The following is a 70,125-nucleotide window of genomic DNA, read 5'->3' as shown; positions in this document are numbered from 1 at the left end:
CAGTTCCACGGGTACATCATAATGGGAGTGTTAAAGGAGGGATTAGTCAAAAGTTAAGGAGTATCTTTTGTTCAGAGAAATCTACCCTAAATTCTCACTTGTTTTTCCAACACATAGAGGTCCCCATGTCCAGTAGAAACAAATGACTAACGGCAGCTCCATCACCGAGTTCCTCCTCCTGGCATTTGCAGACAGACGGGAGCTGCAGCTCCTGCACTTCTGGCTCTTCCTGGGCATCTCCCTGGCTGCCCTCCTGGGCAACGGCCTCATCATCACCGCCATCGCCTGTGACCACCGCCTGCACACCCCCATGTACTTCTTCCTCCTCAACCTCTCCCTCCTCGACCTGGGCTCCATCTCCACCACTCTCCCCAAAGCCATGGCCAACTCCCTCTGGGACAACAGGCACATCTCCTACTTGGGGTGTGCTGCACAGACCTTTTTTTTCTTTTTCTTTGCTACAGCAGAGTTTTCTCTCCTCACCGTCATGTCCTACGACCGCTACGTTGCCATCTGCAAACCCCTGCACTACGGGACCCTCCTGGGCAGCAGAGCTTGTGTCCACATGGCAGCAGCTGCCTGGGGCACTGGGTTCCTCAATTCTCTCCTGCACACGGCCAACACATTTTCACTGCCTCTCTGCCAGGGCAATGCTGTGGACGAGTTCTTCTGTGAAATCCCCCACATCCTCAAGCTCTCCTGCTCACACTCCTACCTCAGGGAAGTTGGGCTTATCATGGTCAGTGCCTGTTTGGCTTTTGGGTGTTTTGTGTTCATTGTGGTGTCCTATGTGCAGATCTTCAGGGCCGTGCTGAGGATCCCCTCTGAGCAGGGACGGCACAAAGCCTTTTCCACGTGCCTCCCTCACCTGGCCGTGGTCTCCGTGTTAATCAGCACGGCTCTATTTGCCTACCTGAAGCCACCCTCCATCTCCTCCCCATCCCTGGACCTGGTGGTGTCATTTCTGTACTCGGTGGTGCCTCCAGCAGTGAACCCCCTCATCTACAGCATGAGGAACCAGGAGATAAAGGATTCCATGAGGAATCTGATAACTAGATGTTATGCTGAAGCAATGAACTGCTTATCTTCTTCATATTAATTACAATATAATTCTGTACAGTTCCAATCTCTGAATTTTCTGGGTTATTTTGTTGGATTTTTCTTTTAATGTTTTTTTCTTCCCCTTTTGAATTCAGTCTGCTTTTCTCACCAACTGGCTGCATGAATGAGGATCCATGATCTCTGTGTGTTGCAACAAAATAAAGGGCCTCCAGCGACTTTTCTTGTACTGAGATACTTTCTTTAAGTTTTTAAGGACATGCACGTAAATTTCCTGTGTGCAGCGGTGGAGGGGAAGAGAGTCCCAGCATGGCAGCCCTGCCAGGGAGCGCTTGGTCCTCTAGAGATGTTCTCTCTTCCCTTCCACACTCTCTTTCTGATCCCTTCGGTTTGGTGTGAGGCCTGAGTGCTCGGGCAGCTTGGTCACACCCCTGCTGTGTGACAGCCCTGTGACCGCAGGCAGGGACAGGCACTGGGCACTTGTGTGACAGAGCCGGCCTCCCGAAGAGCGGTTCCCTCATGAAAGAGGATCTGCTCAGGGCAGTGCCTGAAGGCTGAGCTCTTCTCCCAAACCTGATCTCAAGAACACGCCCAAGGAAGTGGCCCGCAGAGGAAAACCCCAGCGAAGAGGTGAACAGTGTGATTTGCAGGGTGGGGGCTGGCAGCAGTGTCCTCGCACAGCCAGGCCTCCTGGGAGAGACCTGAAGGAGCAGGCTCTGCTCTGTGTCTGCGCTCACTGGACACACTGGGGCAGCTGCCTGTGCTGCTCTGGCTGGGAGAGAGTTCCTTTTCTTGCTGGGAGCTGCTATGGGGCTGGGGTTTGGTTTGTGCCATGAACAGTGCTGGTAACGCAGGGCTGATTTCGTTATTGCTGAGCAGGGCTTACACAGGGTCAGGGACATTCCTGCTCCTCACCCCACCCCACCAGCGAGCAGCTGGGGGTGCACAAGGAGCTGGGAGGGGACACGGCTGGGACAGCTGACCCCGACTGACCAACGGGGTATTTTGTACCTTATGACATCATGCTCCGTTATATAAAGCTGGGGGAGAAGGACGAACATGGGGACATTCAGAGTCATGGAGTTCGTCTTCCCACGTCACTGTTATGTGAGATGGAGCCCTGATATTCTGGCAGAAGACCTGACTGGCAATGGGAAGTGATTGAATTCCATGTTTTCCTCTGCTTACACGTGTGGCTTTTGCTTTACCTATAAAATAGTCTGTATCTCAACTTGTGAGTTTTCTTAATTTTACCCTTGTGCTTCACTCCCTCATCGCACCCAGGGCAGTGAGTGAGTGGCTGTGTGGGGCTCAGATGCTGGCTGGGGTTAGACCATGACCCTGACCCAGGGAAATCATCACGCTCTAGCCCCTCCCAAACACCATTTCCAGCTCTGGCCTCTCACTTCAGCTCGGAGAGGGTCTTTGTCCCTCCACAGAGGGACACCAAATGAGTAGGTCAGAAGTTCATGTTTGCATTTTATGGAGGAGATGTAAACATGCACATCATGTGTGTGAGGTGAGAGAGCACAACTGCCATCAGCTATTCCTGGGGGTGCTGTGAAGGTGTGTGGCACAAACAGGGTCATGAGGTCACTTCACATTGACAGTAACGTCCCCTGGGCAACCCCCTGGCTGCAGCCCTGGGAGGTGTTTCCTTGAACCGAGGTCCCCGAGTCCATTCCTCATGCCGTGGGGCATCTCCCACGAGTGCAGAGCAGGGTGATCAGCACAGGGCTGAGGGGCCTCCCAGCCTCTGGCCGTGGCAGCAGGAGCCCAGAGAGACACGACGACTCCGGCAATGCACTGCCTCTGCGTGTGCAAGGGAAGGACTCGTGTCTCTGAACCCCCTGTGTGTAAGGTGAGGGCATGGGGCCAGCTGAGATGTGGGCACCTGACAGAGCCCGGACACTTGTGTGTGTGACCCAGGAACAACCCCCACTCTCCCAGTGAGACTCATCTCCGCTGCCTTGGACAGGCTCATGGCAAGTGCTCCTGTTGGCTCCGTCACCCTCGCCGGTGATTCTGGGCTGAGCCCTCAGAAGGGCCAGAGCAATCAGAGAGGTTCTGGGGTCCATGGAGAAGGCCGAGGGCAAACCCATCTTCAAGAAGGGCAGGAATGAGAACTGGGAGAATTATAGGGGAGAGTTATAGGCTTGTCAGCTTCCCTCCATCCCTGGGAAGGTCGTAGGCTTCGTCCTCCTTCAGCCGTGTCCAGGTAGCTGAAGGCCAAGGAAGGGATTGCTGACCCACAACAGACCGGGCAAAGCAGGGCGTGTTGTGCACATGGGATTGTGCAAGGCCTGTGACATGGTCTCCCATTGTGTTCTCATAGCCAGGTTGGTGCTGCCTGGGCTGAAGAAGAATTGGCACTGGGTCCCAAACCCCACCTTGGCAGAGCTTCACTCAACACTCCCCAGGTCCCCCCCACTTCTCCAGAATGGGGACCCACTCCCTGGGACTCACCCATGTGTGTGGGGCCACACCAGTGTGAGTGGAGGGGGATGGTAACCCAGGGTGTCTGGGGGGCCCACGCTCCTCCCAATGCAGCCCCGCAGGCAGCTGCCCTTGTTCATCGTGTCCATCCTCTCCTGGCTCGTAGGGAATCCCTCACAGTGCCCAGGCCCTTCTCCTCAGAGCCGCTGCTCAGCCCGGCAGGTCCCAGCCTGCCCTCAGCTATGGGACTATCCACCCCCTGCTCCCTGCTGATCCAGGATTGGCCACTTTTCCTTGTAAAGCTTCAATTTACTTCCATTTTCCCAATCCCAGAGTTTCTCAAGGTCCCCACGGACTGAAGCTCCAATTGGTCGCCTTTTAATAGTTGTGGGCCTTTGGCTCATCTCGATTGGGGTGTCTTTCACAAGGGAAGAGCATGAGGAGTTGCAGGGCACTACAAATGCTCCCTCCTAGAGAAACTGTGGGGTCCTGGGGCTTTGCTACTGATAAGGCCATGGGGCTGGACCCGGAGGGGAAGTTACCCTTTATGGGAGAGAGCAGCAGGAAGGCATGGAGCTCTGCCGGGGGATGGAGGAGGAGTCAGCTGAGAGCTGAAGAACAGGCTTCATGAGAGCGGGCTCTGGCCTGCTGAGGAACCTGTTTGGAAGGATCCCGTGGGATGCTGCACTGAAGAGAAGAGTGGAGAGCTGTTGATGGTCACGGGTCTTGATGCAGAGAAATGATTGCTTGTTTTCAGGTTTATTTACTTACTTACTTATAGAAAAGTGTTTAGCAACTTATTTACTTACTTATAGAAAGTTGTAATATTTTTTTAGTATTGCTAATAATCCTGCTTGCCCAGACTGTTCTGTGGAATTTTACCAAGGACTGCTGTGTTCATCAACACAAAGCAGTTCACTGAGAAAATCTCTAAAGGATTACAATGTTCAGCAAAATATTAAACTTTTCTCCTTGAGTAACAGGTGGTTCTGTCTAGTTGGAATTTTGCTAATGAGTGAAGATAGCCATATACAAATGGTAGAAATTCTATTGGTTCTCTTACTTAAGATAGAAAGTAAACTGTCTGAAAAACACTCTTGTTATTCAAGGAATTGGCCAAGAGAATCTGTGCATGCTCCAGGGAAAAACAGGGTGAGAAAGACTCCGAGCCTTCCTCCCAAAGCCCCCCGGAGACGCCCCCAGGAGGCAATGGGCAGGTGCAAAGATGACATCAAGTGCTGACAGCAGCCTCTAGAGCTAACCCAGCCTCACTCCTGCACATGATGTTTGTGTGATGGAACCCAATGAATATGGAAATCCACACTCGATAGGTTTTGGTAAAATGTGCGGTGGGTGTGCAAGCTTTGTGGAGAGATCCCCTTGCACCCCGGCACCGCAGTAAACATCCCTGCTGTGTGACTCTATTCGAGTTGTGGAGTCTTTTTTCCGCAACTCAGTCTCCTCTTGGAGCTCCAGTCCACCCAGAAATGCAGGAAGTCAAGCAGCCTGGGAGGAGACTGGTACAGGTGAGGGAGAAGGTCCTGGTAACAATGAAGCAGGAAGAGGCAGCAGAGAGAAGGTGGGAGCTGGCTGCCTGCCAGCCTCAGTGGTTCCGTGACTGTGCTGGAGAGAGACCTTTGTGGTGGTGGAGGGCAGGTCCTGGAGGGATGAGGGATCCCCGGGCAGCTCCTGGACAGGTGGAGAGTCTGAGATCAGCTCCTGCAGAGATCACTCCTGGACACGTGTCTGGAGAGGCCAAGGGTTCCCACTCCCACAGCCCCGCACACAAACAGCCCAAACCTCGTTTCTCCTGTCTCCACTGACAGGGCTTGTGCTTGGCCTACAGACCTCCCGAGGTCCCCTCCAGGATGGGTGACGGTGCATTTCCTTCCACCACAGCTCTTCCCTTGATGATGACCGGGAGAGCACCCACACTCCCCGTGACCATGGAGGGAGCAGATGTAACTGTAGAGATATCCTCTGTAGCTTTTGTGTCCCACTGAAGTCATTGAGTCGGGGTTACTTGGCAGGTCCTACGTGGGGCCTTTCGAACCTCCTGAAATGCAACAAGGCCAAGTGCAAGGTCCTGCATCTGGGTCAAGGCAAATCCCAGTATCAGCACAGGCTGGAGGATGAAGGTGCTGGGAGCAGTCCTGCAGAAAAGGACTTGGGGGTGCTGGTGCAGGAAAAGTTGACCCCGAGATGACAATGTGCACTCCGAGCCCAGGAAGCCAACCGTGTCCTGGACTGCATCAAATGAAGTGTGGCGGCAGCTCGAGGGAGGGGATGGTGCCGCTCTGCTGTGCTGAGAGCCCCCGGAGTGCTGCGTCCAGCTCGGGTTCTCAGCACGGCAGGGACATGGAACTCTTGGAGTGGCTCCAAAGGAGGGCCACAAAAATATTCAGAGGGATTCTTCAGCCTGGAGAAGAGAAGGCTCCAAGGAGACCTTGCTGCTGCCTTTCAGCGCTGAGAGGGGGCTTCAAAGTGAGATGGGGGGAGACTTTTGTGAAAGGACACAGTGTAATGGTTCTCGCCTAAAAGAGGGCAGATTCAGGGAGATAAAAGGAAGAACACTTTTACAGTGGCACTGGAGAAACCCTGGAACAGGCTGCCCAGAGCGGTGGTAGAGGCCCCGTCCCTGGGAACATTCAAGGTCGCTTTGGGTGGGGCTTTGAGCCACGTGATCTAGTTGAAGGTGTCCCTGCTCATTGCAGGGGCTTGGATTAGATGGCATTTAAAGGTCTTTTCCAGCCCAAACTCTTCTGTCACTCTACTCTAGGACCCCTTCACAGCCACCTCCACGTTCCTTTTCTGCCTGGTTCCATCACCTCTGATTTCCTTCTCCCCCCGCCCCCAGGGGTGGTCACCTCTTCTGGTGGTTCCCTCCAGAGTCTCTTCAGCGATGGCCTCGGTGGGGCACGGTAATACCCTCAGACACACGGGGGTTGCTGCTGACTTTTAGTGCTCCAGAGCCTTGTTGGTTCTTCTTTCAGGATCTGCAGTTCAGGAATTTGGCACTAGAGGGCTCAGGAACAGACAAAATGCCCTGACAAGCCAAGGCAGTGGGCAGCACTTCCCTTAACTCCTCTCTTCTTAGGTGCTTCATCTCAGAGGTTTCAGGAGCACAGTCAACGTGAACAAGTTTCAGTTCTCAGGAACAGTGAGAAATCATTTATTCTTTTTCCATTTCCCTTCTGTTCTGGTTACAGATCATGTGATATCAATAAACTCCCGTTATTTCCCCAGTCTCCAAAACCTTTCAGAGATGATGGGGAGTGGCCTCTCTGTGACATCATCCTGCTCTCTCAGCACCCTGGGATGCAGCCCCTCTGCTCTTGTGGACTGGAAGGGTTGAGGTTCATCAAGTAGCCTCTGATCTAGTTTTCACCGCCCCCTGACTGTTCTGCTCCAGAGTCCTGCCTCGAGGCACAAAGGCCGGGCAGACCTTGCTGGGGAAGGCTGAGGAGAAGAGGACAGAGTGTCTCAGACCTTTCTCCACAGACCCTTACTACATGGAGCAGAGCTCCCACATTCTCTCTGCGCCTTTGTTAACTCTTCCTGAAGCAGACAACACCTTTGTTCTCATGCCCTTGACCTCACTTTCCAGTTTCCACTGAGTTTTGCTACAGACCATTGCCAAGCTGGGAAGATGCTCTTGCAGACCAGTTGCAGTGAGCTGGGCTTCCCTTCAGCGCTGCTGACCATGAGATCCCCACGGAAACTGCCCAGAACAGGCCAAAGGCTGCTCCTCTGAATTCTGGCATCTGGTGTCTTCCAATCTGCTTCCTCCCTCCCCTCCTGAACTGGGGCCCTGCTATTTCAGGGTCATGGCAGCCAGTCTTCACAGCCCTGGCCAGCTCGGCCTTTCAGTGACCCCTCCCCTCTCCGGAGTGGGAAGGAAAAAACACAACAAAGAGCTCAGACATCAAGATCGGGACAGGGAGGGATGATTCACCCCTTATGGCCATGAGCAAAAGACAGACAGGTTAGGGGAACAAAAATCCCATCCATTTAATTCCAACACTAACAACAAAAGTTAAACCCCAGACTGGGACACTGAGAGGTTTTACCACATGTAAAAGCCCCTTCCCCCTCCCCTGCTTTCTTCCCAGGCTCAGCTTTGCTCCTGATTTCTCTCCCTCCTCCCTCGCAGCGGCGCAGGGGGGCAGGGGATGGGGTGTGTGATCAGTTCGTCACCTGCTGCACAGGTTTTGGGGATCTCACAGCCCTTGTCAGAGCACAGACAATGACAGTTTTGTGTTTGAAGACAGTGAGGACAGAGAGTCATCAGTAAGTGCTGGGACAGCCTGGGGTCAGAGTGAGGTGGGGCAGCAGGGGTGTGGTGAAAATCTGCAGAGAAACAGGCCGAGGCAGAGGAAAGTGTGGGACAGCCTGTGGTGGGGATGGGCCCTTGGCTGAGGCTGGCACCCCCCAACAGAACTGAAATCCTTGTCCTCTCGACTATGGCTGCTGTCGCTTCCCCTGAGGACCCTGAGAGGACACCAGTTCCTACAGGCACAGCACTTTGCTGCCTCCTCCCCACCCTCCACAGAGCCTGGGGGGATCCGACCGCTGTCCTGCCTCGGCATCACCCCCTGCCTCTCCCTGCCCCAGGAAGAGCCCTGAGCATCCCAGGAGGGAAAGGATCCCCGTTCCCAGGGGATGGGCTCAGGGCTGGACCCTCCTGGGGATGAAACCCATCAAGGCCTTTCAGGGCCCCTCAACATTGGATTGGCAGCCTGTGAGCAGAGCCTCTGCCTTCCTGCTTCCCCAGCCCCAGGGACAGGAACCTTGTCTCCTCATTCCCTGCCCGGCCTCTCCAGTGATGGCCCTCGCTGGGCATCACTGACACCCTCACAGCCTTGGAGCTTTGCTGCTGACTTGCCCTTCTCTAGAGGCCACTCCAACCCCTCTGCTGCACCTGCAGTTCAGGAACTGGGCACCAGAGGGCTCATGAACACGCAAATCCCCCTGACAAGCCAAGTCTCTGGCAGAACTTCATTCCTCCCTTCTGACGGGGGGAATGTGAGAGGTTTCAGCCGTGCAGGCAAAGGGAAAAGCTTTCAGTCCTACATGGCAATAAGAAACAATTTGTTCACTTTCCACTACTCCTTATTTATCAGCTCACCCATGAAGTGACATCAGCAAACTCCACTGGATATTGGTCCTGAGCATCTGCTGATAGAGGCTGAACATGGAGGGAAGCCAAGACCCTCCATGTCAGACACTCTGGGGGCAATCTTTGTCCCTGCCTCCAACCCCACATTTCTCTCATCAGCCCCCTGGCACTTCCAGCACCTCTGTTCACACCTGAGCTTTCTCCATGACAGTCTGAAGCTGCATCTTTCAGACCTTTCCCACCATCTCCCACCTGCTGTACTTGGTACTTGCACACAGCTGCACGCAGACACAGAAGGATGTTTAATTGCCAGAAAGCTAAATCAGCAGAAGCCATGGTTCAATCAAAAATAAAATACACTCCTCTGCTGCATATTAAGTCCATTTTACCACTTCTGAAGGCCACTTTCCACAGTGGAGATTGGCTTACATTAAAGGAAATCAGATATTTTGTCAATCAGAGACCCCAAGAACCCCCACAGCCCCCCCTGCCCCAGACTCTGTCCATAGTCACTCCCAGAGTCACAGCCTGAAGTCACGAGCTCCCTCGAGCTTCCCATCTGCATCCCATCCCTTCCCATTGCCATCGGCAAACCCACCAGTTAAACAGGACTGGACTCAGGACTGGCCCCTGGGGGTCACCACTGGTGCCCTGCTCCCACGGGCACTTTGTGCTCTTGGCCACGGCCTTCTGGATCCGGCCATTCACCCTGTTTCCAGCCCCCCTCCCTCACGCCTATCGGGCTGTGACGGGATGCAGCGTGACAAGAATTGTTACTGCGGAGGTGAAACCCCTTCCCTGCTCTCCCCTCACCCACCAGCCGAGGCATCTTCTTGCTGTGGTGGGTTACCCGTGGCTGATCACCCAACTGCCACCCAGCTGCTCGCTCACGGCCTCTCCCACCCCAGCGGGATGGGGGAGAAAATAGGAAGAATGGGGGTGAGAAAGCTGCTGGGTGGGGACAAGGACAGGGAGATCAGTTCCCAGTTCCCATTGCAGGCAAGACTTGACTTGGGGGAAAGTGACTCCATTTGTTGTCAATTTAAACAGAGATTTAATTATGAACTGAGGTGATGAGTGGGTTCAGTTTTGGGCCCCTCACCCCAAAAAGGCCATTGAATGACTCGAGCTTGGCCAGAGAAGGGCAACGGAGCTGGGGCAGGGTTGAAATGCTGGGGTTTCAACCCCAAACCCCAAATTAAGGTTGACATAGGGGTTATTCCCACAGCCCTTCCCAAAGGGGGGGTAAGTTTGCCTTTAGGATTCCCTCCAGGGTGGGGCCGGCCTGGCAGACAGAGCCATGGGGTAAATGAGCCCCATGGGTCCTGCATTAATTAAACAAAGGTCAGGTGTCCCACTTAGGGATAAAAGCTGGGACCCTTTGCAGGCAGGGGCAGTGTCTTTCTCTGCGGGTGCAATGTGCCGAGTTCCCTGTTGGGCAAGGCCCTCTTTCCTCCCTGGGACTGGGCTCCAGTCAGGTCTGGCTTTTGTAAATGTGGGCTCTGTAGAGATTCAGCATGTGGTGAGATGGGGAGTCTAAACAACCTTAGATTGATGGTGCAAGACTGGGGAACTTTCACCAAGACAAAAGGAGGCGTAAGGGGCTGTGTGCAAAGACATACCAGGTGCTGATAACGTTGCTAGGCGACTATCTCCTAGACCAAAGAGAAGCCTCCTCTGGTGCTTAAAGTTGTGGGTATCAGCAGGAGATTACCCCAAACACCAGCACAAACTGGCCTGGCGGTTTGTCCAGGGCCCAGGGAAACAACTGAGGCTGCGCAGAGCGACAGGGTGAAAAGTTCATCAGTGAGGAAGAAGAGGTGCTTCATCTATACGACCCCTGCCCGGAACTTGAAGAGCTCATCGTGCAGGCGCAAGGGGAGGAGACCTGATTGCCATGCGAAGCGAGGGGAGGCGGGGGTAGACTCTGTATATGTACAGGCGTTCTATGAATATGCGCTATTCTGTAACGTATCAGCCGGACGGGAGCTGCAAACGATGCGCATGCTTGTGGTGGAGCGATCCCCCATGCGCCCGGCGCTGAATAAACATACCCACTTTATAGCTCCAAAGTTATAGAATGATTTCTCCGCAAAACATCCTGGCACCCCAGATGGGACCATCTCTGCTCGGCTGCCGGGACACTGCTGGAGGGTGGACGTCCTAGGTGCACCCCGAGCTCTTCTCGGAGGAACTCCGCTCCCAGCTGTCCACTGCGGGAGCGGACAAGGACCATCTGGTTCGCGGACAGAGGTATGTTTAAGGGTGACGGGCTGCTGGTAAGACGCGCAGAGACGTCTGGCGCACGGCTCAGTCCCGAGGAGGGGGTACACCCATTTGGTTTTGGCTTTGGGAATCTGCGGGAAAGATCTTTTGGGGCAAACTACCGATGACTGGTATATAAGAGGCAGTTTGCATTTTGGGCAGGGTCCTGGTAATTCCCGTCACCTGCAGGATCTTGCTTCAGGTCTTTGTGTAGTGCACTAATTGTGGATATACTGGCTTTGAACTGACTGCTAATTGTTAACGGTTTATGATTTATACCTGCTAGAAGGATTGTACACAGCTCCTTCTGGGCAACTGGTAGTACCAGACTGGGTTCGTGGGAGAATCCCCTGCTTTCTCTGTGCTCCTATGCTCCTACCTTTAGTAATTTTCATCAAGCCTGGGTATTAGCAGAGTGCGTAGATTGTCGATGTAAGTGGTATTATGTGTCTGATAAGAGGAGGTCGAGGTGTGCAGAGTGCTGGGAAGAAGCGGTGTCGTTAGACCTCTCTGTCGAAAGACGGGAGTGGATAATTATTGTGTGGAAGAAGCCATAAGATACCGGAACTTTGGGAAGTGAAGGAGGCAGAGTGGGAGAAGGTTAAAAGCCAGTGTAGAGACTGCTATAAGTGGAGAGAAAGAATTTTGGGAAGAAGGGATAATAATGGGAAATAAGCAGGGAAAAATTGTAAAGAAAAGCCCATTGGATTGCATACTCACGCACTGGAAAGGCATAGCGGGAGAGGAAGCACGGAAAGCAAGAAAATCCTGATTAAATATTGTAATCAGTGGTGGCCACTTTACAAACTAGAAGAAGCAGCTAAATGGCCACTAAATGGGACCTTAGACTATAACACGCTTTTGCAATTAATGTTATTTTTCCAGAGGGAAGGGAAGTAGGATGAGGTGTCTTATAACGCAGACATGTTCTTTACCCTCCGAAATCACCCGGGTGGCAGAGGGACTGTGAACTAGTTCCACCACAAGATCCTTTAGTGCTTGCCCTGGAAAAACATTATAAGGGAGCTACTGGCCAAAGTGGAAAGGCTTATTTTTGCAGACCTTTGAAATATAAACTGGGAAAGCAGTTAGGCATACACACGTTTCTGTATATGCCTGACTCCCCAAAAGCGCTCCTAGGGAGACACTTACTAGAACTATTAGGAGCAACCATTACCTTTAACAATGGAGAGATTACTCTGGAGGTAAACAACCAAGAACTTGTACAAATCATGAGCTTGTCCCTAACTAGTATCCCCGCAGGAGGAGGAATCAGTGAGGAAATTGTCAATCAAGGGTATCCCGGGGTGTGGGCCACTGACACGCCTGGAAGGGCGAAGAACGCTCTGCCCGTAGAGGTAAACCTCAAAGAAGGACAACAACCGGTAAGAATTAACCAGTACCCTTTAAAAAAGGAGGATCGGGAAGGGAAACAGCTAGTTACAGAAAATTTTTACGAACAGGATTATTAAAGGAGTGTGAATCTAATTGTAATACTCCCATATTACCTGTCCGGAAACCCGGTGGGTCATATAGGGTAGTTCAGGATCTGAGAGTAATAAACAGATCTCCACCCAGTGGTGGCACACCCATACACTTTGTTGACAAAATTAACTCCTGAGCTAATCTAGTTTACTGTTTTAGACCTCAAGGATGCCTTTTTTTGCCTCTCTCTCCTCGGAGCCAGTCAGAAAACATTTGCATTTGAATGGGAAAATCCTAAGAGTGGACGTAAAACCCAGCTGACCTGGACGGTGCTGCCACAAGGATTTAGAAACAGCCCCATTATATTTGGTAACTAATTGGGCAAAGACTTTGAACTATGGGAAACCCCAGCTCCACCTGAAGAGGGAAAGCTGCTGCAGCATGTAGACGACATCCTAATTGCCACCAAGACAACAGAGGCCTGCGTGACCTAGACGGTAAGCCTTTTAAATTTTCTGGGACTTCAGGGCTACCGGGTATCTAAAAAGAAGGCCCAGGTGATGCAACTTGAAGTTATTTATCTGGACTATGAAATCAGTGCTGGAAAAAGAACTTTAGGACGAGCCCGGAAAGAAGCAATTTGTCAGACTCCGAGGCCACAAACAGTGAAAGAACTGCGAACGTTCCTGGGAATGACTGGGTGGTGCAGACCATGGATTTATAATTATGGATTGCTTGTTAAACCTTTATATGCACTAACCGCCAGTCAACAGGAAAATCTCCAATGCAATAAGGAGGCCATACGAGCCTTTGACTTGCTGAAGAAGGCCTTGATGTCAGCCCCGGCCTTGGGACTCCCAGATGTAAGTAAGCCATTCTTTCTCTTTTCACACGAGAAACAGGGAATTGCATTGGGAATACTGGCACAAGACTTAGGCCCGTACCGTTGGGCAGTCGCCTATTTCTCCAAGCTACTGGATACAACCGCTAAAGGTTGGCCCGGATGCCTACGAGCGGTTGCAGCAGTGATCTTAAACATACAGGAGGCACGAAAATTCACCTTAGGCCAGAAAATGAGTGTATTTGTATCTCACACAGTGTCTGCAGTATTGGAAATTAAAGGGGGACATTGGCTTTTGCCCCGAAGGTTCTTAAAATATCAGGCGGAATTAGTAGAACAAGATGATGTGGAGATTGCAGTAACTAACATTATTAACCCAGCTTCTTTCCTGAGTGGAAACACAGGAGACCCAGTGCAACATGACTGCCTGGAGACCATCGAGGCAACATACTCAAGGCGCACAGATCTGAAGGATGCCCCTCTGGAAGATGCTGAGAACTGGTTTACAGATGGCAGCAGCTATGTCCTGAGCGGCAAGAGGCATGCTGGGTATGCTGTCGCTACCACCCAAGAAATACTGGAATCAGGACCGCTGCCTATGAATACATCTGCACAAAAGGCAGAGAGAATCGCACTGACCCGTGCTTTAGGACTAGCCCAAGGCAAAACTGTGAACATTTACACAGATTCGAAGCGTGCCTTTGGGGTAGTCCACGCTCATGGAGCAATCTGGAAGGAAAGAGGACTGTTGAACTCACAAGGGAAACACATCAAACATGGGAAGGAAATTCTGGAACTGCTAGAAGCTGTCCAACTTCCAAGAAAAGTGGCAATCATGCATGTTAAGGCCCACCAAAAGGTGAACTCGGATTTGGAAAAAGGAAATGAACTGGCAGAGAGAGAGGCAAAACAAGCAGCCAAAAGAGAGGTAAAAATAGAGGCAGTTTTAGTTCCTGATGGGCAAGTCATCCCAGAAGGTAAGCCTAATTATACTAAAGAGGATCAAAAGTTAATTACAGACCTGGAAGGATCATATAATGAAGAAGGTTGGGCCATCACTCGCCAAGGGAAGGCAGTAATTCCCTCTTGTTTAGCTAGACACCTGGTGCGAGAGGAACACAGGAAAGGGCACTGGGGAGCGGAGGCCCTGCACCGATATTTGGTCAAGAGTATTAGAGCTAGAAATCTGTATACCATAGTAAGACAGGTGACGCAACAGTGTGACCTTTGCCTCCAGACTAATCCTAAGAATACCCCGGCTCTAGAAGTAGGCCAGATTGGAAAAGGAAATGGACCGGGACAACAATGGCAAATTGATTTCTCAGAACTGCAAGAAAAATGGAGTATCAATACCTATTAGTATTAACAGACACCTTTTCCGGTTGGCCAGAGGCATTCCCCACCAGAACGGTTAAAGCCAGAGAAGTAACTAAAGTATTAATACAGGAAATAATTCCACGATTCGGGGTTCCAGCGACCATATCCTCAGATAGGGGTTCGCAATTTATCTCAAAAGTAGTCCAGCAAGTTAGTTGCTTTCTGGGCATAGACTGACAACTTCACACTCCATACCGTCCCCAGTCTAGTGGTCAAGTAGGGAAAATGAATCATTTGATTCAGCAGCAAATAGTGAAACTTGGTCAGGAGTCAAACCTGACCTGGCCTCAGGCCCTCCCTCTGGCTCTTCTGCCTATACGAGCAAAACCGAGGGCCAAGGAAGGATTAAGTCCTTTTGAAATGTTATATGGCAGACCTTATGTGGTACAGAAAGGGACGTCACTGCAGGTCGGAGAGGAAACCGTGAATTCCTACATGATAGCTTTAAGTAAACAGCTTAATAAAATTGGAAAACATGTATTTGGGACTCGGGGCAGAGGGTTAGATGGGCCTGTACATAACATTCAGCCTGGAGACTATGTGTATGTTAAGTCTCTTGCAGAAAAGTCTTGGAACCGCAGTGGGAGGGACCGTTTCAAGTGCTACTCACAACATTTACAACGATCAAGGTTAGAGAGCAGACATCGTGGATACATCATACTAGAGTCAAGAAAGCTCCTAAACAGAACTGGGAGGTGACTGAAAATGGACCATTAAAACTCAGATTCAAACAAAAACTTTTGGATTGAGACCTCAAAATGATCAACCGTGAGTTGGAACCGTTAATATGTTTTAGAATTATCCTACTTGCCTATGCCCAGGAACCTAAAAACTGGCCTTGGAATCACGCCCAGAAAAATCATGCCATGATGGTGAAGGATGTGGATTCAAGAACAAGATTAGCCATGATGGTTGTTAACAATAATAAGGTGTACCAAGAGGATCAGTGGAGAAGGGACAATAAGGGCGAAGTCAGCCAGTTAGAAGGGAAGATGGGGGATGAAATAACAATGGGTTGTCAAATATACTATGGGGATGGTCTAGTTCCAGTTTTAGAAGACACCATGATAGGTGTGAGAATGATAGGGTCCTCATATAAATTTGGAGAATCATAAAATTAATATGTTGGTTTAACTTTACCTTAACCGAGACAGCTATTGTAACATGCTTAGGACAAGGATCGGGAGGACAGGCGTTGTTTTACAGAGTTAGAATTGACCCCATACAGCCTACTACTACCCCACCACCTATCACATCTGCAAAGGATATGAGAGCAATTGCTGGGCAAGAGTCAGAACCGAGAATCTTTAAAATAGGTCCACATGTAATCCGGAAACTGGTCAGCAAGTTGTATTATTTAATCCCCAACGGTCATTAAAACAAGTGGAGGTGCATTTGCAGGTGAATCCGGCAGACCTACAGCCAAAGTGCCTTCCATATGTAGAAACAACCCAAAAAGGATGGACCGCCTGCCTAAAGGCTCGAGCTGTTCAAAGACAAGAGAGGGATCTGACAGGAACTTTAGGGACAGGACTAGGAGTATTGAATAGCATAGATTCAGAGGTAATAATGAACAAATTGGCCACAGCAACTCAAGAATTGGATCAATTCAAACGGCCTCTAAAGTCATCTTTACTAGCACTAGGGACTCAGCAATGGCTACCATCAAAACTGCTCCCAGATTGGGAGAGAGTTAATCTCGAGGACCATTCAGTGGCGGTAGAGGGGACTGAGGCTCTACAGAAGGACACCTCCCTGGCTCTCAGCTGCATACAGGCGCAGATAGGGATACATCAATTATTTCTAATATTCTAAGGGAAGGGGAGGAGGGGATCCTCCCCAGAGAGATTCGAAAGGTAATTTGGGATAAAGCACTTGGCCAAGAGAGAGAACTACAATCCTGGTAGAAAATGGTGAACTTTACTTATGATAGTGTGAATGATAAAATAATTGCCTTCGTCCTGACCATAGCAAGGGCTGTCCAATGTAAAATTTACCCTATCGCTGCTATAGGACTATATCATGAAGGAGCAATAATCAATCCAGTAGGACACAAGGGATGGGTGTGGCAGCAAGGGGATAAGTGGCAAACCATCGATGCAGGTCTGTGTACTAGCACGGGGCACCAGGGATATGTCTGCGAAGGAAACACTATAGAGGCCCAAGATATGTGTTTGGACACCCACCAGAAAGAGTGCAACTTTGAAGTCCAACTTTCCCCAACAACCACCCAGTTCTAATATACATAGGAGAAGGATGCATATGTCTACACACTTCCTGTAGGAGCTTGGTGGTTGATGGTCACGAAAAGGAGAAAGGTAACTCCTCTAATCATTGTATATGTAATTTCACTAAAATTGAAGGGTGCGACTTTAACTATGTTATCCCCGTACTGAGCTCCCAAGTGATAGAAACGGAATACACCTTGTTTCAAAGAATAGGCTCTACTCCCATAGGAATGATTTGGAAAGGGTGAAGGAGATGCTACAGCACAAAGACTTACTTTCCATTCTAGAGGAAGTGAAAGAAAAAGGGAAGGAGATGCTAATAGTAGTAAGACATGATAAGGAGCAAATTCACGAGATTTTGACAAAAATTACGAAAGGTAGGAGAACATCATTGGTGGGAGACCGTCCTCGGATGGTCGCCCACAACTACTGGAATCTTAAACACGGCCTCCACCCAGTGGTTGCTTTATTAATATCTGTGACAGTTTTGCTGATCCTCACTAGAATTAGTAATAGGAGCTAGTTGTAAAATAGTCTGACTAGTACAAGAATTTACTAAGTAGAAAGAAAAGGGGGGAATGAGATAGGGGATTTGAGTAACTTCGGTCAGATGGCACAAGACAGAGGCCTGTCACAAGACAGAGGCCTGTGCACGGACAAAGAAAAGGGGGGAGAGCCACATACCAGGTGCTGATAAAGTTGCTAGGCTACAATCTCCGAGCGCAAAGAGGAGTTTCTCATGGTCCTTGAAGTTGTGTGTTCAGCAACAAATCATCCTGGATTCTAGCACAAACCGGCCTGGCGGTTTGGCCGGGGCTCAGAGAACAACTGAGACTGCGCAGAGCGACAGGGTGAGAAGTTCATCAGCGAGGAAGAAGAGGTACTTCATCTTTACGACCCTTGCTCAGAAATTTGTGACCCCTGACCGGAACTTGAAGAACTTATCATGCAGGCACAAGGGGAGGAGACCTGATTACCATGAGGAGCGAGGGGAGGCGGGGTAGGCTATGTATATGTACAGGCGTTCTATGAATATGCACTACTTTGTAACATATAAGCCGGACTGGAGCTACGAATGGTGAACATGCTTTTGGTGGAGCGATCCCCATGCGCCCGGCGCTGAATAAACATACCTACTTTATAACTTCACGGTTGTAAAGTCTTATCTCCGTAAAACACCAAGGAAGGCCAACAGAGGCCAGCAATGGCTAAGGATGGCCAACGAAGGCCAACAATTGCCAAAAAAGGTCAAAAAAGACCAATGATGGCAAACAATGGCCAATAAAGGACAGCAAAGGCCAACAAAAGCCAACAAAGGCCAACAAAGGACAGCAATGGCCAACGATGGCCAGCAAAGTCCAAGGATTGCCAATAAAGGCCAAGAAAGGCCAGCAATGGCCAACAATGGCCAACAAAGGTCAACAATGGCCAACAAAGGCCAGCGATGACCAATGACGGCCAACAAAGGACAACAAAAGCCAACAAAGACAAGCAATGGCTAACAAAGGCCAAAAAAGTCTGCGCTGGATCACGTGGCCCATTACTGGATCATGTTTTCTTACCGTCCCCAGGCACGGCCAAGGCCTTGTCCCCAGAGCTACTCCCCAGCCAGGCAGCGCCCTTCTCCCGCCACAGCAGGGTGTCCGTCTGTCCTAGGTGCAAGGCGTCACCTTTGTCCTTCTTCTGTCTCATGAGGTTCCTCACAGGACGGTCCCGTTGCCTGGCAGGGTTCATCTGAACGGCGCCCCCAGGGCTCAGGAACTGTCGTCTCTAGTGTCAGTGACAAGCACGGCCACAGCTGCCCCCTCTGGGTCATGGGTGCACCCAGAAGGGTCCCCTGTGCTGCCACAACGCCCCAGTATGTCCCAGTGACCTCCAGGTGTTCCCTGCACCACAGCTCTCTCAGCCTCCAACGGGTGTTTTACCCATCTCGTTGCCACCCCAGCCCGGCTGTAACGGCCTAATTTAGGTACGAGAATATTGAGGGAGACCGTGTCCAATGGTCTGGTTGACTTGGAGTCAGGTGACCCCCACCGTTCTCCTCGCTCCTACCAAGGCGGCCACTTCCCCATGAAGGCAATCAGGTTGGGGAGCCATGATGTCCCCTTGGGGGGTCTGTTTGGGCACTGTCTGTTCTTCTGGGTGCCCGGGAATGTCACCCGAGAGGGCTCATTGGAAGGGCCACTCCTCACCTCGTGCACCCAGTGGGTGCTGGGGGGGCAATTCTGGCCTCTTTCAAATGTGGGTGAGACATTCGCTTGTCCTCACCCACCAGAGACCTCCCCCAACCCTGTGATCTTTAAAAGGGAATATTAAAAAAAAATAAAATAAATTGCTCTTCCCCTGTAACTTCATTGTCACTTCTGGGCAACGCTGTGTCAAATTAAGTTTTCATTTTTTTCACCTGTCCCAATTGAACGAACCGTTCCCGAAGACACATTTTTCCAAAGCGAACTGACTAAAGTAAAAAAAAAAAAACAAAAAAAAAAAGGGCTTTCCCCACAATTCTTTTGTATTCTTTCTCATCCTTTGGGTTTGTTCCGCTTCCTCTCAGCTCGCGAGCTGCTGCTTTGAACTTCAGGTGGTTAAAATCTTGCCTCTCTCTCAGCAGACTAATTGTCTTCTTGGCCAACTCTTCCAGTATGTTTATCTCTACCTTTTTCTATCTGCCAACCGAAAATATTTCTCATAAAATTACCCCTTGTAGAAAGGCAACCTCATTGGAGATTGTACTTAACTTATAGGAGAGAAATGTATTTTATTTTGTATGAACCTTGATGATGTTTGACTTTTCCTTGCCTGCAAACAGCAGAACTCCTTCTGCGCCCGTGTGCAGGCGGTTCTCCAAGGACAACAGGGGGGAGATTGTGCAAAGGAGCTGTAACCTCCCGCTGCAGAGATCAGAGGAGAAATCTGATGTAAGGAGAGATGATGCGAGTCCCAGGCGGCTGAGGAGAGAAATGCTGGGACTGGGGGTGAGGACAAAGGTTGTCCGGACTGTGTTGGACCCCAAGGGACTGTCCAGGAGATCTCCCGAGGAGATGCTCTGCATCGATGTCAGTCAGAGAGTGCTGCTATCGCCTCTTCTCTAAAGTGTAAATTAAATAATGTGCTCTTTAAAATACAGATGGATTTGTATTAGGGGCACTTTGAAATCTTCCTCCTTAACTACACCAGGAAATGACTCCAATTAGCTGCACAAGTCCTGAAGACTTGAAGAAATCTAAAGGAAGAGAACGAGCTCGTTAGGGCTTTGTGTATTTTAATGAGCCCCGTGGTGTATTTGGCCCCATGTCCATGATGCTCAGGCCCTGAGAGGAGACTGAGCAAAGGACTCAACAAGTCCAAGTCAGCAGCAAAGCTCCCCGTGCCCTGAAGCCCTGATTGGCCCCACGGAGGGCCAGGACTGACAAAGCCTCTGCAGGGACTCGTTAGAGCAGAGAATTGGAGGCTGTGATTGCAGGCAGGCAAAGGCCCCGTGCAGGGCTGTCCTGCTGTGAAACCCTTGGGTTGGTGATGGAGCACAAAGGCCAAGCCCTGACCCTCAGGCCCTGGGAAGGAGATGCTGCCCCTCGTGTGTGGCTCAGGGCTCTTCCTGGGGGCAGGGGCTGTGAGGGGGAGCAATGCCAAGTGTAGGAAACTGCACAACCCCTCCTGGCCTCTCCAGGAAGGGGTGAGGAGGAAAACACAGTCCAGAGCCTCAACATCAGGTTTATCCCGGTAGCCCCCCATGGCAGGGCAACTGCCATGACCAAGGGGGCCAAGAGCTCTGTCTCGTGTGGCCTTTCAGCCCTGGCAGAGCCCTCAGCCATCTCTGCTGCAGGTTTGCTTCTGCTGGGCCCTTCAGGCGCCTTTTTCCCTCCAGGCTGGTGACATCCATCTCCCTTTCCTCCCTCGCTCTCCTCCCGGCATTCCCACCCCTTCACTGATGTCTCTCCACACTCACTGCCTGTTCCTTGAAACACAGAGCCACAGGCTGACCCACACTCCCTCTGGGCGACCTCTTACACCACAATACCACCTCCTGATTGAGAATTCTTTTCCCTCAACTCCCATCTGAACCTCCCAGTCTGCACTTTGTTGAGGTTTCCTTCTCTTCCCACTACCAAGAAAAGCTCCGTTATCTCAGAAACTCTCCTCCCAGCAGGTGCAGACGACTGCTGTAGTGCCCGGAGCCTCCACCTCACCAGGCTCAAGCAGCCCCGGTCCTTCAGCCTCTCCACAAAGGCCCCAAAGCCCACCCTGGCACATCTCCTTTGGAGCTTCTCCCTTTCCTCTCCATTCCTCCAGGACAGGGAGCCTCTCCCCCAGTCACACCAGTCTAGAGGTGGCCTCCCCAGCGCTGAGTCAAGGGGATGATAACGCCCTGGTTTGGTTTGCAGCCTAAGAGAAGGCTCTGGGGGTTCTCACTGACAAGCAGCTGAACAGGAGCCAGCAGTGTGCCCGGGGGGCCAAGAAAGCCAACGGCATCCTGGCTTGTGTCAGCACTAGTGTGACCAGCAGGACCAGGGAGGTGACAGTCCCCCTGTGCTCTGCCCTGGGGAGGCCACACCTGGAGGGTTGTGTCCAGGTTTGGGCACCTCAATCCCAGAGAGATCTGGAGGGGCTGGAGCGAGGGCAGAGGAGGGCAACGAGGCTGGGGAAGGGCTGGAGAATCAATCCTGTGAGGAGCCAGGGAAGGAGCTGGGAGTGTTCAGTGTGAGGAGGAGGAGGCTGAGGGGAGCCCTCATCCCTCTCTGCAGCTCCTGACAGGACAGTGCAGAGTGCGGGGGCTGGGCTCTGCTCCCAGGGGATCAGGGACAGGACAAGAGGGAACGGCTGGAAACTGCCACAGGGGACGGTCAGGCTGGGCAGGAGGAGAAAATTTTTCCCAGAAAGAGTGGTCAGAGGGTGGAACAGGCTGCCCAGGGAGGGGGGGGGAGTCCCCATCCCTGGCTGTGTTTAAGGGTGGTTTAGATGAGACGTTGAGGGATACGGTGTAGGGGAGAACTTGTACAGTCGGGCTGATGGTTGGACTCGATGATCCCAAGGGGCTTTTCCAACCTCAGTGATTCTGTGATTCTGTGAATAACAGAGGTTCCTCCGCATTCAGAACGCAGGTGAGCCTCTTCCACCTGCCTCAGCCCCTCCCCTCCCAGAGGATGTAATTTCTGTTGGGTGGGTTCCCTGATGCGCTGGATGACCTCACCACGCTGCTGGCCAGCAGGGCTCCTGAGGGCCAGGCAGGCTGCTGCAGCAGAAGCGACCTCCTAACCATCCCCATTGCAGCCAGCTCCCCTTGGCTTGCCTCTGCCCTTCCTCTCTGTCCCTGTCCCGTCTCTGCTGCGATGGGCGGTTTGTGATGAACTCCTTGTCCCCAGACTGCTGGGGCCAGCTGCTGGCCAATCAGGACCCTGTGGCTGTCATGGAGTCACAATCAGCATCACAATTTGTGGCGCCTTTGCCCGTCTCTCCCCATCCACTCCCTTGACCCCTCATGGCTGCTGGACCCCACGTTCAACAGCCACACCCAGCCCTTCGCTGGCCTTTCCCTCTCCCTGCCCCACGCCTGGGCAGAGCCGGGGGGGACGTGTCGCCTTCAGGCTTTGCAGTGCTCATGCAGAATTACTGCCACAAAGTCGGTGCTGGGATCAGACTCGGCGCTGTGGAGCAGACCCCAGCAAGACAGAGCAGCGTCCAGCAGGAGATGTGCAGTGGTGGCCGCCACCTTGCTCTGGCCAGGGGGCTTCTGTCCGTGCACTGAAAGGATCTGCTGCTACCAAGATGCACTTGGTGTTTCCAGCTGTCACTGCAGAGCTGCCCCAAACCGATCTGCAGTTGTGGCCGTGGCCTCCCCTCTGTGGGGGCTGGGCTGGGGCTTTGACTCCAGTGTCACCTGCACTGGTCACGGCACAAGGCAGACAGCTCCTACCCAGAGATCTACATCCTGCTGGGGGTTAGGCCAGCGCTCCCTGCCCTTCACTCTGCTCACAGTGTTTGCCTCAGCGCAGGGACCAGCTTGATGAGATTCCCAGGAATATTCTGAGGCACAGTCCAATGCTTGTTGCCGTCTGCATCCACAGCATCAGAAATATTCCTTTCCCTTACATTGCAGGTTGACTGATGGGCCTGGTCACATGACTGCCTGGAATTTCCCTTCCTGGAAGGTGACATTTTCCCAGAGTGGGTCAAGGTGATGGGCTCTGTCACGGCCACTTGGAGACACTTCTCCTGGAGTTCTTCAGCCTGAGTTTACCCCAGATGACCCAGGAGTGCTCACGGATGCTCCTGTGCCTGCTAATAGCTGGGCCAAGGTTCTCAGGTTCCCAATGGCCTCTTCAGCTGTGGGTCATCCCCAGGAATCTGCTGGAACTGGTAACATGACCCGTGGTGCCCCCACAGGAACCGGGGCCTTCCCAGTAGAACCTATGGGTCTTGCCCAAGACTTACCCTGAGTTCCCAGGCTGCAGGCAGTGCATTGCATTTGTTGTCACTTGTGTTAGTGACTCAGCACTGCTGTGGCCCACACAGATGGGTGTGTTACAGGTTGTGTCTCCCCCACGTTGGGCGCCCAAATAGACTGTGATGGTTTGACTTTGGCTAAACGCCAGGTATCCACAAAGTCACTCTATCACTTCCCCCCCTTACACCCTTGTTTTCTCAACAGGGCAAAGAGGGGAAAGGAAATAATATAAACCAATAATTGTGGAAAAAAAGAAAAAAAAGCAGTTTTAATCTAAGCAAAACAAAGCAAAGTTCTGTGCATGGAAGCAAATCAAACAGATTTACTCTCTACTTCCCATGGACAGGCGATGTGGGGCCTTCTCAGGATCAGGGCTCCCATACGTGGAGTGGTTGCCTCGGAGGACCAAGGGTGACCCCACCCCCTTCCTCCTTTCTCCCAGCTTTACACTGAGCAGATGTAACATGGTCTGGAATGTCCCTTTGGTCGTTTGGGTCAGCTGTCCTGGCTGTGTCCCCTCCCAAGGTCTTGCCCACCCCGTCCCACTGGGGGAAATGTCGGAAGGAGCCTTGGTGCTGTGTAAGCCCTGCTCAGCAGCAGCCACCACACCAGGGTGCTGCCAACACCCTGCAGCTCCCAGCATAAACCACAGCACCGTGAGGGCTGCTGTAGGGGAAACCAATTCCAGCTCAGCCAGACCCAGTGCAGTCTCCCCATTTTGGAGAAGTAAGGGCGACCTGAATAGTGTTGAGTGAAGGTCTGACAAGGTGGGGCTCAGGACATTGTACACATAACCTGTGTGAGGTGGCTGAGGGACATGGATTTTTGGCCCAGCGGTGTGGAGGCTCCAGGCACCATAGGAGTAGCCTGAGAGTGAAAGAGGGGTGACTTCAGAGATAATGGAGATTGTCTTTGTTGAAAGATACACCATGAGAAAGAACTAATGCATCAAGTGGATCTGGGGAGGAACAGACTGGGCACAGAGCAATGTCCCTGGAAGGGCAGTGCTGTGGTGGAACAGGTCACCCCGAGGGAGACTGGAGCAGCCCCAGGCTTAGTGTGTCAAGGAGCAGGCAGGGAGGACGCAGAGATCTCAGGAAAGGAAGGGAGATGCTCAGGGGAGAGCAGGGTGTGGGAGCTGGGTGGACGTCTCCAGCCGGCAGAGAAAGAGGTGCAGGTGTGGGACACGGTGGGACAGCCTGTGGTGGAGACGACAGAGGGGTGAGCAAAGTCTGAGCATCCCCCAGCAGAGCTGAGCTCTCTCTGCCCTTGGCTCTGGCTGGTGTCTCTGCCACTGGTGGCCATGAGGAAGCCCCTTCCCCTTCCAGCACTGGGTCTCATGGCCTCCCCTTCCCCAGCCGAGAGCCTGGCAGGGGTTGGACCATAGTCCTGCCCTTGGCATTGCCCATCCCCACATCACCCTGCCCCAGGAAGAGCCCTGAGGAACAGCATCTGACTTCCCAGGGGCTGGGGGTCAGGGCGTGGCCCTTTGCTCCATGTAACACACCCAGGTTTGCTCAGAATCTGTTCCACACTGACAGGGCCTTTGTTTACCGATATTCTCTGCCTCGAGTTTTCTTGTCTAATTAGACAATGGGGAGGCTTTGTCAGGAATGGTCCTCACTGGGAGCCATTAACACTCCAAGAAACTTTGCAGTTGGCCTCTGGCTTTGACTTCCTGACTGGCACCTTCATCATCCAATCACTGTCTGAGGTCCATGGACTCAGACCAACCCTCCTCAAGGAGTCATTAAAATGCCTTGGGCTTGCATTCTGCTGTGATGCTGGGCCGGGCTGCTGGGCTGGAGGGAGCTGAGGGCAAGTGGTCAGCGCTGCAGAGAGCCAGCTCTGCCCAGGAGCAGCTCCTCTGCAAAGCGCAGCAGGGCTGAGGGCACTGCCTGCAGGCACCGAGGGCAGAGGAGCCGGGCACAGAGAGGGCAGAGGCAGACGGCACTGGCAGGGTGCTGAGAGCTCACTGCAGGAGAAATCTTCCCAGCCCGTGACACCGTCAGTCTGTGGGTGCGGGGCAGGGCAGCTGCAGGTGGCGGAGGGATGTGGTGAGGCCGGCACAGCCCCAGGAATCTCCCTGGTGTCTGGAGGAGGAGGCCGTGCTCCCGAGCAGGGCTTCCCTGCTGCGCTGCCAGAGGGACAGGCCATGGCTCTGCCTTCTCCCGGGGACGGCTGCAGGGGGTGCAGCCGCGGGTGCGGCCGGGGGTGCCCAGGGCTGTCCTTCCGAGCAGGGTCCCTGCACCCCCGGGGCTGTGTGCTGGGGCAGGGACTCTGCCGCCGGCCAGGGTCAGCACTCAGCCTGCCCGGGGAGCTGCCCACGGCGCCGGGGGGAGCAGCTGTGGGGGGCAGGAGAGACCCCGGCAGGGCAGGGTCCTGCTGCTGTGGAGAGGGTGCTGCCTGGGGCAGGGCTGCTCCCAGCCCCACATCACCCCCAGGACAGTTCCACGGGTACATCATAATGGGAGTGTTAAAGGAGGGATTAGTCAAAACTTAAGGAGTATCTTTTGTTCAGAGAAATCTACCCTAAATTCTCACTTGTTTTTCCAACACATAGAGGTCCCCATGTCCAGTAGAAACAAATTACTAACGGCAGCTCCACCACGAGTTCCTCCTCCTGGCATTCGCAGACAGACGGGAGCTGCAGCTCCTGCACTTCTGGCTCTTCCTGGGCATCTCCCTGGCTGCCCTCCTGGGCAACGGCCTCATCATCACCGCCATCGCCTGTGACCACCGCCTGCACACCCCCATGTACTTCTTCCTCCTCAACCTCTCCCTCCTCGACCTGGGCTCCATCTCCACCACTCTCCCCAAAGCCATGGCCAACTCCCTCTGGCACAACAGGCACATCTCCTACTTGGGGTCTGCTGCACAGCTCTTCTTCTTTCTGTTCTTGATCTCAGCAGAGTTTTCTCTCCTCACCGTCATGTCCTACGACCGCTACGTTGCCATCTGCAAACCCCTGCACTACGGGACCCTCCTGGGCAGCAGAGCTTGTGTCCACATGGCAGCAGCTGCCTGGGGCACTGGGTTCCTCAATTCTCTCCTGCACACGGCCAACACATTTTCACTGCCACTGTGCCAGGGCAATGCTGTGGACGAGTTCTTCTGTGAAATCCCCCACATCCTCAAGCTCTCCTGCTCACACTCCTACCTCAGGGAAGTTGGGCTTATCATGGTCAGTGCCTGTTTGGCTTTTGGGTGTTTTGTGTTCATTGTGGTGTCCTATGTGCAGATCTTCAGGGCCGTGCTGAGGATCCCCTCTGAGCAGGGACGGCACAAAGCCTTTTCCACGTGCCTCCCTCACCTGGCCGTGGTCTCCCTCTTTATCACCACGGCTCTATTTGCCTACCTGAAGCCGCCCTCCATCTCCTCCCCATCCCTGGACCTGGTGGTGTCATTTCTGTACTCGGTGGTGCCTCCAGCAGTGAACCCCCTCATCTACAGCATGAGGAACCAGGAGATCAAGGATTCCATGAGGAATCTGATAACTAGATGTTATGCTGAAGCAATGAACTGCTTATCTTCTTCATATTAATTACAATATAATTCTGTACAGTTCCAATCTCTGAATTTTCTGGGTTATTTTGTTGGATTTTTCTTTTAATGTTTTTTTCTTCCCCTTTAGAATTCAGTCTGCTTTTCTCACCAACTGGCTGCATGAATGAGGATCCATGATCTCTGTGTGTTGCAACAAAATAAAGGGCCTCCAGCTACTTTTCTTGTTCTGAGATACTTTCTTTAAGTTTTTAAGGACATGCACGTAAATTTCCTGTGTGCAGCGGTGGAGGGGAAGAGAGTCCCAGCATGGCAGCCCTGCCAGGGAGCACTTGGTCCTCCAGAGATGTTCTCTCTTCCCTTCCACACTCTCTTTCTGATCCCTTCGGTTTGGTGTGAGGCCTGAGTGCCCTGGCAGCTTGGTCACACCCCTGCTGTGTGACAGCCCTGTGACCGCAGGCAGGGACAGGCACCGGGCACTTGTGTGACAGAGCCGGCCTCCCGAAGAGCGGTTCCCTCATGAAAGAGGATCTGCTCAGGGCAGTGCCTGAAGGCTGAGCTCTTCTCCCAAACCTGATCTCAAGAACACGCCCAAGGAAGTGGCCCGCAGAGGAAAACCCCAGCGAAGAGGTGAACAGTGTGATTTGCAGGGTGGGGGCTGGCAGCAGTGTCCTCGCACAGCCAGGCCTCCTGGGAGAGACCTGAAGGAGCAGGCTCTGCTCTGTGTCTGCGCTCACTGGACACACTGGGGCAGCTGCCTGTGCTGCTCTGGCTGGGAGAGAGTTCCTTTTCTTGCTGGGAGCTGCTATGGGGCTGGGGTTTGGTTTGTGCCATGAACAGTGCTGGTAACGCAGGGCTGATTTCGTTATTGCTGAGCAGGGCTTACACAGGGTCAGGGACATTCCTGCTCCTCACCCCACCCCACCAGCGAGCAGCTGGGGGTGCACAAGGAGCTGGGAGGGGACACGGCTGGGACAGCTGACCCCGACTGACCAATGGGGTATTTTGTACCTTAGGACATCATGCTCAGTTATATAAAGCTGGGAGAGAAGGACGAACATGGGGACATTCAGAGTCATGGAGTTCGTCTTCCCACGTCACTGTTATGTGTGATGGAGCCCTGATATTCTGGCAGAAGACCTGACTGGCAATGGGAAGTGATTGAATTCCATGTTTTCCTCTGCTTACACGTGTGGCTTTTGCTTTACCTACAAAATAGTCTGTATCTCAACTTGTGAGTTTTCTTACTTTTACCCTTGTGATTCACTCCCTCATCGCACCCAGGGCAGTGAGTGAGTGGCTGTGTGGGGCTCAGATGCTGGCTGGGGTTAAACCATGACCCTGACCCAAGGAAATCATCACGCTCCAGCCCCTCCCAAACACCATTTCCATCACTGGCCTCTCACCCTAGATCATAGAGGGTCTTTGTCCCTCCACAGAGGGACACCAAACGAGTAGGTCAGAAGTTCATGTTTGCATTTTATGGAGGAGATGTAAACATGCACATCATGTGTGTGAGGTGAGAGAGCACAACTGCCATCAGCTATTCCTGGGGGTGCTGTGAAGGTGTGTGGCACAAACAGGGTCATGAGGTCACTTCACTTCGACAGTAACGTCCCCTGGGCAACCCCCTGGCTGCAGCCCTGGGAGGTGTTTCCTTGAACCGAGGTCCCCGAGTCCATTCCTCATGCCGTGGGGCATCTCCCACGAGTGCAGAGCAGGGTGATCAGCACAGGGCTGAGGGGCCTCCCAGCCTCTGGCCGTGGCAGCAGGAGCCCAGAGAGACACGACGACTCCGGCAATGCACTGCCTCTGCGTGTGCAAGGGAAGGACTCGTGTCTCTGAACCCCCTGTGTGTAAGGTGAGGGCATGGGGCCAGCTGAGATGTGGGCACCTGACAGAGCCCGGACACTTGTGTGTGTGACCCAGGAACAACCCCCACTCTCCCAGTGAGACTCATCTCCGCTGCCTTGGACAGGCTCATGGCAAGTGCTCCTGTTGGCTCCGTCACCCTCGCCGGTGATTCTGGGCTGAGCCCTCAGAAGGGCCAGAGCAATCAGAGAGGTTCTGGGGTCCATGGAGAAGGCCGAGGGCAAACCCATCTTCAAGAAGGGCAGGAATGAGAACTGGGAGAATTATAGGGGGAGAGTTATAGGCTTGTCAGCTTCCCTCCATCCCTGGGAAGGTCGTAGGCTACGTCCTCCTTCAGCCGTGTCCAGGTAGCTGAAGGCCAAGGAAGGGATTGCTGACCCACAACAGACCGGGGAAAGCAGGGCGTGTTGTGCACATGGGATTGTGCAAGGCCTGTGACATGGTCTCCCATCGTGTTCTCATAGCCAGGTGGGTGCTGCCTGGGCTGAAGAAGTGGACGTTAGGGTGGGTGGGATGTTGGCTGGGTGATCAACCTTAAATGCCATCAGGGGTACAAAGTCCTGCGTGCAGCCGGTCACTAGTGGCATCCCTCAGTGACCAGCTCCTGGGCCAACACAGTGAACATCTTTCCTGTCCCCCTCTACGATGGGACAGAGCGCACATCAGCTCCTTTGTGGGTGATGCGAAGCTGGAGAGAGGCCTTGAACAACCTCACCTGGTTCAACTTGCCTTCAGCTTGAGAGTTGGACAAGAGGTTTTTCAGGGCTCTCTTCACCCCTGAGTTACTCTTTGATTCTATGGATCTTTCCCTTGACAAGGTTTCTGATGACAGAATAGCCTGAGGGAGAAGAGAAAATATCCATCAACAAAGAGTAACTATGAAATGTGTCAACATAACCACAGCAGTTCCTGTGAAGAATGCTTCTCCACTCAGACCAGTAATAAGAAATATGTGATAGGTGTTAATAAAGAAGCAGAGTTTGCTCTGGTCAGGTCCTGGGCCATGAGGAGGGGGTGGATGCGCACGGTATTATGAGTCAGTTGTGTCTCAGACAGTCTCAGTCCAGCAGGAAGCGTGTGGCTGTGAAGGGACCGTGAGGTCAGTTCTGTCTCTGGGGTGAGAGGCCAGCAGCAGGTACCCGGCTGGGAAAGTGCCTCTGCCAAAGCCCCCGCAGGCCTCACCCAGGAGAAGGGCTGGGCCGTGGGCTGTCGTGTCCATTCCACCTGAGCACACGTGGGACAGCAGCAGGCACAGGGCTTGGGCACGTCCCTCCCAGAAGCTGGAAGGCCACAGCGGCCACGTGGTTGAGAAGGTCCTGGTGGGGTTCCTGCTCTCTGGTCAGGGGAAAGGCCACAGGAAGCCTTTGGGTTGGGTTCCCTGCTGGGAGGGCGGTTTCGGAGGCCGTAGAGCTTTCCCTGGAGTGGGCAACATCAGTGAAGGTCGGGAAATGGTGGGGTGGGAGCAAGGCGGGGCAGGGAGATGGGTGCTGCAGCCTGCGGGGAGAGAGGGGCAGGGGTGGGACAGGGCAGAACAGCCCGCGGTGGGATGGCAAAGGGCGCTGGCAAGGCTGGGAGGGGCCCACAGAGCCCAGGTCTTTGTCCCCTCGTGTCACGGGTGAGTGGTGTAGATCACTGAGAGTATCACGGGGAAAGGTGTCTGAAAAAGTGATTTTAATGTGACTTTGTGAGAGTGTGACTTGATGAAATTTGATGGCAGCTTTCACTCGAGTACTGTCACGTCCCGCTCAGACGAGGGGACAAGTGACTCAGATTCACAAAGCCCAACAGAGCAGTCAAGTCTTAAAGCCCAAACATTAATTAACTCCCCACAATGTGCTAATTGAACACACGATAATTGGCTAAGGATATCGCAAGTTGAGGCGAGCAATACAATCTGCCTGGCATTGCTTAATGGAAAAGGGAAAGAGGGAGACAGAGGGACTGGGGGAATACAGATCACCGGTCTGGGTCCCTGCGCTGATCCCGCCGGCGAGGGTTCCAGGAGGCGGCATCAGTCTCCTTCACTTCACTGCTCTCTCCAGGGCCCCCCACTTTCAGCCGCCCCACCTCCATTTATACCAACATTCCTTGTGTCCGTCCCCTAGGTCGAGCCACACACCTACGTACCCCATGTACAGGGAGGGGTCAGGTGTTCCATGGGATGATGTAATTAGCATGGTCATGTCAGCCCTCATTAGCATATTGAGGGTGTTAACTTTAATATGCATTTCGTGGATAATGAAGCAAAGGTCACTCCCCGGACACATGGCCCTTGCAATGTGCCCAGGTGCCCCAGAGCAGGGCCGTCCTGTCTCCACAGGGCTCCCTCCCCCAGCTGCACCTGGTGTGATTGGGGCAGCCTCATCACCCTCGACCTCCACAACATCCACCCGGGGACTCGCTTTTGTCTTAGGAGTGTTTGAGGCATTTCTTCGGTCAGCCCCAACTTTTGCTTTCTCGGGCTGTTTGTTAGTTTCTCGCAGGCCTGGTTTCTCACCCCTCACAGAACCCAATCCCAAACGCCCCTGCACTGCTCAGGATGGGGGAGAGGGGCCTGGAGTGAGGGAGTGAAGCTGAGCCTGGGGAGGGAGGAGGAAAGGCGTTGTTTTAATGTTTGTTTGTGGGGTTTTTATTATTATTATTAGGAGCTGAGTTCATAATTAAACATCTGTTTTAATTGACAATAATTTCAATTGTTTTCCTCTAAGTCCTGCCTTGCCCACATTGGGAACGGGGAAGAGATTTCCCTGTCCTTGTCCCCACCCAGCAGCTTTCTCACCCCCATTCTTCCTATTTTCTCCCCCATCCCGCTGGGGTGGGAGAGGCCGTGAGCGAGCAGCTGGGTGGCAGTTGGGTGATCAGCCACGGGTAACCCACCACAGCAAGAAGATGCCTCGGCTGGTGGGTGAGGGGAGAGCAGGGAAGGGGTTTCACCTCCGCAGTAACAATTCTTGTCACGCTGCATCCCGTCACAGCCCGATAGGCGTGAGGGAGGGGGGCTGGAAACAGGGTGAATGGCCGGATCCAGAAGGCCGTGGCCAAGAGCACAAAGTGCCCGTGGGAGCAGGGCACCAGTGGTGACCCCCAGGGGCCAGTCCTGAGTCCAGTCCTGTTTAACTGGTGGGTTTGCCGATGGCAATGGGAAGGGATGGGATGCAGATGGGAAGCTTGAGGGAGCTCGTGACTTCAGGCTGTGACTCTGGGAGTGACTATGGACAGAGTCTGGGGCAGGGGGGGCTGTGGGGGTTCTTGGGGTCTCTGCTTGACAAAAAAATATGTTTTCTTTTGGTCTAAGACCATCTCCACTTTGGAAAGTGGCCTTCAGAAGTGGTAAAATGGACTTAATATGCAGCAGAGGAGTGTATTTTATTTTTGATTGAACCATGCCTTCTGCTGATTTAGCTTTCTGGCAATTAAACATCCTTCTGTGTCTGCGTGCAGCTGTGTGCAAGTACCAAGTACAGCAGGTGGGAGTTGGTGGGAAAGGTCTGAAAGATGCAGCTTCAGACTGTCATGGAGAAAGCTCAGCTTTGAACAGAGGTGCTGGATGTGCCAGGGGGCTGATGAGAGAAATGTGGGGTTGGAGGCAGGGACAAAGATTGCCCCCAGAGTGTCTGACATGGAGGGTCTTGGCTTCCCTCCATGTTCAGCCTCTATCAGCAGATGCTCAGGACCAATATCCATTGGAGTTTGCTGATGTCACTTCATGGGTGAGCAGAAATACAAGGAGCAGTGGAAAGAGAACAAATTGTTTCTGATTGCCATGTAGGACTGAAAGCTTTTCCCTTTGCCTGCACGGCTGAAACCTCTCACACTCACCCCGTCAGAAGGGAGGAATGAAGTTGTGCCAGAGACTTGGCTTGTCAGGGGGATTTGCGTGTTCATGAGCCCTCTGGTGCCAAGTTCCTGAACTGCAGGTGCAGCAGAGGGGTTGGAGTGGCCTCTAGAGAAGGGCAAGTCAGCAGCAAAGCTCCAAGGCTGTGAGGGTGTCAGTGATGCCCAGCGAGGGCCATCACTGGAGAGGCCGGGCAGGGAATGAGGAGACAAGGTTCCTGTCCCTGGGGCTGGGGAAGCAGGAAGGCAGAGGCTCTGCTCACAGGCTGCCAATCCAATGTTGAGGGGCCCTGAAAGGCCTTGATGGGTTTCATCCCCAGGAGGGTCCAGCCCTGAGCCCATCCCCTGGGAACGGGGATCCTTTCCCTCCTGGGATGCTCAGGGCTCTTCCTGGGGCAGGGAGAGGCAGGGGGTGATGCCGAGGCAGGACAGCGGTCGGATCCCCCCAGGCTCTGTGGAGGGTGGCGAGGAGGCAGCAAAGTGCTGTGCCTGTAGGAACTGGTGTCCTCTCAGGGTCCTCAGGGGAAGCGACAGCAGCCATAGTCGAGAGGACAAGGATTTCAGTTCTGTTGGGGGGTGCCAGCCTCAGCCAAGGGCCCATCCCCACCACAGGCTGTCCCACACTTTCCTCTGCCTCTACCTGTTTCTCTGCAGATTTTCACCCCACCCCTGCTGCCCCACCTCACTCTGACCCCAGGCTGTCCCAGCACTTACTGATGACTCTCTGTCCTCACTGTCTTCAAACACAAAACTGTCATTGTCTGTGCTCTGACAAGGGCTGTGAAATCCCCAGAACCTGTGCAGCTCCTTCCATAGGCCTGATAATGCTCCTCAGGAGCCTAAAGATGTCCCAGCCCCCAGCCTCCCTTGGATCCTCTATTTATCCCCATGTCCCAGCACTGAACTGCACAGCCTCCTGCTTCTGCTGTCTCCAGATCAAAACTCAACCTATTTCACTTCAGCAGCAAACACTCCAACCCTCCATGTCCTTCCTGCCTGTTACACACACACTGTCACACCCCCATCTCTCTCTCCCTGCACTCTCACGTGTCCCACAAACCCTTCTGCTTCCCCTGCAGCCATGGGACCTCTGAGCTGGATTTTTCTGCATCCTCCAGGCTCATGGATGTTTCCTGAGTTCTGTTCAGGTGTGGGAGTGAAGGAAGAAATGAGAGGTGTCTCAGCCTCCCCATCAGCCCCAGGGCTGAGGCCAGCCATGGCATGAGGAGATGGATACCAGTGTCTCCCTGTGTCCCTGCTCCTGTCTCCAAGGCATCCTTATTGTCCACTCCCAGCAAGCCCCTCTGTGCCAGCCCCTCCCAGAAAAAGGCTCCTCAGGCTTCTCCAGCTTCCCCTGCCGTAGAGAAACATCCCCGAGCTGCTGCATTAGAAATAAGTTTATGGTGGTGATTTATTTCCCCTGGCTGCACAGTGCTGATCCTCTGCTTTTCTTGGGGAATGTTCCAGCCCCTAGAAATCTTTTCAGCAGTGAGATATTTCCATGCTGACCTGACCTGTCACTCCTACACCCTGTCCCCTTGCTCTCACAGGACTCGTGGTGCTGCTCTGGATAGAGAGTCAGCTGTGGTGCCTGAAAGCCATGGGGTGACAGTCCCAGGCACATCCCTGGGATCATTCTCCATCTTCGGGGGAACTCAGCACCCACGGGGGAAGGCTCAGCCCAGGACCTTTCCCTAACACATCGCCCCATGCCCTCCTTCCATAAACAACCCAAGCCCCTTGTGGGGACAATTTCTTCAGCCTGCCCTCAGCTTTGGAAGAAGAGCCCAACGTGCAGACATTGAGGAAATCCCCTTTTATTACAGAGGTGCCACATGGGAGCCCAGCTGTACCATCGTGCCAGACACACGGGAACAGAGCTCTGGGTCAGACAGGCTGGGTCATGCCTCTGGGGAAGTGGAGTGGGTGCAGACATGGACAAACATGGTTATCACAGATAAAATGCCCGAATGCAGGAGGTTCCCTGAATGAATGTGAAATCACTTCTGAAGAGACACGGGCAGGTTAATGGTGCTGAGAAACAGCTGATTGAATCAGCTTCTTCAGTGTCTGTTTAAGCTCCTGGTTCCTCATGCTGTAGATGAGGGGGTTCACTGCTGGAGGCACCACCGAGTACAGAAATGACACCACCAGGTCCAGGGATGGGGAGGAGATGGAGGGGGGCTTCAGGTTGGCAAATGTGCCAGTGCTGATAAAGAGGGAGACCACGGCCAGGTGAGGGAGGCACGTGGAAAAGGCTTTGTGCCGTCCCTGCTCAGAGGGGATCCTCAGCACGGCCCTGAAGATCTGCACATAGGACACCACAATGAACACAAAACACCCAAAAGCCAAAGAGATACTAATTAAAAGAAGCCCAACTTCCCTGAGGTAGGAGTGTGAGCAGGAGAGCTTGAGGATCTGGGGGATTTCACAGAAGAACTGGTCCAGAACATTGCCTTTACAGAATGTAAGTGAAAATGTGTTGGCCGTGTGCAGGAGAGAATTGAGGAACCCAGTGCCCCAGGCAGCTGCTGCCATGTGGACACAAGCTCTGCTGCCCAGGAGGGTCCCGTAGTGCAGGGGTTTGCAGATGGCAACGTAGCGGTCGTAGGACATGATGGTGAGTACATAAAATTCTGCTGAGATGAAGAAGAGAAAGAAAAACACCTGTGCAGCACATCCCAAGTAGGAGATGTGCCTGTTGTCCCAGAGGGAGTTGGCCATGGCTTTGGGGAGAGTGGTGGAGATGGAGCCCAGGTCGAGGAGGGAGAGGTTGAGGAGGAAGAAGTACATGGGGGTGTGCAGGCGGTGGTCACAGGCGATGGCGGTGATGATGAGGCCGTTGCCCAGGAGGGCAGCCAGGGAGATGCCCAGGAAGAGCCAGAAGTGCAGGAGCTGCAGCTCCCGTCTGTCTGCGAATGCCAGGAGGAGGAACTCGGTGGTGGAGCTGCCGTTGGACATTTGCTCCCTCACGGCACGAGGGCCTGTTCACAGAGGAAAAAGCATCAATCAGTCGGGACAGATTTCTCATTTCTCTCCATCCAGTTCCTCACGGGGCTGCTGGAGAACACAGAGCTGCCCGGGGAGAGCTGTGCCCTTCTGGAGGACAGGCTGCAGCCCAGCAGGACCCCACTGGGAAAGAGTCCAGTGCCCTAAAGATGGGGTGTCCCGAGGGGGGAACTGGCTCCTTTGTGTCCCCCGGAGCCTGCAGATGGCGAGGGCACTCGGACATTTCACTCCCAGGGAAACATCTGCATGGCAGTGCCCACAGGTCTTGCTCCCAGCTGAACCCCCGCCCATCCCCGAACGTCCGGTGATCCCAACGCGGGGAGCAGAGGCCCACGGGGAAAGGTGGGGAAATGCCCCAGTGCTGCTGGGAGGAGGCAGCACAGGGACAGCGGGTGGGGCTCTGCTGGCTGGGAGAGGAGACCAGGGGGCTCCTCTGGAGTGGGTGTCTGCACTGCAGGGGATGGCAGGGGGTGCCTGAATTCCTGCCCCCAAGGTGTTTCCAGCAGCAGCTCCCTCTGACTCCCTGCCCATGTCTCTGGTGCCTGGAGCTGTCCCAGCCAGGAGCTGCTTCTCTGTCCCCACGTCTCCTCCCTGTCAGTGCTCACAGCCCCCATCCCACCCGCTGGGTGCTCAGCTCTGCCCTGCAGACCCCTCCTGGCAGCAGGGCCCTGCCCAGGGGCAGCTCTGCCTCTGCAGGGGCTCAGGAGACAATTAAAGATGTGCTAATGAAACAGCTGCCTTAGCACTTTCTCTAGAAAGGAGGAATAAAATGCCACCTCCCCCTGCCCACCCAGCAAAACAAGAGTTCACTTACCATGTTACCTGCTGGGAAGATTTCTCCTGCAGTGAGCTCTCAGCACCCTGCCAGTGCCGTCTGCCTCTGCCCTCTCTGTGCCCGGCTCCTCTGCCCTCGGTGCCTGCAGGCAGTGCCCTCAGCCCTGCTGCGCTTTGCAGAGGAGCTGCTCCTGGGCAGAGCTGGCTCTCTGCAGCGCTGACCACTTGCCCTCAGCTCCCTCCAGCCCAGCAGCCCGGCCCAGCATCACAGCAGAATGCAAGCCCAAGGCATTTTAATGACTCCTTGAGGAGGGTTGGTCTGAGTCCATGGACCTCAGACAGTGATTGGATGATGAAGGTGCCAGTCAGGAAGTCAAAGCCAGAGGCCAACTGCAAAGTTTCTTGGAGTGTTAATGGCTCCCAGTGAGGACCGTTACTGACAAACCTCCTGCGGGGCTGGTTACAGCAGAAAACTCCCGGCAGAGATGACAGGGAAACAAAGGCCCTGTCAGTGTGGAACAGATTCTGAGCAAACCTGGGTGTGTTACAGGGAGCAAAGGGCCACGCCCTGACCCCCAGCCCCTGGGAAGTCAGATGCTGTTCCTCAGGGCTCTTCCTGGGGCAGGGTGATGTGGGGATGGGCAATGCCAAGGGCAGGACTATGGTCCAACCCCTGCCAGGCTCTCGGCTGGGGAAGGGGAGGCCACGAGACCCAGTGCTGGAAGGGGAAGGGGCTTCCTCATGGCCACCAGTGGCAGAGACACCAGCCAGAGCCAAGGGCAGAGAGAGCTCAGCTCTGCTGGGGGATGCTCAGACTTTGCTCACCCCTCTGTCGTCTCCACCACAGGCTGTCCCACCGTGTCCCACACCTGCACCTCTTTCTCTGCAGGCTGGAGACGTCCACCCAGCTCCCACACCCTGCTCTCCCCTGAGCATCTCCCTTCCTTTCCTGAGATCTCTGCGTCCTCCCTGCCTGCTCCTTGACACACAAAGCCTGGGGCTGCTCCAGTCTCCCTCGGGGTGACCTGTTCCACCACAGCACTGCCCTTCCAGGGACATTGCTCTGTGCCCAGCCTGGGCGTCCCCTGCTGTACTTTTTGGCATTAGTGTTTCTCACGCTCTTTCTTACTTCAATGAAATTCTCCATCATCTCTGTAATCCCCCGTCAGCCACTCTCAGGCTACTCCTATGGTGCCTGGAGCCTCCACACGGCTGGGCCAAAGAACTCCAGGTCCCTCAGGCACCCCACACAGTCCATGGGCACTGGGTCCCAAACCCCACCTTGGCAGAGCTTCACTCAACTCTCTCCAGGTCCCCCCCACTTCTCCAGAATGGGGACCCACTCCCTGGGACTCACCCATGTGTGTGGGGCCACACCAGTGTGAGTGGAGGGGGATGGTAACCCAGGGTGTCTGGGTGGCCCACGCTCCTCCCAATGCAGCCCCGTAGGCAGCTGCCCTTGTTCATCGTGTCCATCCTCTCCTGGCTCGTAGGGAATCCCTCACAGTGCCCAGGCCCTTCTCCTCAGAGCCGCTGCTCAGCCCGGCAGGTCCCAGCCTGCCCTCAGCTATGGGGCATTCACCCCCCATCCAACACTGAGGTACGTCTGGTTACTTCTCCGTGTAGAACTTCAAGTGGCTTCCGTTTTCCCAGACCCAGAGATTCTCAAGGTCCACACAAACTGAAGCTCCATTTGGTCAGCTTTCCATGTTTGCGTGCAGCTGGCTTGACTGGGGTGTCTCTCCCAACAGAGAAACATGAGTTTTATGACACTGTCAATCCCTTCTCCTGCAGAAACCGTGAGTCCTCAGGGTCTGGTACTGATGAGGCTGTGGGGATGGACCCAGGAGGGAAATTGTCCTTCCTGGGCGAGAGCAGCAGGAATGTGTGGAGCTCTGCCTGGGCATGGAGGATGAGTCAGCTGAGAGCTGAAGGCTCCTGGGCAACACTGTGGTGGGTGGATGTCTGGTACAGACCCCCCGGTGACGAAGGGGCAGTAGATGAAGCCTTCATTCTACTGGAAGAAGCCCTGGTCCTCATGTCAGTCCTGACCTATCCCAATATTTGCTGAAGGGACAACACAGCAACGTGAAAGTGATCCAGGAGGTTTTTGGAATTACTTGACAACATCATCCCAACAAGGGTGACGGAGGAGCCAGTGAGGGGAGGTGTCCTGCAGGAAATCAGACTTAGAAACAAGGGAGAGCTGGTCGGGGATGGAACAGTCAAGGGAGACAAAGGAGTGTTGAGGCTCCTGAGAGAAGGGAAGAAGGCAAAGATCAGGACGTCAGGAGAGCAGGCTCTGGCCTGTTGAAATATCTCGTGGGCTGTGACCCTGCAGAGAAGAGGGGAGAGCTGTTTGATGGTCAAGAGTCCCGTCTTCAGGCGGCACAAAAGTCCATCCCTACAGGCAGGAAGTGAAGCAACATGGCAGGAGGCTGGTGTGGATGAGGAAGAAAGTCCTGACAAAAATGCAGCAGGAAGAGGCAGCAGAGAGAAGGTGGGAGCTGGCTGCCTGCCAGCCTCAGTGGTTCCGTGACTGTGCTGGAGAGAGACCTTTGTGGTGGTGGAGGGCAGGTCCTGGAGGGATGAGGGATCCCCGGGCAGCTCCTGGACAGGTGGAGAGTCTGAGATCAGCTCCTGCAGAGATCACTCCTGGACACGTGTCTGGAGAGGCCAAGGGTTCCCACTCCCACAGCCCCGCACACAAACAGCCCAAACCTCGTTTCTCCTGTCTCCACTGACAGGGCTTGTGCTTGGCCTACAGACCTCCCGAGGTCCCCTCCAGGATGGGTGATGGTGCATTTCCTTCCACCACAGCTCTTCCCTTGATGATGACCGGGAGAGCACCCACACTCCCCGTGACCATGGAGGGAGCAGATGTAACTGTAGAGATATCCTCTGTAGCTTTTGTGTCCCACTGAAGTCATTGAGTCAGGGTTACTTGGCAGGTCCTACGTGGGGCCTTTCGAACCTCCTGAAATGCAACAAGGCCAAGTGCAAGGTCCTGCATCTGGGTCAAGGCAAATCCCAGTATCAGCACAGGCTGGAGGATGAAGGTGCTGGGAGCAGTCCTGCAGAAAAGGACTTGGGGGTGCTGGTGCAGGAAAAGTTGACCCTGAGATGGCAATGTGCACTCCGAGCCCAGGAAGCCAACCGTGTCCTGGACTGCATCAAATGAAGTGTGGCGGCAGCTCGAGGGAGGGGATGGTGCCGCTCTGCTGTGCTGAGAGCCCCCGGAGTGCTGCGTCCAGCTCGGGTTCTCAGCACGGCAGGGACATGGAACTCTTGGAGTGGCTCCAAAGGAGGGCCACAAAAATATTCAGAGGGATTCTTCAGCCTGGAGAAGAGAAGGCTCCAAGGAGACCTTGCTGCTGCCTTTCAGCGCTGAGAGGGGGCTTCAAAGTGAGATGGGGGGAGACTTTTGTGAAAGGACAGAGTGTAATGGTTCTCGACTAAAAGAGGGCAGATTCAGGGAGATAAAAGGAAGAACACTTTTACAGTGGCACTGGAGAAACCCTGGAACAGGCTGCCCAGAGCGGTGGTAGAGGCCCCGTCCCTGGGAACATTCAAGGTCGCTTTGGACGGGGCTTTGAGCCACGTGATCTAGTTGAAGGTGTCCCTGCTCATTGCAGGGGCTTGGATTAGATGGCATTTAAAGGTCTTTTCCAGCCCAAACTCTTCTGTCACTCTACTCTAGGACCCCTTCACAGCCACCTCCACGTTCCTTTTCTGCCTGGTTCCATCACCTCTGATTTCCTTCTCCCCCCGCCCCCAGGGGTGGTCACCTCTTCTGGTGGTTCCCTCCAGAGTCTCTTCAGCGATGGCCTCGGTGGGGCACGGTAATACCCTCAGACACAGGGGGGTTGCTGCTGACTTTTAGTGCTCCAGAGCCTTGTTGGTTCTTCTTTCAGGATCTGCAGTTCAGGAATTTGGCACTAGAGGGCTCAGGAACAGACAAAATGCCCTGACAAGCCAAGGCAGTGGGCAGCACTTCCCTTAACTCCTCTCTTCTTAGGTGCTTCATCTCAGAGGTTTCAGGAGCACAGTCAACGTGAACAAGTTTCAGTTCTCAGGAACAGTAAGAAATCATTTATTCTTTTTCCATTTCCCTTCTGTTCTGGTTACAGATCATGTGCTATCAATAAACTCCCGTTATTTCCCCAGTCTCCAAAACCTTTCAGAGATGATGGGGAGTGGCCTCTCTGTGACATCATCCTGCTCTCTCAGCACCCTGGGATGCAGCCCCTCTGCGCTTGTGGACTGGAAGGGTTGAGGTTCATCAAGTAGCCTCTGATCTAGTTTTCACCGCCCCCTGACTGTTCTGCTCCAGAGTCCTGCCTCGAGGCACAAAGGCCGGGCAGACCTTGCTGGGGAAGGCTGAGGAGAAGAGGACAGAGTGTCTCAGACCTTTCTCCACAGACCCTTACTACATGGAGCAGAGCTCCCACATTCTCTCTGCGACTTTGTTAACTCTTCTTGAAGCAGACAACACCTTTGTTCTCATGCCCTTGACCTCACTTTCCAGTTTCCACTGAGTTTTGCTACAGACCATTGCCAAGCTGGGAAGATGCTCTTGCAGACCAGTTGCAGTGAGCTGGGCTTCCCTTCAGCGCTGCTGACCATGAGATCCCCACGGAAACTGCCCAGAACAGGCCAAAGGCTGCTCCTCTGCATTCTGGCGTCTGGTGTCTTCCAATCTGCTTCCTCCCTCCCCTCCTGAACTGGGGCCCTGCTGTTTCAGGGTCATGGCAGCCAGTCTTCACAGCTCTGGCCAGCTCGGCCTTTCAGTGACCCCTCCCCTCTCCGGAGTGGGAAGGAAAAAACACAACAAAGAGCTCAGACATCAAGATCGGGACAGGGAGGGATGATTCACCCCTTATGGCCATGAGCAAAAGACAGACAGGTTAGGGGAACAAAAATCCCATCCATTTAATTCCAACACTAACAACAAAAGTTAAACCCCAGAGTGGGACACTGAGAGGTTTTACCACATGTAAAAGCCCCTTCCCCCTCCCCTGCTTTCTTCCTAGGCTCAGCTTTGCTCCTGATTTCTCTCCCTCCTCCCTCGCAGTGGCGCAGGGGGGCAGGGGATGGGGTGTGTGATCAGTTCATCACCTGCTGCACAGGTTCTGGGGATCTCACAGCCCTTGTCAGAGCACAGACAATGACAGCTTTGTGTTTGAAGACAGTGAGGACAGAGAGTCATCAGTAAGTGCTGGGACAGCCTGGGGTCAGAGTGAGGTGGGGCAGCAGGGGTGGGGTGAAAATCTGCAGAGAAACAGGCAGAGGCAGAGGAAAGTGTGGGACAGCCTGTGGTGGGGATGGGCCCTTGGCTGAGGCTGGCACCCCCCAACAGAACTGAAATCCTTGTCCTCTCGACTATGGCTGCTGTCGCTTCCCCTGAGGACCCTGAGAGGACACCAGTTCCTACAGGCACAGCACTTTGCTGCCTCCTGCCCACCCTCCACAGAGCCTGGGGGGATCCGACCGCTGTCCTGCCTCGGCATCACCCCCTGCCTCTCCCTGCCCCAGGAAGAGCCCTGAGCATCCCAGGAGGGAAAGGATCCCCGTTCCCAGGGGATGGGCTCAGGGCTGGACCCTCCTGGGGATGAAACCCATCAAGGCCTTTCAGGGCCCCTCAACATTGGATTGGCAGCCTGTGAGCAGAGCCTCTGCCTTCCTGCTTCCCCAGCCCCAGGGACAGGAACCTTGTCTCCTCATTCCCTGCCCGGCCTCTCCAGTGATGGCCCTCGCTGGGCATCACTGACACCCTCACAGCCTTGGAGCTTTGCTGCTGACTTGCCCTTCTCTAGAGGCCACTCCAACCCCTCTGCTGCACCTGCAGTTCAGGAACTTGGCACCAGAGGGCTCATGAACACGCAAATCCCCCTGACAAGCCAAGTCTCTGGCAGAACTTCATTCCTCCCTTCTGACGGGGTGAGTGTGAGAGGTTTCAGCCGTGCAGGCAAAGGGAAAAGCTTTCAGTCCTACATGGCAATAAGAAACAATTTCTTCTCTGTCCACTGCTCCTTGTATTTCTGCTCACCCATGAAGTGACATCAGCAAACTCCACTGGATATTGGTCCTGAGCATCTGCTGATAGAGGCTGAACATGGAGGGAAGCCAAGACCCTCCATGTCAGACACTCTGGGGGCAATCTTTGTCCCTGCCTCCAACCCCACATTTCTCTCATCAGCCCCCTGGCTTTCCAGCACCTCTGTTCACACCTGAGCTTTCTCCATGACAGTCTGAAGCTGCATCTTTCAGACCTTTCCCACCAACTCCCACCTGCTGTACTTGGTACTTGCACACAGCTGCACGCAGACACAGAAGGATGTTTAATTGCCAGAAAACTAAATCAGCAGAAGCCATGGTTCAATCAAAAGTAAAATACACTCCTCTGCTGCATATTAAGTCCATTTTACCACTTCTGAAGGCCACTTTCCACAGTGGAGATGGGCTTAGAACACAAGAAAACACATTTTCTGTCAAGTAGAGACCCCAAGAACCCCCACAGCCCCCCCTGCCCCAGACTCTGTCCATAGTCACTCCCAGAGTCACAGCCTGAAGTCACGAGCTCCCTCGAGCTTCCCATCTGCATCCCATCCCTTCCCATTGCCATCGGCAAACCCACCAGTTAAACAGGACTGGACTCAGGACTGGCCCCTGGGGGTCACCACTGGTGCCCTGCTCCCACGGGCACTTTGTGCTCTTGGCCACGGCCTTCTGGATCCGGCCATTCACCCTGTTTCCAGCCCCCCTCCCTCACGCCTATCGGGCTGTGACGGGATGCAGCGTGACAAGAATTGTTACTGCGGAGGTGAAACCCCTTCCCTGCTCTCCCCTCACCCACCAGCCGAGGCATCTTCTTGCTGTGGTGGGTTACCCGTGGCTGATCACCCAACTGCCACCCAGCTGCTCACTCACGGCCTCTCCCACCCCAGCGGGATGGGGGAGAAAATAGGAAGAATGGGGGTGAGAAAGCTGCTGGGTGGGACAAGGACAGGGAGATCAGTTCCCAGTTCCCATTGCAGGCAAGACCTGACTTGGGGGAAAGTGACTCCTTTTACTGTCAGTTAAAACAGAGATTTAATTATGAACTGAGGCGATGGTGGGAAATGACCAACATTTAAACAACACTAGCTGGCTCCAGCTCGGCTTGGCCCTGCTGCTCACCACCCTCTGGGTCCTGCCCTCCGCCCCTTTTCCACCCAGCACCCAGCCTGCTCATCCTGCCCACACATCGACAGCTTCTCGGTGAGGTTCCTGTGGCAGGGAGTGTTGAAAGCCTTCCCGCAGTCCAGGCAGACAAGATCCACTGCTCTGCCTCCAGCTGCCAGGCCAGACACTGCGTCGGAGAAGTTCATCACGTTGGATCACCTGTCGTCGTGCTGACAACTCCTGATTATTCTCTTCTCCTCCAAATGCCTGGAAATGGTTTCCAGGATTAGCTGCTCCGTCACCTTCTGAGCGATCAAGGTGAGGCTGACCGGCCTTTTGTTCCCTGGTGCCTACTTGTGGCCCTTCTTGAGGACAGGAGTGACATTTGATTTCTTCCATTCTCCAGGCTCTTCTCCCAGTCACAATGCGTAATCAGAGATCATTGAGGGTGGCCTTGAAATGCCATCTGCCGGCTCCCTCAGCACTCATTGCTGCGTCCCGTCACGGCCCAAGGACTTCTGCATCACCAGTCCATGGCCACTCTGCCTGCTTCACCATCAGGTCCCTGTTCCCTGACCTGATACTCTTCCATCAAGGGGCATCTTCCTTGCTCCAACTTTCCCCCTGTTCTCGGGGCCCTGGGATTCCTGAAGGCCCATCCTGCTGGTAAAGCCCGAGGCAAAGGAGCCATTCGGTACCTCAGCCTGTCCCGCGTGTGTGTAAGAAGGTCCCCAGTCCCACTGAGCCACGGGCCCACGTTTTCCATCGTTTTCCCTTTGTCACGCATTTATTTCAGGAAGCCCTTCAGTTGGCTTTGACATCCATGGTCACATTCCATTCCCTTTGGGCTTTAGCTTTCCTCACCTCATCCCTGCAGGCTTGGACAGTGGTTGGTTATTTCTCCCGGGTTATCCACCTTATTTCCCCCTTCCTTATGCTTCCTTTAGTGTCTGAGCCAGGAGAGGGCAGGACAATGTGGGCCAGCTCCGGGGTAAACGGAGGGTCTCAGGCCAACTCCTGGAGAGATACGTATTGTCTGAAATTCTATATACATATACATATCGGCCACTAACCCGGCCCAGCACATCAGCTCTTTGTTGCCCTTCCTATACTGCTCTTGGTTTGCTTCCTTTGAACCCTCCTCTGGTGCTTTAGGGGTGCTTGTCACAGTCATTGTTCTCTGGGCCAGAAACTGAACTAGCACCTCCTTTTATCTCCTGCAGCATGCTGAGAGTCCTCCTGTTGTTACTGTGTGAGACACACCTCAGGCAGGGTGAGCCATCGGCACCCAGACATTAACAGCGGACCAAGTGGCGCTTCTAGTCCCGGGGGACCTTGAGAAACTCAGGGGTTTGACCAATAAAAACCCTCTGGATGTTTCCAAGGAGACGCGGCCAGTCCCGCACTGGGAGGAAGAATAACCCCGTGCATCAGGGCCCGCGAGGCCTTGCCCAGGTGAGCACGGACCCTGAGGGAAGGGCCTGGGCACTGGGAGGGACGGCACACGAGCCGGGGGGGCACACTCCCCAGGAACAAGGCCAGCTGCCTGGGAGGCTGCATCAGGAAGGAGGTGGCACCCACAAACCCCGAGTTAGCTTCTCCTTCAACTCAGCACTGGTGTGGCTCCACACACACAGGTGTGTCCCGCTGTGCAGCTCCTGTTTGTAGGCGTTGGGAGGAGGTGGAGAGTGCTGAGGGGAGGTCTGCAAAGATGGGGTTTGGGGTCTCAACACATGGCCTGTGTGCAGAGGCGGAGGGACGTGGGCATCTTGGGGCCAATGGCAGGGAGGTTCGGGGCAGTAAAGGATGAGCCTGAGAGTGCTTGAAGGGTGTTCAGAGGGGATGGAGCATTTCTGTGTGGTGGGAAACAGCATGAGAAAGACATAAGTGACCCAAGGGAAGCTGGAGAGGTTCAGAACGGGCATGAAGTTACAGAATTGTCACCCCAAGGGCAGTGTTGTGCAGCACCCAGACACCGAGAGGGATTCTGGGCCAGCCCATAGCTTTGTGTTTCAAGGAAGAGCCAGGGAGGATGGAGAGATATTCAGTGCTGGTGCGGCCTCGCCCTGAGTCCTGTGTGCGGTGCTGGGCCCCCAACTGGAGAAGGATGGGAAGGTCCTGGAATGCGCCCAGAGGAGGGTGACAGAGCTGGTGACAGGGCTGGAGGGAATGTCACCTGGGGCCGAGCTGAGGTGTCGGGGTTTGTCTGGTCTTGAGAAGAGGAGGCTGAGGGGTGACCCCATCGCTCTCTGCAGCTTCCTGAGGAGGGGACATGGAGTGGGAGGTGCTGCTCTCTTCTCCCCGGGATCAGTGACAGGAGGTGTAGGAACGGCTCAAAGCTGTGGCAGGGGAGGTTTAGACTGGACATGGGGAAGGATTTGTTTTAGCGAGATGGAGGAGAAAACCTGGCAGAGGCTTCCTAGAGAGGGGGTTGGTGTCCCAGGCCGGTCAGTGTTTGAGGGGCATTTGGACAATGCCCTTAACAACAGCTTTAACTTGGTCAGCCCTCACCTGGTCAGGTGGGCGAGTCGATGAGCACTGTAGGTCCCTTCCAGCTGCAACAGTCTCCTCGATTCGTTCCTCTCCCGTATCAGGAAGGGCAGGGACACGCTGAGGTGAGCGCGAGGTGGGGAAGCAAGGACGATGCTGAGAGCCTGCAGGGAAAGAGCTGCGGGTGTGGGACACTGAGCACAGCCTGTGGGAAAGGCGGTTGGAGGCTCTGGCATGGCGGAGAGCCCCCAGCAGGGCCAAGGACCTTTCCCCTTTGCCTGTGGTTGCTGCCTCTGCAGCTGAGGCCCCCCCGGACACACCTCAGCCTCAAGGCACCGGGAGCTTCTCCTGACATCAGACTTCTCCAGCCCCGCTGCAGCTGGAGGTTACAGCTCCTCTGCACCAGCTCCCGCTGGCTTCCCTCAGAGCCCCGCATCTCCTGCCCTAAAGTCACAGGGAAGGGCTGTAGCTACATCCCAGTCTGGTCCTGAAATATTTGTGTCTTTCAAAATCATAACTAAAAACAAAAAATATGTTCACGAAATACCTCAAAGACTTGTACATCAAAACAAAGCAAAACTAAACTAAAAGAATATTAATGCAGAAAATTTGATAGTGAGCTTACAAATATATTAAAAAAAATATTTGCTTTACGTCTTTTCTCATCTTTATTTCATTATTTATTGATAATTTCTAAGCATTTCTATCATACTGAGGCCTGCAGCACAGAGACAGATATTTCCATGCCTTGCAGAGGTCCCAGCACACTAAAGCCCTCCCCACCCAGCAGCACCCTTGCCACCCCTCACCCCTTGCCCCAAGAGAGTCCCCACTGAGGCGGCAGCTCTCTCCCCTGCTACGGGGAAGCTGGGTGAGCACCTGCAGCGAAACCCCCTGGGTTGGGGTGGCCAGATTTGCACTTGTCTCAACACATCTGTGTGACGGTGTCTGCTCAAAGGGGTCTCTGCATCATCCAGGAACACTCCCTTTTTAGTGCCTTCGGGGTGAATGAAGAGGGAGTGCTTTTTAGGTGAAGAAAGGGAGGAGACTGTTCTCCCCAACATCAGACACCTCCGGGCCGATGTCCGTGTCAAATCAAGTTGTCCGGGCTTCCCTTCTTAGCCAAAGGAGACAAAGGAGTTGTCTCCACTGAGGTGTCTGGAGATCCTTTTCCTGGTGGCCAGGGAATGCTCCAGAAGGGCTCCCATAGGTCCTGGGTCACCCTTCCAAGCACCCTGTGGGTACTTCAGCTCCCCCAGGGCATGTCAGAGAGCAACAGCTGATGGATGTGGGCAAAGGAACTACTGAGAATCACGGAATCATCGAGGTTGGGAAAGACATTGAAGATGGTCTAGACAACCATTAACCTCACGCTGACAGTTCCCCGCTGCACCATATACCTAAGAGTTATGTCAACGAGACTCTGCAACCCCTCCAGGGATGGGGACTCCCCCCTGCCCTGGGCAGCCCATTCCAACGCCCAACAGCCCCTTCTGCAAAGAAATCCTTACTAATATCGTGTCTAACCCTTCCCTGGCGCAACTTGAGGCCATTTCCTCTTGTCCTGTCGCTTACTACCAGGTTAAAGAGGCTCAAACCCAGGTCTCTGCACCCTCCTTTCAGGTTGCTGTAGAGGGCCAGGAGGTCTATCCCTCAGCCTCCTCTTCTACAGACTGAAACCCCCCAGTTCCCCCAGCCGCTCCCCAGCAGACCTGTGCTCCAGACCCTGCCCCAGCTCCGTTACCCTTCTCTGGCCACGCTCGAGTCACTCAATGGCTTTTGGGGTGAGGGGCGAAAAATGGAACCCAAGAATCAAGGGGCGGCCTCACCACTCAGTGAAACTCCCCGAGTTGGGTTCAGCCCATGGCTCCAGCCTGGCCAGGTCTCTCTGCAGCCTCCCCACCCTCGAGAGATCAACACCCCCACCCAACTGGGTGTCATCTGCAAACTGACTGAGGGGGCACTCGATCCCCTCGTCCAGAGCATCAATAAAGTTGTTAAACTGGATCGAGTGGATCTGGACTGGCAGCATAAAGGTGAATTTCTGGCTCGCTGGGCCCTTGACTCCTCAGGCCATCAGGGCTGAGATGGAACATCGAGACGGGCTCGTGACTGAGGGGTGGACACCATGAATGTGCTACGATCAAGCAACCAATCGGTTAAAGCCCCTTTGGTACAGAGGATGATGGTTAAAATATAAATATGGGGAGGCCTGGCAGGTGGATTATATCCCACTCCCACAAACTCGGCACGACAAAGCCCCCGTAGTGCTCCCTGGGATTATGTTGGGGAAGACCGTCGGGGTTACTCCTCCATCGGGTAAAGTTAAACCCGTGCGTGGGCTTACTTTTGCCCAAGGCCCTGGGTGCACTTGGTGGGGGAGCCAGAAGGATGGAGAGGGCCGATGTGTGCCTCGATGGGAGCTGGTTTTAGGTGAGAACAGCCAAAGAACCGCAGTGTCACATACCCCTGGTATTGCCCACAGTGCCTTGCAGCATCCCCGGGCCACAGCCAAAGCCTCCTGCTCGCACCGAGTGAGCCGACTCCGCCTCATTCCTCAGGTTACGGGCAGATGGAACCCGAAGTTACGGACTAAATGACCTCAGCAAACATTGTGGAAGGGCGGAGCAGAGACCGAGGGAACGATACCTGATTGGAATTTGGAACGTGCAGGCTTCCGGAAACCCACATCACCCCCAAAAATCCCGTGTCTCCTGTCTGTAGTCGCTGATAATTTATTAAACCACGACAACGTCCACCTTGACACTCCAGGCCACCATCATCCACTGTCAATCCCGACTCTCCATCAGACTTTGTCCCCGTTGGGCTCTTAAAGGGGCAGCGCATCCCTGCTTGTGACCCCATGGCTAAATGACAGGTAGCCACAAAGCTGCTTTATCACTTGTTCCACACCCCCCCCCCCCGCCCTTTCCCCCTTGTTTTTCTCAACAGGGCAAAAACGGGAAAGAAAATAAGATAAACCAACCCTTGGGGGTAAAAAAAAAGGAGTTTGAAACGAAGCAAAGCAAAAGTCCACACGTGGAAGAAAAAAAAAACCCAAACACCCAAACAACACAGAAAACAGATTTATTCTCTACTTGCCACGGAGAGGCGCTGTCGTGCCTTCTCAGGGAGCGGGGCTACCACATGTGGAGGGGTTGCCTCAGGGGAGGAAGGGTGACCCCACCCCCTTCCTCCTTTCTCCCAGCTTTATACTGAGCAGATGTCACGTGGTCTAGAATATCCCTTTGGTCAGTTGGGGTCAGCAGCAAAGGGCAACAATGGCCAACAAAGGCCAACGATGGCCAACGATGGCCAACAAAGGACAAGGATGGCCAAAAAACCCCAACAATGGCCAATAAAGGCCAAAGATGTCCAATAACGACCAGTGATGGCCAACAAAGGGCAGCAATGGCTAATGATTGCCAACAAAGTCTAACAAAGGTCAGGAACGGCCAACAAAGGCAAATGATTGCCAACAAAGTCTAACGATGGCCAACGAAGGCTAAGAGAGGCAAGCAATGGCCAACAATGTCCAACAAAGCTCAACAAAGACCAACAATGCCAACAAAGGCCAGCAATGTCCAAGGATGGCCAACAAAGGCCAACAATTGCCAACAAAGGCAAAAAAAGACCAATGATGCCAACAATGGCCAACAATGGCCAACAAAAGAAAACAAAGGCCAACAAATGCCAGCAATGACCAACGATGGCCAACAAAATTCAACAAAAGCCAAGAAAGACCAGCAGTGGCCAACGAAGTCCAACAAATCCGTGCTGGATCACGTGGCCCATTACTGGATCATGTTTTCTTACTGTCCCCCAGCACGGCCAAGGCCTTGTCCCCAGAGCTGCTCCCCAGCCAGGCAGCGCCCTTCTCCCGCCACAGCAGGGTGTCCGTCTGTCCCAGGTGCAAGACGTCACCTTTGTCCTTCTTCTGTCTCATGAGGTTCCTCACAGGACGGTCCCGTTGCCTGGCAGGGTTCATCTGAACGGCGCCCCCAGGGCTCAGGAACTGTCGTCTCTAGTGTCAGTGACAAGCACGGCCACAGCTGCCCCCTCTGGGTCATGGGTGCACCCAGAAGGGTCCCCTGTGCTGCCACAACGCCCCAGTATGTCCCAGTGACCTCCAGGTATTCCCTCCACCACAGCTCTCTCAGCCTCCAACGGGTGTTTTACCCATCTCGTTGCCACCCCAGCCCGGCTGTAACGGCCTAATTTAGGTACGAGAATATTGAGGGAGACCGTGTCCAATGGTCTGGTTGACTTGGAGTCAGGTGACCCCCACCGTTCTCCTCCCACCTACCAAGGCGGCCACTTCCCCATGAAGGCAATCAGGTTGGGGAGCCATGATGTCCCCTTGGGGGGTCTGTTTGGGCACTGTCTGTTCTTCTGGGTGCCCGGGAATGTCACCCGAGAGGGCTCATTGGAAGGGCCACTCCTCACCTCGTGCACCCAGTGGGTGCTGGGGGGGCAATTCTGGCCTCTTTCAAATGTGGGTGCGACATTGGCTTGTACTCACCCACCAGAGACCTCCCCAACCCCGTGATTTTTAAAAGAGAATATTAAAAAAAAATAAATTACTCTTTCCCAGTAACTTCATTGTCACTATTGGACAACGCTGTCTCAAATTAAGTTTTCATTTCTTTTCACCTGTCCCAATAGAACGAAACATTCCCGAAGACACGTTTTTCCAATGCGAATGAAATAAAGACAAAAAAAAATAAAATAAAAGGACTTTCCCCAAAATTCTGTTGTATGCTTTCTCATCCTTTCGGTTCGTTCGGATTCCTCTCAGCTCGCGAGCTGCAGCTTTGAAATTCAGGTGGTTAAAATCCTGCCTCTCTCTCAGCAGACTAATTGTCTCCTTGGCCAACTCCTCCAGTATGTTTATCTCTACCTTTTTCTTTCCACCAACCGAAAATATTTCTCATAAAATTACCCCTTGTAGAAAGGCAAACTCATTGGAGATTGTACTTAACTTATAGGAGAGAAATGTATTTTATTTTGTATGAACCTTGATGATGTTTGACTTTTCCTTGCCTGCAAACAGCAGAAATCCTTCTGCGCCCGTGTGCAGGCGGTTCTCCAAGGACAGCAGGGGGGAGATTGTGCAAAGGAGCTGTAACCTCCCGCTGCAGAGATCAGAGGAGAAATCTGATGTAAGGAGAGATGATGCGAGTCCCAGGCGGCTGAGGAGAGAAATGCTGGGACTGGGGGTGAGGACAAAGGTTGTCCGGACTGTGTTGGACCCCAAGGGACTGTCCAGGAGATCTCCCGAGGAGATGCTCTGCATCGATGTCAGTCAGAGAGTGCTGCTATCGCCTCTTCTCTAAAGTGTAAATTAAATAATGTGCTCTTTAAAATACAGATTGATTTGTATTAGGGGCACTTTGAAATCTTCCTCCTTAACTACACCAGGAAATGACTCCAATTAGCTGCACAAGTCCTGAAGACTTGAAGAAATCTAAAGGAAGAGAACGAGCTCGTTAGGGCTTTGTGCATTTTAATGAGCCCCGTGGTGTATTTGGCCCCATGTCCATGATGCTCAGGCCCTGAGAGGAGACTGAGCAAAGGACTCAACAAGTCCAAGTCAGCAGCAAAGCTCCCCGTGCCCTGAAGCCCTGATTGGCCCCACGGAGGGCCAGGACTGACAAAGCCTCTGCAGGGACTCGTTAGAGCAGAGAATTGGAGGCTGTGATTGCAGGCAGGCAAAGGCCCCGTGCAGGGCTGTCCTGCTGTGAAACCCTTGGGTTGGTGATGGAGCACAAAGGCCAAGCCCTGACCCTCAGGCCCTGGGAAGGAGATGCTGCCCCTCGTGTGTGGCTCAGGGCTCTTCCTGGGGGCAGGGGCTGTGAGGGGGAGCAATGCCAAGTGTAGGAAACTGCACAACCCCTCCCGCCTTCCCCAAGCAATGGCGAAGAAGAAATGAAGTGCAGAGCCTCCCAATCAAGTTTCTCCTGTGAGGCCTCAGTGGCAGAGGCAACTGCCATAGCCCAGGGGAGAAAGACCTTGGTCCTGTTGGGCCTTTTCGCCGTGCCAGAGCCCTTGGCCATCTCGCCTGCCGGCTGTCCTACACTGGCCCGTGCCGGCACCTCTTTCCCTCCAGGCTGCAGACACCCATCTTGCTTTCCCACCCAGCTCCTACCTCAGCATTTCCACACCTTCACTGATGTCTCTCCACCCTCACCGGCTGTTCCTTGAGACACAAACCATGGGCTGATCCTGACTCCCTCGGCGGGATCTCTTGCACCACACTGCTACCATCTGAGTGACATTGCCTCTCCTTCAAATGCAGTCTGAGCCTTCCAAGATGCACTTTGTTGAGATTTCCTTCTCTTCCGACTACCGAGAAATGCTCCATCACTCGGAAACCCCCCTTCAAGCAGCTGCAGGCTGTTTGTACAGTGCCCTGAGGCTGCACCTCACCAGGCTCAAGCAGCCCAGGTTTCTCAGCCTCTCCACCAAGTCCCCACACCCCGTCCTGGCAGCTCTGCTCTGGAGCCTCTCCAGTTCCTCCCCATTCCTTCAGCACAGGGAGCCCCACCCCAGACACCCCAGTCATGATGTGGCCACCACAGTGCTGATGGGAACTGCCTTGTCTGAGCTGGCCACATGCCCCTAACGCAGCCCCATGGGCAGCTGGCCTTCCTCACGGGGACACGCCCCTCTGCCTTGGATGGCATCCCGAGGGATGCCCAGGCCCTTCTCCTCGGGGTCACTGCTCCGCCGGTCAGGTCCCAGCGTGCCCCCAGCTCTGGGGTTGTTCTGTCCCCAAATGCAGGACTGGCCACTTGCCCTTGTAAAGCTTCAGGAGGTTTCTACTGACTGAAGCCCAGAGAGTTTCAGGGTCCCCCAGCAATGCAGCTGGCTCCAGGGCCAGCTGGGAATGTGCAGGTAGAGGAGAGCATTCCCCCAGGTGCAGTCAGGGATCACTGTCCACCTTCCCTTCAACCCAGGCTGGCTAGCAGAGGTCCATGGACTTCCAAGTCCCCGCGGAGTACCAGGGCCTAAACCTGTGTCCTTCCTCCAGCTGCCCAGAGGAGACTTCATCCTCCTGCTGTCCTTCATCAGGAGGTTGGCTGATCCTGAGCAGAAGACCCCTGTGCCCTGAAGAGTCCGTGATGCTCAGCACAGCAAACCTGAGCAGAGCCAGGCCTGGGCTGTGCCGGGCTGTGCTCCATGTACAGCTGGGCCTTCAGGCCCTGTTGGGCTGAGTGTATCCCTTGGGCGTCAGTTCAACTTGATTGTAAGAGAGAAGAGTGCAGGAAGGTCCCACCTGCCCCTGGCCATCCCACCATCGGCATGTCCTGACCTTTATACAAAAGCAGCAGCACACGCCCGTGGGAACATCCTCTGTTGGGGGCAGCAGGAGAGAGAAAACCCTTGTGAGAGCAGCACTGTAACTGGTAACACGGAAAGAGCTCACAGGGGCACAATGAGAGAACAGTTCCAGGGGTGGGATCTGCACAGCTTCCCGCACCAGGATCAAAACCATGTCCTTGTGCAAACCAGCACCCAAGCCTGCTGCTGGCCTGCCAGGGATTGCGGCAGGTGTGACCTCACAGCTGCCTTCACAGCCATGCACCTGCTGCTGGCCCACGAGATCCTGAGGCACAGCTGAGCTCATCCCAGCGCTCCACACCAGCTCCTCCTCGTGGCCCACGAGGGGATCAGATACAGGTCACCTCACGTTCCGCTTCCAAGGCCTTACGGCTGCTCTAGAACCCTGCAGTGCCTGTGCTGCCCCCAAGGGCCAGACAGACCAAGTCAGGGTTAGGATAGGGACTCAGGGGGACGGGGTCAGAGTGTGGGAACAAGGGCTTCCGAGGCTTAGGTGGTAAAACCCAGGCTGTTACTGGGGCACACTGGGATGCCCTGGAGTGTCATGGCCATGGGAGGGGAGGGTCTGAGGGCAAAAGACCTCAATGGTTGCTGGGATGTCCCCAGTACCAGCAAAGGATGGGAGAACCAAAGTGCCCTCCAGTTCCCCAGACTGGAGGCCCTCCAAGTCCACCCCACTAATTAACACCACGCCATAACCTGCTCTCGCTTTGAGGAATGCCTCGGGAAGAAGAGCAAAGGGGTGCTCTGGACTGGATCTTGGTGGGCTGGGGGTGGGCACAGCTTTCCCCAGTCCCCACAGGCCCATGGCTTCCCCCTGGTCTGAGCAGGAAAATCCCTTCTGCCCTGCCCAGCCCCATTCCTCCAAGTGTCCCCGGGGATACCTGTCCATGCAAGGGCCAGGGGTGGGGACGGAGACACGGAGAGAGTGAGGAATTCATGTCCTCCAAAGGGGAGGGGTGGAGGTGGGGGAGACCCAAAGACAGGGCACTGGGGGGAATTAGTGGACATCAGGGTACGGGGCTGGAGGGGTTGCCGGGACAGGACTGTGTCGAGTGCAAGTGAGGATGAAAGGAATTCAAGTGGAGGGACACGGAGACTGCAAGCAGAGTGGCTGTTGGGGACAGAAGGAAGAGGATTGCAGAGGACAAACCCAATGGGATTGGAGAGTGTTTGGGAGTGGGGGATCAAGGCAGGGGATCCGGGGACACTCCTGCAGGGGACAGGATGAACAGTGAAGGAGTGAGGGGAGAGAGGGAAGGAAAGGCCTCGGGAAGGATTCAAGGGAGGGGATTTGGGGACCCCAGAGAGGACATGAAAGAGATGCCAGGGATGAGATGTCTGAAGGGAGCAAACCAATGGGATAGGGAGGGATAAAAGGGGTGGAGGTGGGGGCATCAGGACAAGAATTTTCCTTTGTAGTAAGATACAGCGTGAGAAAGGACTAACGCCACCAAGTGCAGCTGAGGAGGCCCAGGCTGGGCACAGAGCAATGTCCCTGGAAGGGCAGTGCTGTGGTGGAACAGGTCACCCCGAGGGAGACTGGAGCAGCCCCAGGCTTTGTGTGTCAAGGAGCAGGCAGGGAGGACGCAGAGATCTCAGGAAAGGAAGGGAGATGCTCAGGGGAGAGCAGGGTGTGGGAGCTGGGTGGACGTCTCCAGCCGGCAGAGAAAGAGGTGCAGGTGTGGGACACGGTGGGACAGCCTGTGGTGGAGACGACAGAGGGGTGAGCAAAGTTTGAGCATCCCCCAGCAGAGCTGAGCTCTCTCTGCCCTTGGCTCTGGCTGGTGTCTCTGCCACTGGTGGCCATGAGGAAGCCCCTTCCCCTTCCAGCACTGGGTCTCATGGCCTCCCCTTCCCCAGCCGAGAGCCTGGCAGGGGTTGGACCATAGTCCTGCCCTTGGCATTGCCCATCCCCACATCACCCTGCCCCAGGAAGAGCCCTGAGGAACAGCATCTGACTTCCCAGGGGCTGGGGGTCAGGGCGTGGCCCTTTGCTCCCTGTAACACACCCAGGTTTGCTCAGAATCTGTTCCACACTGACAGGGCCTTTGTTTCCCTGTCATCTCTGCCGGGAGTTTTCTGCTGTAACCAGCCCCGCAGGAGGTTTGTCAGTAACGGTCCTCACTGGGAGCCATTAACACTCCAAGAAACTTTGCAGTTGGCCTCTGGCTTTGACTTCCTGACTGGCACCTTCATCATCCAATCACTGTCTGAGGTCCATGGACTCAGACCAACCCTCCTCAAGGAGTCATTAAAATGCCTTGGGCTTGCATTCTGCTGTGATGCTGGGCCGGGCTGCTGGGCTGGAGGGAGCTGAGGGCAAGTGGTCAGCGCTGCAGAGAGCCAGCTCTGCCCAGGAGCAGCTCCTCTGCAAAGCGCAGCAGGGCTGAGGGCACTGCCTGCAGGCACCGAGGGCAGAGGAGCCGGGCACAGAGAGGGCAGAGGCAGACGGCACTGGCAGGGTGCTGAGAGCTCACTGCAGGAGAAATCTTCCCAGCCCGTGACACCGTCAGTCTGTGGGTGCGGGGCAGGGCAGCTGCAGGTGGCGGAGAGATGTGGGGAGGCCGGCACAGCCCCAGGAATGTCCCTGGTGTCTGGAGGAGGAGGCCGTGCTCCCGAGCAGGTCTTTCCTGCTGCGCTGCAGAGGGACAGGCTGTCGCGGTCGAGACGGTCATGCGACAATTGACAATTAATTAAGAAGCAAAAGAAGTGGAATCGTTTATTGCTCTTTTACATCCTTTTTTATATCTTCTACAACTACTGCAAGCTCTAACATAATTGGCTAAGCCCATAGCAACGGTACATTATTAGATAGCTTTCTTAAAGTTTTTACTTCTGAACATGATTCACGCAGTTCCTTATCTATGTTCAACAGTTTCACGTTTCTTGTTGCAGATGTTCACTATCCTTGCTCCTTATCTGTGGTATGCTCCCCCGCATGCAGACTTCTCACGGGTACGGGATGATCTGGCCGAGGTCAAATTCCTTCTGCTCTGCCAGGCGTTCAGCAGACCCGCTGCCTACCCCGACAGGGTCATGTCGACGGAAACAGCCCGGGTATCCAGAATAACACCAATATGTTTTGCCAGCTTGATCCAATTTTATTAAGCACAGAGCATCTTATATACTATTAGGGCGTGATCGCATACAGCTAAACAAGCTGTGATTGGTTCTAAGCTGCTGTCCACACAATATAACTCATATTTCATTGGTACAACGCGAGAAGCACACGCAAGAAGCACGAGCCTATGGACCTCCTACTCAATGTTTCAACTTCACTGCATATCTCTAGGTAAGGAATTTGCTAAACAATAGCTCTCTGTGCAGTGGCAGCCAGAGAGGAACATTGAACAGTGAGTTCTTTACACAGGGGCAGCTAGCACAGAGTTACTCATGTCGGTATCAAGGACCAGGTGGCCGTTATCTTCCAAAAACATCTCCACAACTCCCCCTTTTTCTTTTTGAACAATCAGGACTTGGCTTGTCACCTTAGTGATGAATCGCTTGATACACGAGATGCTAATACCTATTATAAACATTGCAATCACAATATAAAAGCAAAATCGAATCAAATCCTGCAACAAGCTACCTAACCAAAGGGGAAGATTCCCTTTTCCGAAAAGAGTCTGAAGCCAACTATCCAATCCGGAGCGATGCTGCTGGATGTGCTGTATATTCTGTTTCATCAGGCTAAGTGCCTTGTGAATGGATTCGGAATTATCAGACAGATTCATACAACACGTTCCATCAAAATCTTCACAACCATGTCCTTGTGCCAACAGTAAGAAATCAACTGCTGTTCTATTTTGTAGCACGGCATGCCTGACACTATCTACATCGGTTAGTAAAGCTGAAATGATCTCTGAGGTTAGATGAAATTGCTTTACACTCCAACAAGCCAATTTTTCTAAGTTAACTAAAGCATTTGCGGAAGCAATACCTGGCGCTAACAAAGAGGCAAAAAATAACTGAGTTCTGCTCATTAGCTCCACACCGTCCTTGCAGTGTTCAGTCAGGATTCCTAGAGATCGTGCTTTCCTTCTACCTTGTGTGAGATCATGCTGACTGGGTGCAAACAATGTAAGTTTCCCTGTGTAACAAGGTCCTCCAAAGGCCTATCCTGGGATGCCTCCCCAGGCTCGATCTCCACAAATCAAAAAATACCCCTTGGGCAACATTTTAGCACTACCGTTATTCCATATTCCTTTTTCTGGTAATCGTGAACCTAAAAATACAGAAGCCTCCATGCTTCCACAATAATTACCGAAGAGATGTAAACCAGGCCAGGGAGAAGAAACACCAGTAGCGCAGGGTAAACGACTGTATGTCGAGCCTGGCTGAAGTCTGACCGGACTGATGTTTAAGGAGCGTAAATGAGTATCAAATGTTGCAAAGTAAAAACATCCCCATGGCATTCCTCCTGTGTTTTCACTTTCATGAGCCATAAGGGATCCTTTTAATTCTAATTCCTGTATTGGATTCAGGGCATTGATGTTGAGACTATTGATTATTCGTCCTTGAAATAAAGGCCAAGACAGATCATGACATGTTTGTGTACGGTTATAGAGGGTCATGTAATTCCCTATGACATCATGAAAAACATTCTGAGCCTGAGCAAAGTTGAGAATCGTACCATCAAAATCCTTAAGGTCAAAATAGGGATATCCAATTCAACATGTCCTAAAAGGGTCAGTAGCAGAAGCAAGGCTCAAACAAAATGAATCTTGGCCAGTTTGATTCGCCCATGTAACCCACATATTTGTTCTGACATCAATTTTTGTCGAATCTGATATTACCAATGTTGACACATTTACTAAAATCCACATTAATGTTAACCACATCATGACAGCCTAACGGCGTTTTCTCCTTTTAGTTTTACGCTTCCATGCAAATCTTTTTGCACAATTTGCTTTAGTTTTTTCCCATTCTGAATCAGAAACTGTCCAAATATAAGGCACTAACAAGTCTCTAGCACATTCAGTGCTGATTAATTCGACATCTGACGCCTGCTGTTGAAGCTGATCAATCAAGTCCAAACAAGCTGTAGCTAATTTTTCTACTCTATTTTCATGAGTAATGGACAATATATACAAAAGATCGTGTGCAGCGCGAGGTGCTGCAGACCTACAGCTTTGACATCCTTGATTACAAAACCCAGATCTTACCCAAAATTTTTCATCACAGGATTTACAATATACCAAAGCCCACGGTTTGCACGTTTGGCAAACACAGCAAGTTATTGAGTTCATTTATATCTCACTGCACAAGTCCATTTGTTGGAATCCTCAAAAGGTCACTGCTGTCTGTTTTACCACCCGTATTTCAGGTGACACCTGGGTCTTGATTTTCCTCGTCTGCCTCCTTCTGTTCGTTTACGGGTGATTCGTTCGCCTCCTGATGATGTGCAGGGCGAGTGAACCGACTCGGCACCCAGAGAGCTCCTTCCCCTGTGGAAACACACATGTAACCTCTGCCATGAAATAAAACAGGGGATGGTCCTTCCCATTGTCCTGTTCGAGGATGTTTATAATTTACAAAAAACTGAGGAAAAGATTGTGGTCTCCCAGATTTTATAGTAGCATGATGGATAACAACGGGCGGCTCTTCTCCTAAACCTACATCCCATAAACGGCTACGGATATGAATGATACAGTAAGGCTGATTTCTCTGATTCAGAATGTGTCGCAGCTCTGAAATAGTTGGTTTAACCTGACATTTTTTGTTCTTTTTAAAAGCGCATCAGCTATTCTCTGCACAATTCGTACAACATAAAGAGAATCAGATACAACATTTAAAGGTTCCTGTGGCCAATTTTGAAAAGCCCAAGAGCTTCTGACCGTGTCAATACTGAGATTTTTGGTTGCGTCTGTAAGAAAACCCATTCTAAAATCACCATCTCTCCATCTTGCAAACCTTCCCCTCTCAACTCCCCTTTTTTCTTTTTAATCCATCGACATAAAACACTGAAAGGCTGGTTTGCAACATTGACAACATAAACAGAAATTGCAGTGTCTTCCAGACGGCGAGAGCTCCAATGAGAACAAATTTTTTGTGCTATGTTATCCAAGGCCTCTTGTTGTTTTGTTGTACATATACGGGGTTCTGCTGCATCGGTACCTTGTAACCATGACAAAAGTGGAGCAATATCATCGTTAGTGATTCCAACCATATTTCAAACCCATTGGATATCACCTAGTAATTTTTGAGCATCATTCAAGGTTCTAATAGTGGTGCGCAGATGGATCTTTTGTGGCCGTATCTGCGTATCTGTGATGATCCATCCAAGATATTTCCATGGTGCCGAGCGTTGAATCTTTTCTGGTGCTACAATCAATTTCTCTGTGGCCAATGATTGGATTATACTTTGAACAAGTTCATCAGAAATCTCATGTGGGTGTGCAAAAAGAATATCATCCATGTAATGACATATAAGCATCTCAGGGAACTGTTGACGCAACGGTGTCAACGCCCATGCTACATGTAACTGACACGAGGTTGGTGAATTTTTCATTCCTTGAGGAAGCACTGTCCATTCATATCTTTGGCTTGGGGCTTCAAGGTTTACTGCATGCAACTTGGTAGGGGTAGGAAGCTTGAGAGCTGTATCAGTTAAGGGTTAGACAAACTTCAAAACACAGCATACTTAGAATAGTTCTAATTAAAAAGAGTAGACTAATTTCACTATCCATATTTAAGGGATATGACTAAATAGTACAAAAATTAACAGTAAGGAAAATACGGTACTAACATTCAGATCCGCAATTGCTGGGGAACCCTGGGTGCAGCGAGAATTCAGAGCGCCCTTCCTCACAAACTGGAAACCCTACGTGATGCGTCCATCCGTAGGTGAGGCATCCAACGTCGCTGCAAGCAGGTCCGGCCTCTAAATCAACAGGCCAAAATAACTGGCAACTTGCTTTGAGCGGGAACATCTGATTTCATCCTCCTGTTGGGTTCCACCTGGAGCCTGGCCAGCACTCCAGGGGGAAAACCAAGGGAGTTTCTAATAAGGTTAAATACTTGAGCTCTTAATTCTTAATATTACTAAACAAAGGAAGTTGAATACACACATTCCTACAGCATCTTATCCTTATTAATAACTATATTTTATCTAAACTACATTTTGCACAAGTGACTAGTAAGCCTAGATATCTCATTAAGGAGTTACAGTTACTGTTAGCATTTTCTCTTAAAAGAATTGGCAGCTGTAGTGTGGTTTGTCCTGTTGCAGCAGCAAACATTACCCAGACATTCTGCTGAAATGATCAGTCGAAGAGATCACAAACTGTCGGCACAGGGGCACCCACAGCACCCACAGCTGGATCCTGAGTGCTGGCTGCCTCTCACCCTCAGGTGGGGTTGCACACACCTTGCCGGTAACCACCAGGGACTGTGACCTGTGCAGACACCAGCATCACCTCTTCCCCGGGTTATTAAAGGAACTGGTCCTTCCCAGTTACCCCTGTCTAGGGTTTTGTTAACGCTTGAGCTTTGCTCTGGACTTCTTGTCGATCTGGTATCTGTGATGAGAAGTGACACACTATTGGTGGCACCTGTGAGACGGGAATGTTTAAAAGGTTTGAAGAGATGGAGTCTGTCTGGTATTCAGGGCAAGTTGATAAAGAAAATTGTTTTTGTATTGCCCTGGCGTTCTGGTGGAAAAAATGCCTGTGTTTTTCATCCCACTGAACCAGCAGAGCATATGGCTGCCCTGGAGCCAAGATCTCTCCCCCCGTTTGTTTTTGCAGAAGCGCTTTCAAGGTTTGGCGTGCTCTTTCTACGATGGCTTGTGCCGTGGGGGAATGCAGTATATTGCGATGCTTGTCTGTCTGCGATGGTGTTAGCTATGCCGTGAAGATCCTGTTTTGCTTTCTCTGCAAGTACTTTGGGTGATGTCAGTGAAGGATCTTTTCACAAAATATCAAACAAGCTGTGCAGATCATCATGAGTTAGGCCCACGACGGCTGTATCCAATTTATGGTTCCCAACAGTGTCTGTAAATCTTTTAAAGTCTTAATATCAGTTTTAAGTTGTCGCAGGACAATACACACAGGTGATTCGGTTCACAAGGTGAGTGTCAGGGGGGTTTCAGGGGGGGTTGTGCTACAGTGGTGATTAAGACAAATTTGACCCAATTTGAGTTCCCCATCGAGTCATACAGTCATGACCCCAGAATGCAATAGGGGTTTCCAATATAAATGGGTGAATATTTGTTACCCAATTTTCTGGGCCCCTCACATGAATGAGATCCTCGCTTTGAATTGTTACAGCATGACACCAACCCTGAACAGCATTTGAGGTACCAGGGCTAACAGCCAGTCTGCTCACAGATATTATGGTCACACCAGTATCTAAAATCCCTGTCAGCTCGACAGATTTTTTAGCTTTAACGAGAGTACATTTTACCAGAAGTCAACCTTGTGTCATGTTTAAATCCAAAAATATTTAAGGGGTGCCTGCTGATCCAAATCCTGAGTCATTGCGGCTTCTTGGCATAATATTAGGGGGAGCCGCAGTAAAATTAACAAGCTGAACAATTTTCGACCCTTTTGTTACAGAACACAGGGGTACAGACCATAATTTTGATTTTTCTCTTCATAACCAGCATCTACGACCCCTGGTAAAACAAACAACCCCTGCCAGGTTGCAGATGACCTTTTGACAATATTTCCCTTAGGCAGATGGTTCAGAGGTGCACTCTCCCCGCAGAGTATGCACCTAAATTCCAAACAACAACCAACACAGAATGACTGCCTCCTGCTAGAGGAGTATTTCACCTGGAACACTGAGAACACTGAGCCCGAACCAACCGCCGCACCGATGACCCAATCGCTATCCCTGAGCCATCGCCTCCAGTACAGCTGGTGTAGTCGGAGGTTTTGCAGCCCGTTCTTATTAATGCTTTTCTCTAAATCGTTAACAACAGAAAAATGCCGTCCTCCCCAACGTGGCTGATGTCCCGGCTCCTAGTTCGCAGGAGTAAGAATCTCTCTTGCCATGTCCATGTTCCCTTGCGCCAAGGTTCTTTCGCCTCACTTTTACCTACGGATCATTCTCAGTTAAGCGAGGACAGAGGCCAGATTCTTTTTCAGGATTTACAGCATCAGGGTCTAAAAGATTATCACACCATTCTGATTCTTCAAACAATAAATTTGGCTCTTTAAAGTGTCCCTTAGCCTTGCCCAGACCAATCAGAGTGGCTAAGTCTTTTATCAGACCTATTCCCCGCTTTTCTAAAAAGCAAAAATCTTAGGGCTACCTCACATGTAATATTCCTGCCTGGGCGAAAATTCCTCAAATTCCTCAAATTCCTTAATTCCTTAAATTCCTGGATCATGTGGCCTGACGACCTTCTTTAATATCTGATCAAGTAGCCAAAGACCAGTGTAGTTAATTCCTTAATTCCTTATTCCTTGGCCGTTCCTAGGTAAGTCCCTACCACAGCCTTTCCGGGGCAGCCCTTCTCGGAGTGAAAACTCTCCTGAAGCAAGACTTTCGATCTGCTGCCCCGATGTCAGTCTTACGATCCTGGCGCTTTGGAGATGGCACGCATCTGCTGCTCTTTGTCAGTCTTACGATCTTGTCGCCTTCCTGCTCCGAGTCCGTCCGCCGCTTCCCGGTTTCTGGACTGGCAGCATAAAGGTGAATTTCTGGCTCGCTGGGCCCTTGACTCCTCAGGCCATCAGGGCTGAGATGGAACATCGAGACGGGCTCGTGACTGAGGGGTGGACACCATGAATGTGCTACGATCAAGCAACCAATCGGATAAAGCCCCTTTGGTACAGAGGATGATGGTTAAAACATAAATATGGGGAGGCCTGGCAGGTGGATTATATCCTACTCCCACAAAATCGGCACGACAAAGCCCCGTAGTGTTCCCTGGGATTATGTTGGGGAAGACCGTCGGGGTTACTCCTCCATGGGGTAAAGTTAAACCCGTGCGTGGGCTTACTTTTGCCCAAGGCCCTGGGTGCACTTGGTGGGGGAGCCCGAAGGATGGAGAGGGCCGATGTGTGCCTCGATGGGAGCTGGTTTTAGGTGAGAACAGCCAATGAACCGCAGTGTCACATACCCCTGGTATTGCCCACAGTGCCTTGCAGCATCCCCGGGCCACAGCCAAAGCCTCCTGCTCGCACCGAGTGAGCCGACTCCGCCTCATTCCTCAGATTCCGGACAGATGGAACCCGAAGTTACGGACTAAATGACCTCAGCAAACATTGTGGAAGGACGGAGCAGAGACCGAGGGAACGATACCTGATTGGAATTTGGAATGTGTCGCTGCTAATTTATTAAACCACGAAAACGTCCACCTTGACATTCCAGGCCACCACCATCCACTGTCAATCCCGACTCTCCATCAGACTTTGGCCCCGTGGGGCTCTTAAAGGGGCAGCGCATCCATGCTGGTGACCCCATGGCTAAACGACAGGTAGCCACCAAGTTGCTTTATCACTTGCCCCCCCCCCCCCCCCCTTCCCCCTTGTTTTTCTCAACAGGGCAAAAACGGGAAAGAAAATTAGATGAACCAACCCTTGGGGGTAAAACAAAAGGAGTTTTAAATGAAGCAAAGCAAAAGTCCACACGTTGAAGCAAAAAAAAAAACCCAAACAACATAGAAAACAGATTTATTCTCTACTTGCCATGGGGAGGCGCTGTCGTGCCTTCTCAGGGAGCAGGGCTACCACACATGGAGGGGTTGAATCGGAGGACGAAGGGTGACCCCACCCCCTTCCTCCTTTCTCCCAGCTTTATACTGAGCAGATGTCACGTGGTCTGGAATATCCCTTAGGTCAGTTGGGGTCAGCAACAAAGGCCAACGATGGCAAACAAAAGCCAAAAAAGTCCAACGATGGTCAACAAAAGCCAACGATGGTCAACAAAAGCCAACAAAGGCCAATGACATTCAACAAAGACCAACGATGTCCAACGATGGCCAACAAAGGCCATGGATGGCCAAAAAAACCCAACAATGTCCAATAAAGGCCAAAGATGGACAATAACGACCAATGATGGCCAACAAAGTCCAGCAATGGCTAATGATTGCCAGCAAAGGCCAAGTAAGGCCAGGAATGGCCAACAAAGGCCAACGATTGCCAACAAAGTCCAACGATGGCCAATGAAGACTGTGAAAGGCCAGCAATGGCCAACAAGGGCCAACAAAGTTCAACAACGGGCAAAAATGTCCAAAAAAGGCCATCACAGGCCAGCAATGTCAAAGGATGGCCAACAAAGGCCAAAAAAGACCAATCATGGCCAGCAATGGCCAACAATGGACAAAAAAGGTCAACAAAGGCCAACAATTGCCAACAAAGTCCAAAAAACCACCAATGATGGCCAACAATGACCAACAATGGCCAATAAACATAAACAAAGGCCAACAAAGGCCAACAAAGGCCAGCAATGGCCAATGATGGCCAACAAAGTCCACGCTGGATCACGTGGCCCATTACTGGATCATGTTTTCTTACCGTCCCCCGGCACGGCCAAGGCCTTGTCCCCAGAGCTGCTCCCCAGCCAGGCAGCGCCCTTCTCCCGCCACAGCAGGGTGTCCGTCTGTCCCAGGTGCAAGACGTCACCTTTGTCCTTCTTCTGTCTCATGAGGTTCCTCACAGGAGGGTCCCGTTGCCTGGCAGGGTTCATCTGAACGGCGCCCCCAGGGCTCAGGAATTGTCGTCTCTAGTGTCAGTGACAAGCACGGCCACAGCTGCCACCTCTGGGTCATGGGTGCACCCAGAAGGGTCCCCTGTGCTGCCACAAGGCCCCAGTATGTCCCAGTGACCTCCAGGTGTTCCCTCCACCACAGCTCTCTCAGCCTCCAACGGGTGTTTTACCCATCTCGTTGCCACCCCAGCCCGGCTGTAACGGCCTAATTTAGGTACGAGAATATTGAGGGAGACCGTGTCCAGTGGTCTTGTTGACTTGGAGTCAGGTGACCCCCACCGTTCTCCTCCCACCTACCAAGGCGGCCACTTCCCCATGAAGGCAATCAGGTTGGGGAGCCATGATGTCCCCTTGGGGGGTCTGTTTGGGCACTGTCTGTTCTTCTGGGTGCCCGGGAATGTCACCCGAGAGGGCTCATTGGAAGGGCCACTCCTCACCTCGTGCACCCAGTGGGTGCTGGGGGGCAATTCTGGCCTCTTTCAAATGTGGGTGCGACGTTGGCTTGTCCTCACCCACCAGAGACCTCCCCCAACCCCGTGATTTTTAAAAGGGAATATTTAAAAAAAAAAAAATTTAAAAAAATTGCTCTTCCCCTGTAACTTCATTGTCACTTCTGGGCAACGCTGTGTCAAATCAAGCTTTCATTTCTTTTCACCTGTCCCAATAGAACGAACCATTCCCGAAGACACATTTTCACAATGCGAAATAACTAGGGAAAAAAAAAAAAAAAAAAAAAAGGGGCTTTCCCCACAATTCTTTTGTTTTCTTTCTCATCCTTTCGGTACTTTCGGATTCCTCTCAGCTCACGAGCTGCTGCTTTGAACTTCAGGTGGTTAAAATCTTGCCTCTCTCTCAGCAGACTAATAGTCTCCTTGGCCAACTCCTCCAGTATGCTTATCTCTACCTTTTTCTTTCTACCAACCTAAAATATTTCTCATAACGTTACCCCTTGTCAAAAGGCAAACTCATGGGGGACAGCTTGTCCTTGACTTATGGGAGAGAATGAAACTTGATGATGTTTGACTTTTCCTTGCCTGCAAACAGCAGAAATCCTTCTGCGCCCGTGTGCAGGCGGTTCTCCAAGGACAACAGGGGGGAGATTGTGCAAAGGAGCTGTAACCTCCCGCTGCAGAGATCAGAGGAGAAATCTGATGTAAGGAGAGATGATGCGAGTCCCAGGCGGCTGAGGAGAGAAATGCTGGGACTGGGGGTGAGGACAAAGGTTGTCCGGACTGTGTTGGACCCCAAGGGACTGTCCAGGAGATCTCCCGAGGAGATGCTCTGCATCGATGTCAGTCAGAGAGTGCTGCTATCGCCTCTTCTCTAAAGTGTAAATTAAATAATGTGCTCTTTAAAATACAGATGGATTTGTATTAGGGGCACTTTGAAATCTTCCTCCTTAACTACACCAGGAAATGACTCCAATTAGCTGCACAAGTCCTGAAGACTTGAAGAAATCTAAAGGAAGAGAACGAGCTCGTTAGGGCTTTGTGTATTTTAATGAGCCCCGTGGTGTATTTGGCCCCATGCCCATGATGCTCAGGCCCTGAGAGGAGACTGAGCAAAGGACTCAACAAGTCCAAGTCAGCAGCAAAGCTCCCCATGCCCTGAAGCCCTGATTGGCCCCACGGAGGGCCAGGACTGACAAAGCCTCTGCAGGGACTCGTTAGAGCAGAGAATTGGAGGCTGTGATTGCAGGCAGGCAAAGGCCCCGTGCAGGGCTGTCCTGCTGTGAAACCCTTGGGTTGGTGATGGAGCACAAAGGCCAAGCCCTGACCCTCAGGCCCTGGGAAGGAGATGCTGCCCCTCGTGTGTGGCTCAGGGCTCTTCCTGGGGGCAGGGGCTGTGAGGGGGAGCAATGCCGAGTGTAGGAAACTGCACAACCCCTCCTGGCCTCTCCAGGAAGGGGCGAGGAGGAAAACACAGTCCAGAGCCTCAACATCAGGTTTATCCCGGTAGCCCCCCATGGCAGGGCAACTGCCATGACCAAGGGGGCCAAGAGCTCTGTCTCGTGTGGCCTTTCAGCCCTGGCAGAGCCCTCAGCCATCTCTGCTGCAGGTTTGCTTCTGCTGGGCCCTTCAGGCGCCTTTTTCCCTCCAGGCTGGTGACATCCATCTCCCTTTCCTCCCTCGCTCTCCTCCCGGCATTCCCACCCCTTCACTGATGTCTCTCCACACTCACTGCCTGTTCCTTGAAACACAGAGCCACAGGCTGACCCACACTCCCTCTGGGCGACCTCTTACACCACAATACCACCTCCTGATTGAGATTTCTTTTCCCTCAACTCCCATCTGAACCTCCCAGTCTGCACTTTGTTGAGGTTTCCTTCTCTTCCCACTACCAAGAAAAGCTCCGTTATCTCAGAAACTCTCCTCCCAGCAGGTGCAGGCGACTGCTGTAGTGCCCGGAGCCTCCACCTCACCAGGCTCAAGCAGCCCCGGTCCTTCAGCCTCTCCACAAAGGCCCCAAAGCCCACCCTGGCACATCTGCTTTGGAGCTTCTGCCTTTCCTCTCCATTCCTCCAGGACAGGGAGCCTCTCCCCCAGTCACACCAGTCTAGAGGTGGCCTCCCCAGCGCTGAGTCAAGGGGATGATAACGCCCTGGTTTGGTTTGCAGCCTAAGAGAAGGCTCTGGGGGTTCTCACTGACAAGCAGCTGAACAGGAGCCAGCAGTGTGCCCGGGGGGCCAAGAAAGCCAACGGCATCCTGGCTTGTGTCAGCACTAGTGTGACCAGCAGGAGCAGGGAGGTGACAGTCCCCCTGTGCTCTGCCCTGGGGAGGCCACACCTGGAGGGTTGTGTCCAGGTTTGGGCACCTCAATCCCAGAGAGATCTCGAGGGGCTGGAGCGAGGGCAGAGGAGGGCAACGAGGCTGGGGAAGGGCTGGAGAATCAATCCTGTGAGGAGCCAGGGAAGGAGCTGGGAGTGTTCAGTGTGAGGAGGAGGAGGCTGAGGGGAGCCCTCATCCCTCTCTGCAGCTCCTGACAGGACAGTGCAGAGTGCGGGGGCTGGGCTCTGCTCCCAGGGGATCAGGGACAGGACAAGAGGGAACGGCTGGAAACTGCCACAGGGGAGGGTCAGGCTGGGCAGGAGGAGAAAATTTTTCCCAGAAAGTGTGGTCAGAGGGTGGAACAGGCTGCCCAGGGAGGGGGGGGCAGTCCCCATCCCTGGATGAGTTTAAGGGTGGTTTAGATGAGACCTTGAGGGATACAGTGTAGGGGAGAACTTGTAGAGTCAGGCTGATGGTTGGACTCGATGATCCCAAGGGGCTTTTCCAACCTCAGTGATTCTGTGATTCTGTGAATAACAGAGGTTCCTCCGCATTCAGAACCCATGTCTTGTCCCCAGACTGCTGGGGCCAGCTGCTGGCCAATCAGGACCCTGTGGCTGTCATGGAGTCACAATCAGCATCACAATTTGTGGCGCCTTTGCCCGTCTCTCCCCATCCACTCCCTTGACCCCTCATGGCTGCTGGACCCCACGTTCAACAGCCACACCCAGCCCTTCGCTGGCCTTTCCCTCTCCCTGCCCCACGCCTGGGCAGAGCCGGGGGGGACGTGTCGCCTTCAGGCTTTGCAGTGCTCATGCAGAATTACTGCCACAAAGTCGGTGCTGGGATCAGACTCGGCGCTGTGGAGCAGACCCCAGCAAGACAGAGCAGCGTCCAGCAGGAGATGTGCAGTGGTGGCCGCCACCTTGCTCTGGCCAGGGGGCTTCTGTCCGTGCACTGAAAGGATCTGCTGCTACCAAGATGCACTTGGTGTTTCCAGCTGTCACTGCAGAGCTGCCCCAAACCGATCTGCAGTTGTGGCCGTGGCCTCCCCTCTGTGGGGGCTGGGCTGGGGCTTTCACTCCAGTGTCACCTGCACTGGTCACGGCACAAGGCAGACAGCTCCTACCCAGAGATCTACATCCTGCTGGGGGTTAGGCCAGCGCTCCCTGCCCTTCACTCTGCTCACAGTGTTTGCCTCAGCGCAGGGACCAGCTTGATGAGATTCCCAGGAATATTCTGAGGCACAGTCCAATGCTTGTTGCCGTCTGCATCCACAGCATCAGAAATATTCCTTTCCCTTACATTGCAGGTTGACTGATGGGCCTGGTCACATGACTGCCTGGAATTTCCCTTCCTGGAAGGTGACATTTTCCCAGAGTGGGTCAAGGTGATGGGCTCTGTCACGGCCACTTGGAGACACTTCTCCTGGAGTTCTTCAGCCTGGGTTTACCCCAGATGACCCAGGAGTGCTCACGGATGCTCCTGTGCCTGCTAATAGCTGGGCCAAGGTTCTCAGGTTCCCAATGGCCTCTTCAGCTGTGGGTCATCCCCAGGAATCTGCTGGAACTGGTAACATGACCCGTGGTGCCCCCACAGGAACCGGGGCCTTCCCAGTAGAACCTATGGGTCTTGCCCGAGACTTACCCTGAGTTCCCAGGCTGCAGGCAGTGCATTGCATTTGTTGTCACTTGTGTTAGTGACTCAGCACTGCTGTGGCCCCACACAGATGGGTGTGTTACAGGTTGTGTCTCCCCCACGTTGGGCGCCCAAATAGACTGTGATGGTTTGACTTTGGCTAAACGCCAGGTATCCACCAAGTCACTCTATCACTTCCCCCCCTTTTCTCCTTGTTTTCTCAACAGAGCAAAGAGGGGAAAGGAAATAATATAAACCAATAATTGTGGAAAAAAAGAAAAAAAAGCAGTTTTAATCTAAGCAAAACAAAGCAAAGGTCTGCGCGTGGAAGCAAATCAAAAAGATTTATTCTCTACTTCCCATGGACAGGCGATGTGGGGCCTTCTCAGGATCAGGGCTCCCATACGCGTAGTGGTTGCCTCGGAGGACCAAGGGTGACCCCACCCCCTTCCTCCTTTCTCCCAGCTTTACACTGAGCAGACGTCACATGGTCTGGAATATCCCTTTGGTCGGTTCGGGTCAGCTGTCCTGGCTGTGTCCCCTCCCAAGATCTTGCCCACCCCGTCCCACTGGGGGAAATGTCGGAAGGAGCCTTGGTGCTGTGTAAGCCCTGCTCAGCAGCAGCCACCACACCAGGGTGCTGCCAACACCCTGCAGCTCCCAGCATAAACCACAGCACCGTGAGGGCTGCTGTAGGGGAAACCGATTCCAGCTCAGCCAGACCCAGTGCAGTCTCCCCATTTTGGAGAAGTAAGGGCGACCTGAATAGTGTTGAGTGAAGGTCTGACAAGGTGGGGCTCAGGACATTGTACACATAACCTGTGTGAGGTGGCTGAGGGACGTGAATTTTTGGCCCAGCGGTGTGGAGGCT

At 53.1% G+C, this 70,125-nt stretch overlaps 3 protein-coding genes across 3 annotated transcripts; 2 read left to right on the top strand and 1 right to left on the bottom strand.

Moving 5' to 3' along the window:
- The first annotated feature begins 142 nt into the window (after positions 1–142).
- Positions 143–1,099, top strand: LOC141974262 (olfactory receptor 14J1-like). The gene has a single exon (XM_074933590.1). The coding sequence runs from the start codon at positions 143–145 to the stop codon at positions 1,097–1,099; it is 957 nt and encodes a 318-aa protein (XP_074789691.1).
- Positions 1,100–12,111: 11,012 nt separating this feature from the next.
- Positions 12,112–26,736, top strand: LOC141974211 (olfactory receptor 14J1-like). The gene is made up of 2 exons (XM_074933550.1): positions 12,112–12,264; positions 25,795–26,736. The coding sequence occupies exons 1-2, from the start codon at positions 12,112–12,114 to the stop codon at positions 26,734–26,736; spliced, it is 1,095 nt and encodes a 364-aa protein (XP_074789651.1).
- Positions 26,737–34,427: 7,691 nt separating this feature from the next.
- LOC141974210 (olfactory receptor 14J1-like) lies at positions 34,428–35,363 on the bottom strand. Its single transcript, XM_074933549.1, has one exon. The coding sequence runs from the start codon at positions 35,361–35,363 to the stop codon at positions 34,428–34,430; it is 936 nt and encodes a 311-aa protein (XP_074789650.1).
- Between the last annotated feature and the right edge of the window lie 34,762 nt (positions 35,364–70,125).

The sequence above is a fragment of the Athene noctua genome, unplaced genomic scaffold (genome assembly GCF_965140245.1).
Source record: "Athene noctua unplaced genomic scaffold, bAthNoc1.hap1.1 HAP1_HAP1_scaffold_36, whole genome shotgun sequence".
NCBI classification, from domain to species: Eukaryota; Metazoa; Chordata; class Aves; order Strigiformes; family Strigidae; genus Athene; species Athene noctua.
This window is presented reverse-complemented; position numbering and strand designations above follow the sequence as displayed.

Excerpts from the sequence above, each read along its gene's own strand:
- LOC141974262 (XM_074933590.1), top strand. The coding sequence starts at position 143 with ATGACTAACGGCAGCTCCATCACCGAGTTCCTCCTCCTGGCATTTGCA.
- LOC141974211 (XM_074933550.1), top strand. The coding sequence starts at position 12,112 with ATGAGCTTGTCCCTAACTAGTATCCCCGCAGGAGGAGGAATCAGTGAG. Across the intron at positions 12,265-25,794 it reads TCAAAGAAGGACAACAACCG|CTCCACCACGAGTTCCTCCT; the intron begins GTAAGAATTAAC and ends TACTAACGGCAG.
- LOC141974210 (XM_074933549.1), bottom strand. The coding sequence starts at position 35,363 with ATGTCCAACGGCAGCTCCACCACCGAGTTCCTCCTCCTGGCATTCGCA.